The sequence below is a fragment of the Vicia villosa genome, linkage group LG6 (genome assembly GCF_029867415.1).
Source record: "Vicia villosa cultivar HV-30 ecotype Madison, WI linkage group LG6, Vvil1.0, whole genome shotgun sequence".
Lineage (NCBI taxonomy): Eukaryota > Viridiplantae > Streptophyta > Magnoliopsida > Fabales > Fabaceae > Vicia > Vicia villosa.
Window position 1 is genome coordinate 61,266,097 of NC_081185.1, and position 72,089 is coordinate 61,338,185.

A 72,089-nucleotide genomic window follows, 5' to 3' on the forward strand; every position below is an offset into this window, starting at 1 on the left:
ATTACCAGGTCGAGTCGCGGATCGGTACGCTTTCTTTAAGACGTTTCACGGTACTGCCAAAATTATGCTAAGCAACTCTTAATAACCACGACGCCTCCAGGATAAAACAACACAGTTCTATACTATACGATTACTACTTGCACGGTAGATAATCGGTTTAGAAATACACCTTCAGATGGTACTAGGACCATTCAAATATGGTATCAATACCATCTTAGTATCTGGTATAACGATCAGTCGTAGTAATTTCTCAAACCAAGAGAAATTTCAATAATTCTCTAAAGAGAATCCAATAAAAATTATACGTGATAATGTCTCAACTCAAACGAGGAGAAATTAACATTATTCTCTATGGAGAATTCAAGAAAGTACTCGGAAAATTCATCGAGTAGAAAGAAAGAAGGAGAAGTTGGCGCTTTGACAAATCGAAAGACGCGGAGTTATGAGAGTGAGGAAGGAAAAACTTAAAATAAGTTTTTGGTGTGTTTTGGAATGAAACATATGACTTCCTTATATAATAAAGTGAACTAGCCAAGATTTCTAGTCAAAGCGATGTGGGACTAAGGAATTTTTCCAACTAACATGGAATGTGGGACTTGACTTAATGAACTTTTTCAATTCATCTCCCTATATTGGAATACATGCATAATGTTTCAACAATCCCCCACTTGAATTTAAAACAGTGTTTCAGAAATAACGTTAGACGTTTCTAAGATTGTGCATAAACAGAGGTGTCTACGACTTGAACCTTTGCATAGCAAGTAGGATTCCGATTCAACAAGAGTGACATAATTATCTTGAACTCTATCTCAGACATCAAACTCGCACATAATCTTTTTTTAAGGTATATTCTAATAGCCCATGCTTTAATGGCCCTGCACGTGTATCCCGGTTTAGTGAAGGCTCTAGGAATTCTGCCTCGAAATTCCATAGGAATCGGCCTCAGTTCCACAATCACATAGGTAAGTGTATCAAGAGTACTCCTATAGCCTAGGTACTCACTCATATAGAGTATAAATCTCATTAAGAGTTTCTATTATCTCATCCTCTTATTACTTCAGAATTCATGCTTCTTTTATTTACTCTAGCATGATCGCCTCATATTACTCACAATTTGTTCTTACCCATTGAACCTATTTCTTGGGATCTCCAGTCATTTAGGTCGGGTTACCATCATGAGCAACTCATTTTTGTATAGGCATTAGTCCCATCTTTTTGGATGTATTATGGACTTTCTCTCTAGCTAACCCTTTCATCAAAGGATCTGCTAAGTTTTCATAAGTGCGTACATGATTCACTCTTATAGCTCTTTAGAGATACAATCTCTAAGGGTGTTGTGCTTTCTTCTTATTTGACGTCTTTTACCATTATAATAACGGTTCTCAATTTTTGCAATAGCCGCGGTACTATCGCAGTGGATCAACACAACTGGCATAGGTTTTTCCCATAAGGGAATCTCAGCTAGCAAGCATCTTAACCAACTTGCTTCTTCACTAGCATTTTCTAATGCTATCATTTCAGACTCCATCATAGACTGAGCCAGGATAGTCTGTTTCTTTGATTTCCAAGATACAGCTCCCCCAACTATGATGAATACATAGCCACTAGTAGCTTCGGAATCAACTGACATGGTATTCCAATCTGCATCACTGTATCCTTCAAGTACAACAGGAAATCTCTGATAAAGTAGGCCGATATCTATGGTCCTTTTAAGGTACCTCATGACTCGCTCAATAGCTTGACATTGCTCGTTGATCGGTCTACTCGTAAATCTGCATAACAATTCTACGACATATGCAATGTCGGGTCTAGTACAATCAGTGGCATACTTAAGAATGCCAATGATGCTCGTATACTCTGTTTGTCTTACACTTTCACAAGTGTTCTTAAACAATTTCACACTTGGATCATATGGTGTGCACACAGGTTTACAATCAAAGTATTTATATTTCTTTAAGATCTTCTCCACATAGTGTGATTGATCTAAAGAAATTCCTAGCTCGGATCTCGTGATCTTGATACCAAGAATCACACTCGTTTTTCTGAGATCTTTCATATCAAAGTTGTTGCAAAACAATGATTTCATAGCATTAACGGCCTGAATGTTTGATTCAAATATGAGTAGATCGTCTACAAATAGACATATGATAGTGCAGATGCGATTCTCAAATTTGTAATAAACGCATTTGTCACTTTCATTCACTTTATACCCATTCGATATCATTAAATTATCAAACTTTTCATGCCATTATTTAGGAGCTTGTTTTAATTCATACCAAAGAATTGTCTAACTTACAGACCTTGTTTTCTTATCCGTGTATCATAACTCCTTTCGATTGTTCCATATAGATTTCTTCTTCTAAGTCACCATTTAGAAAGGTTGTTTTTACATCCATTTGGTATACTATTAAGTTATAAATAGAAGCTACTGAAATAAGTACCCTAATGGATGTAAACCTGGTTACAGGAGAGAAGGTGTCGAAGAAATCTATATTTTCTCTATTTAAAAGCCTTGGCTACAAGGCAAGTCTTGTATTTATCAATAGTTCCATCAGATTTTAGTTTCTTTTTCAAAACCCATTTACAACCGATTGGTTTGCATCCAGGAGGCAAGTCTAATAAGTTCCAGGTCTTGTTAGACTTCAGAGAATCTATCTCATCATTAATAGCTTCTTGCCATAAGTCTGCATCCAGAGATGACAAAGCTTCTTGAAGATTTATTGGATCTTCTTCTATATTATAAGCCGCATAGTTAGGCACATAGTCTTTAGAGACTCTTACTTTTTTACTTTGTCGAAGTTCTATTTCTACATTTTCGTTGCTTTCTGTGCTTCTTATCACAAGAGTGTGACTCGATTGAGTACCCCCACTATTTCTCACTTTGTAGGGAAATTCGTATTCATAGAAATCAACATCATTTGATTATAAGATCTCTTTTGAAATTAGGTCATAAAACCTATATGCCTTACCGTTTGCTGCATATCTAATGAATACATATTCATATGCTCTACTAGCGAGTTTAACTCATTCCGGATCTGGATTTCTGACATAAGCCAGACATCCCCAAGTTCTCAAATAAGACAAAATTGGTTGTCTTTTCTTTAATATATCATAAGGAGATATATTACTCTTTGACTTGGGAACTCTATTCAGGAAATAATAAACCGTCAATAAAATTTTCCCACACCAGTGAGGTGCAACACCAGAATTCGTTATAATTGCAACAATAAGTTCAATAAGAGTTCTGTTCTTTCTTTCTTCTTTATCATTCATTTCAGGGGAGTATGGAGCAGTCGTTTCATGTACAATTCCATGTTGTTTATAAAAATAATTAAATAAACTAGAATCATACAATTTACCTATCACTACAAGTTCTTACTAAATCATTTTCAAATTCTATACAAAGTTTTTAAACTTATCAATTTCATTCACAAAAATATCATTCTTTGTGATGATGGTGTACAAATCTACCCCAATAAACTGACTAAATCTTTCCTTATTTAGAAGAAGAAAAAAAACATAAATATGATTCTTTATAATCTAGGGAGCATACATGACATCCTTCAAGATTGAAGTTTTTTCACAGGTGGACCTTGTTCCACTTCTCCAATATCGACAACATTAGCGGTGTGGGTATCTCCCAACAACACTTTCTTATCTTTAATATTCATGTATGTTTTAAACACAACACGATCATAACAAACACGACGAGAGACGTCAGTGTTTATCCATTAACCATCAGATTCATCAACCATGTTGATTTCAATAATCATAGGAATAAATTATCCATTAGCCAGGTTAATCCGTGCCTTCCGGGCTACACCAGGTTCAAGCATTACCACTCCAAGAAAGTTGCTCTCCTTCGACATAAATTAGCGACGTGGCAATCACGTGAGTAGTTGCGACGTGATTCCCACGTCACAACAAACTTTTATATTAAAAAAATCAATCCAACATTATAATCAGAGAAGTCAGATGTTTTTTTTTTTTAAAAACATTTGCGACGTGTGAGTCACCTCGCTACTAAAAAGTAAAAAATAAAAAAATAAAAACTTTAACGTTGTAGTTGGAGGGAGATTTGAAATTTTTTGAATTTGGGTTGTGACGTTACTCCCACGTCGCAACATTTTACTTGGGAAAATAACTCTGCCACTTTTACAGATGTGGCAGAGTGTATAATTATTATTATGACCGTTTGAGTGTAGCGACGTGCAACCCACGTGGCAATGTAGCGACGTGAGGACCACGTCGCTGATTTCCTTATATATTATTTCAGAAAAACAAAACACTCACGTTTCAGAAAACAAAACACTTCAGTTTCATTTTTTCTCAGCTTCCTCTCTTCTCCCTCGCCCCCTGTTCTTCCATTCCATTGTTGCTCTCTCAAGTGGTCTCTCAATCAATCTCTAATATTTCTCCTAACAGGTAACTAATTTTATGTTTTATTTGTATAATTTTGTATTTTAAGAATTTTTATATTTCTGAATTTAATTTAGGATTTTTTTGTTGAAGAATTGTGAAGAAATTTATATTGGTACTACAAGATTGAAGGAGATTTGAAGAAGATGTATTTTAGTAACTTTTTTTAATTTTTTTCTATTGTAATTTATTTAGTTGTTAGTTAGGGTTTATTGTGAAGAAGTAGATTTAGTTAATATTTTTATTGTGATTTAAAGGAAATTTTAGTAAAGAAGGAGATTTAGTTAATATTTTAGTAAAGAAGGAGATTTAGTTAATATTTTTATTGTGATTTAAAGGAAATTTCTGAATTTATTTAGTTGTTAATTAGGTTTAATTTAGGTTTAATTTTAGTAATTTTTTTTATTGTGATATATATTTTAAAACAGAATGTAAAATATATTAAAAATAATAAAAAACGAAAAATGTATAAATATGTAATTAAAAAACATAAATTTTTTTGCATATATAGAAAATAAATTTTTTATGTTTATATTAAAAAGATAATATTTTTATATTATGAAGTAAGTTATTTTTTAGTAGTATATGCAAAGGAAATGGATTTTTATAGTAAGTTATTTTATAGTAGTTATTTTATAGTAAGTTATTTTATAGTGGTTATTTTATATATGCAATGAAAATGGATTTTTATGTTTATATAAAGTAAGTTATTTTTTTTGAAAAATAGAAATATAAACAAACTATAATTAAAAATACATTATTTTTGTATATATTTTACAAAAATAATTTTATTAAAAAAATTCTAATGGAATATATTTTACTATGTAATATATATTATTGTTTTTAAAAATAGAAAATATTAATAAAAATAATATACATATTAATCTTAATGAATGTAGAAGTTATGTTTACATGATATATAATAGATATTTAATAGTAGAATATATTAGAATATATTATATATTTAATAGTAGTATATTATATATTTAATAGTAGAATATACATTTTAAAAGTAGAATATATTATATATTTAATAAAAATCTGTAACATGATATGTAACAAATATTTATATGGTATATGTTTAGTAGTTGAATCAAAAATAATATTTTTAATAATAGTAAATATTTAATAGTAGTATTTTTATTAAATAATATTTTCAATATGTGTAGTTTAAAATGTGCAGTTAAAAAACTTTTAACTTTATGGTTAACATATGTTCAATATAACATGTGTAGTTAAATATACTAGTAGTATTGTTATTAAATAATATTTTTAAGAATAGTAAATATTAACTAGTATACGTCTAAGAATAATATTAAGTTGATTAATATTTCTAACTCAAGATGACAATGATTATATAAATGTGCAGTATGGAATATTATCGGTATTATCGTAGTTGGATGTACGATAGAACATTTCCAGGAAGAATGAGACTTAAACCCAATTTTATAGTAGGAGTTGAAGGGTTTATCAGTTGGGCGTTTGCTCAGGAATTATGTCGAAGCGAAGGAGGAGTTAGGTGTCCCTGTCTTAAATGTGAATGTAGACCAATAATTAGTGACCCACAGGAAATAACATCTCATTTGCATAGAAGGGGTTTCATTGCAAATTATTGGGTTTGGACGTTTAGCGGTGAAGAACTGCCTAGTAACGTACCAGAGACTAGCAACGCGCATGCTTCAAGTAGTCAGCCGCCTATGGAATATGAGGAAAACTTTAATCTGATTGGTGACATGGTTGAGGATGCGTTTAGTGTGAACGTGACCTATGATCAACCTGAAGATTTTGGTGGGGAAGAGTTGCCGAATGAGGAAGCGCAGAAATTTTATCAGTTGTTGAATGAGATGAATACGCTGTTGTTTGATGGATAGTCTGACTCAAAGTTATCAATGTGTGTGAGATTGTTGCCCGCCAAGTTAAATTGGAATGTTCCTGATCAGTGTTTGGAATTCTTCGTAAAAATGATGTTGGACTCAACTGCAATGAAAGACAACTTGCCTACAACATTTTATGAAGCACAAAAGTTGGTGTCGAAGTTGGGCTTAAGAGTAAGGAAGATTGATTGTTGTATTAATGGTTGTATGTTGTTTTACGACAATGAGTTTGTTACTCAAGATGGATTGTTGGAGGAATGTAAGTTTTGTATGAGTCCAAGATATAAAGTTCGCAGTAGAGCCATTAACATTAATCAAGACCGTGTAGCAGTAGTCAATATTTTATCTTCCGATAATACCAAGGTTAAAAAGAATGTTTGCTTCAATGCACAGTGCAAGTCAAATGACATGGCATCACACAAATAAAACAAGTCCAGGCACTATGCGGCATCCATCTGATGGCGAGGCATGGAAGCACTTTGAACAAATACATCCTGATTTTGCCGCAGAACCTAGAAATGTCAGGCTTGGATTATGCTCAGATGGTTTTACTCCTTATGTTCAAGCGTCGGGAAGTATGTATTATTGTTGGCCAGTTATTGTAACCCCTTACAACCTCCCTCCTGAGATGTGCATGACAAAACCATATATGTTTTAGACGTGTGTCACTCCAGGACCTTCGAGTCCAAAAGTAGGAATTGATGTGTATTTACAACCTTTAATTGACGATTTGAAGAGATTGTGGATTGGAGAATGGACTTATGATGTATCACGTAAACAAAACTTTATAATGCGAGCTTCCTTGATGTGGACCATCAACGACTTTCCAGCATATGGCATGTTGTCTATTTGGGGAACGCATGGCAAAATGGGTTGTCCGCATTGCATGAGTTACAACAAAGGGTTCGTGTTGGCTGAAGGTGGGAAAAGCTCGTGGTTTGACTGTCACCGCAGATTCCTACCACGAAATCACTCCTATAGAAGAAACATGACAAACTTTAAAAAAGATGTACGAGTGAAAGATTTGCCTCCGCCTCGATTGCCACCATGGGCTATATGGGAACAAGTTAGTGAGGTACCAAAATTTACAAATACTGGCAAAGCATGCCGAATTGAAGGATACGGAGTCATGCACAATTGGACAAAAAAAGTATATTTTGGGACCTCCCGTATTGGAAAGATAACTTGTTGAGCCATAATCTAGATGTTATGCATATTTAGAAGAATTTTTTTGATAATATATTTAACACAGTGATGGATGTGAAAGGAAAAACAAAAGATAATGAGAACGCCATACAAGACATGGAACAATGGTGTAACAGAAGAGAGTTGGAGTTGAAGCCTCTACCGAATGGAAAGTTATTAAAACCCAAGGCTTGTTTCACACATACTGGTGTGCCTTCGCCCAACTTTCCATTCTCCCATAATGGTCTGCCTTCATCCTTCCAGCAGACTGGAGGATCTGGTTTTTCATATCCCATCCAGGTTACTTCATCCTTCCAGCAGACGGGAGGATCCAACAGTACACGTCCGACACAGGCAGGACGATCTCCCAGTCCACGTCCGACACAGGCTGGACGATCTCCTAGTCCACATCCGACACAGGCTGGACAATCTCCCGTCCACGCCCCACACAGGCTGGAGGCTCACGCACCCCACATCCCACACATGTACCGGCATGTGTGGTAGATGAGGAAGTTGATGAGGCAGTTGATGAGATAGATGGAGCTGATCTTCGAGGGAGGGATGGCCCCAATGAGATTCATGTTGTTGACGGTAGATTTTGGATTTGGCCCGAAGGAAGCAAGTAAGTTTCCTATTTAAAAACTTTTATAGTATGTATAAATTTTCATTTTTTGTATAAATTTATATTTAACATTTTCATTTTTTGTTTTAGTTTTGCGCCGAGTCGGACTGCTGCTAGGATTGTTAATTATATAATTCAGCAGATGTATAAATCAACTTTTAAGAGCTATGGCGAGGTCAAAAATAAAGATGAATGGTTTAAAATGTTTAAGGTATTGTTATTTATTGTTATTTATTGAAGTTGTGAATTTAATTTATTTTTTTAGTTATTGCTATTTAAATAAAACTAGTGTCTGACCCGTGTGTTCGCACGGGTACCCGTCGGTCTTGCGCATTGGGTTTTAGGGAAATTAAATAGGATAGGAAAGATTAATATATATGGGTAAGTTCATATAATAAGGTTAAATGATTGAAATAGGTTAAAAATATATGTTGGGCCCTATTATTGGTTAATATATGTAAGTTAATAGGACATTAAAATTCATTGGGCCTTAGATGGTTAGCCTTGGTGGAGATTACCTAATTTTATTGTTGGACCTAATAGGATTAATAGGCCCACAAAATAATCCTATTATTATTATTGTTACACAACGTTGCCATTTAAAATAAAAGTAACGTTGGACTTCATAAGTTTTCAACGTGTTGGCAATCAAAGGTTGTGTCTTCATAAGTCTGTGTTGGGCATTGTTGCTGTAGGAAACGCAGGGTTCGGTGATAAGTTTGAAGAACAAAATGTCACAGGCAAGAAGGTATCCTCTTCGAATGAGGTATGTGCATGTGTTTCTGTTTATGTTGTTTGTAGAGTTTATTATAAGATATTCATCCATTTAGAGGTCGCGATGGTGTTTTGATTTTAGTTCACTTGATTGGTTGGAGTTGCAAACACCATGGAAGCGGCTTACGATTGAGAGGATACTGAGTGGGTCACATGAGAGGGAGGATGTTATGGAGGAATGGAAGAAACATCATGAAAGATTGAATCGTGTCGAAGATGCTGGTGAAGTTTCTAAGTTCGGTCAAAAGAATGAATCTGTAGAAGCTGGCAGTGTTGTTGAAAATAAAGGGTAATCCTATGATTTTATTTGGTTTTGCATGTTACGATAGTAGGTATTGATAAATATATGGTATTGTGTGATGTTTAATATAGTTTATAATAGGAATTTTTGTTATATTATAATCTGTTATGTTGATTGTAAGTGTGGTGTGTGTTATATAAATAAATGGATATTGCAGGTTTGTAGTCTGTAAATGAAACTGAACCTCCACAAAATTGAATGTGTTTCCCAAAGAATGTGTTACAAGTTAGTGTAATGATTAGTTTGTATGTTATTCTGTTGAAGGAATAATGGAGATGGGATGCGGGATTATCAGATACTGCTGATTTGAATGAATACATAATGATCTCTTCTGATAGTGACAGGTAAAGTTTTTTTTTTTAAGTGATAGGGAATATATTAGAGTAATAGGTATACTGAGGTCGTTGTGTTGGCATTTTGGTGTAAATGTGGTGTTTATTTCAGGGAAATGAGTCCTATACAGGAGGAGCTGGAAGAAGAGTACTGGACTCGTGAAGTTCATGATGTAAAGAAGTTTTGCTCAAATGTTATGGTAAGTAGTGCGTAAAGTCTATAGTTGTTGGCACAATGGTGTTATACACAGATGTAATGTAACTGATATTGTTTGTCAATGAGTGCAGCATATTCCTGCAGAAATAGTAGACAAATATGGTCTTGCTGGAATGTCAGAGATTACCCTCTATGATGTGGACAACGGATACCCATATGAGTGCAATGTGAAGAAGAGCCAAAGAGAAAAGAAACATATTTGTACGGAGAGTGGTTTGACTATGCAAGGGCAGCTGAATTGAAAGAAAAAGATAAAGTGCACTTTGTGATTCGATACCCGCCAGTGTTAGATTTTATGGTAACAGTGGAGTGCAGTGGTGGTCGTTGATAGAGCCGTTGGTTTGGCAATGTTTGTGGTGGATGAATAGGACTGTTTGTTGTTAGTTTGGTTTGTATGTGAATTATCGTTTTGTTTTTTTATTGTTAATTTGGGAAATGGTGGATGTGAACAAAGATTAACAATTATGGTACTATGTATGGTTTTTAATTTAATATTATCAGTTTTGGGATTAAGTTTTATTGATTGTGCAAACTCTGCCATGGTTTTATTTGCAAAATTGATTACCATTCTGTTTCTAAATTAAGTGTTGAATAGTATATTCAAGGCAAATATTTTTAAATCGTATCCACAGAGATTGGGTGATATTACCGCCGTTCTATAGTTACTATCGCTTTAAGTTTAAGTTGTAACAAAGATGGTTTAAGTTGAGTTTCTATTTTTCTATTCAAAAGGTAAAACAAGTAATAAAATAAGATTTGTTCAAAGATAAAAGATTGACAAGATTGGTTTTGGTTTCACTATCCCTATCTCCTATGTGACTTTAATAACCAAAGTATACTTCAATAGCAATGCAATGTTCTAGTATCCTCTCAACAATGTTTATGTCTAAACAAAGTTGTGAAAGTTAATATATTAATCTTTAGATGATCTCTCACTCTAACTATCAATACATTAAGCTTGATTGATTGATACAAATAGAAAAGTGGCAAATAAATCTATCTCTAGCATTTATTCACTACTTGATAAGATGTTGTAGAACAAGACTTGAAATATATTTCTCAATCATAAATCAAATCTAAATATGAAATATAAAACAACAACATTCATCCATTTCAATACTAAGGAAGTTCATACAAAAGTGTTAGAGGAAATACATAGTTAACAAGGATAGCTACTACCTCCAATCTTGTCAAAGTGGGATTTAGCTACTCATCACCATGGTTGACATCAAGAAGAATGAAGAAGAAGCTAAGAACATCAATCTCTCACAAAGTTGTTCTTTTTCTCTCTCAAAACCCTAGCCTCAATGTTTGGTTCACAATAGAATAGAATCCTCTAAATTCCCTTTTTTATCTCCCTAAATAACCCCTAATTCGTACTAACTTTTAATCTTCAAAAGATAAACCCTCTCTCATGACAAGTGGCAACCAAATAAAAGAACAAATTCTGCAGCGCACTGTTTGCGGGGCAAACAATGTTTGCGGGGCAAACAGGGAATCTTTTGCCACATCAGTTTCACTTCAAAACTGGACTTGTTCAGCATCTATCAGTTGGCGGGGCAAAGGATGTTTGCGGGGCAAACAGGCTTCATCAGCACTTCTTTTGCTATTCCAAGTCTTCAAGTAATTCCTCTTTGCTTCCATGAGCTTCAAACCTAATTAAAGCACTACAAAACTAACAAACATGTGAAATAACAATTCAAATGAACTAAAACTTAACAAAATTGCAAAATTATTAAATTGTACAAATAAAAGTGTGATTATTGAATGAAAAGTGGTTAAAGGGACCAAAAACAATATATGAAAATTAGTACTATTTGGTCCCTAACAACTCTCCCCAACTTACCATTTTGTTTGTCCCTAAACAAAAATTCACAAGAGTAACAAGAGCAATGCACAAGAGAATGATGGCAAGGTAATCGAACACTCAAGTGGCTCAAAAGTATAAGTCTTTCCAAAGTACACTCACCACAATGCTAAAACAAATCATGAGAAAGAATGATGGCAAAGTGCAAATTATTATCAAGAAATTCCAAAAGGGACATGTCAAAATTGAATCAAACCTACACACACATCAAAGTAATGATGAATACAAAAGGGTCCACTTTCACTCATCCGGGCATTTAAATCAACAACAACTCAAATCATGCTTTCACCACAACAAGTTCAAAATTAAGTGCAAAGTGAGAATCAAGAGGGCTTTCATAGGTTGTAATGTGGCTTGGGTTACAAAGAAAGGGTTTTATTAAAGGGAAATTAAACAAAAATGCCTATCCTAAGGGAGCATTCCTATCAATTCACTTAACAACAACACTTGCTTGAATCGCCTTTTCTTTCTTTTTCAACTAAGTCTTCCTCTATCTTTTCCTCACTTTTTTCTCCCTCATTTTCAACTATCACTTCTACTTCTTCCTCTCCAACTACTACCTCCTCATCATCTTCCACTATGACCTCTTCATTCACACCATTATTCACCTTCTTCCCACTTCTTGTAACAATGGCTTTGCAATGTTCCTTAGGATTGGTTTGGGTGTTGGCGGAAAAGGATGCTCCCGGTTGTTGCTCGGACAATTGCTTTGCAAGTTGACCCACTTGATTTTCTAAATTCTTTATGGCCGCTTCATTGCTCCTTTGGTTAGCCATGGATGCTTGCATGAATTGTGTAAGAGTGTCTTCCAATTTTGAGCTCCCACCTTGAGATTGTTGACCTTGGACTTGAGGATTTGGGCTTTGATAAGGACTTTGATGTTGATAGTGTTGATTGTTGAATCTTGAGGGTTGAAATCCTTGGTTGTTTCTTTGGTACGGGTTATTGTGAGGTGGAGGTTGCCTTTGATAACCTTGATTTTGATTGTTGACATAATTCACTTCTTCACCCTCGGGAGGAGGACAAAACCCGGTAGGATGGTCACCTTGACAAAGCTCACAACTTGCTACGTGAGAAGTCATTTGCATCCCATGAATTTCCTTCATCTGTTGTGGAAGCTTCGACATTTGCTTAGTGAGTAACTCAACTTGTTGAGAAAGAATCTTGTTTTGAGCAAGGATAGCATCATTGGTGTTTAATTCGAGAACACCCGGCTTCCTTTGTGATGGACTCCTATCATGTTGAGTTTGGAGATCATTGAGTGCCATACGATCGATTATCATTATTGCATCCTCCGCGCTTTTTGACATTAGAGAGCCACCCGCGGTAGCATCCAAAAGTGTCTTATGCACCGGTTGAAGTCCATTTCGGAAAATGTGGATTTGTGTGAGATCATCAAAACCATGACCCTTGCATTTTCTAAGCATGGATTTGAATCTTTCCCACGCATCATTTAAGGACTCGTTGCTTCCTTGATTGAAAACCGCGATTGCCGTTTTGGCCTCCATGAATCGGGATTGAGGAAAATATCGCTCTAAAAATTTTTTTTCCAATAAATTCCAATCCGTCATCACATTTGGTAATTGATCAAGATACCATTCTTTGGCTTTCCCAAGTAGTGAGTGTGGAAATAGTCTCTTGAACAATGATTCTTCATTCGCCGCATCGACTCCCGTTGAACCCGCAATCTCATAAAATTTGGTGAGATGTGCGAAAGGATCCTCATGATCCATTCCGGTGAATGGATTTGCATAAACAAGTTGGAGGATTCCGGTCTTCATCTCCGTATTTGCTCCACCTTGAGCATTGCGTGCAAATTGGGCGGTACGTCTTGGACTATTGGCGGACATTTCGGTTGGAACAACACCCGCCATGTCTCCTTCAAAAGTCTCTACAACTACTTCTTCAATGTGATTGTTAGAAGAAGTAGATGCCTCTTCTCTTTGTCGCTTCTCTTGGGCTAACTTCCTTCTTCTTCGTGTCTTGCTATTGAGCTTTCGGAGTGTTCTTTCAATTTCGGGATCAAAATGAAATTGCTCTTCGGAAGCTTTTTCTCGCATACACAAAAATCTACAAAACTAGCAAACCAAGTGAAACGAAAAAGCAATATTAATAAAATAACAAAACTTAAAACAATGAACTATTGCAATGCTTGCAATATCAAACGCCAATCCCCGGCAACGGCGCCAATTTGTTGAATAGTATATTCAAGGAAAATATTTTTAAATCGTATCCACAGAGATTGGGTGATATTACCGCCGTTCTATAGTTACTATCGCTTTAAGTTTAAGTTGTAACAAAGATGGTTTAAGTTGAGTTTCTATTTTTCTATTCAAAAGGTAAAACAAGTAATAAAATAAGATTTGTTCAAAGATAAAAGATTGACAAGATTGGTTTTGGTTTCACTATCCCTATCTCCTATGTGACTTTAATAACCAAAGTATACTTCAATAGCAATGCAATGTTCTAGTATCCTCTCAACAATGTTTATGTCTAAACAAAGTTGTGAAAGTTAATATATTAATCTTTAGATGATCTCTCACTCTAACTATCAATACATTAAGCTTGATTGATTGATACAAATAGAAAAGTGGCAAATAAATCTATCTCTAGCATTTATTCACTACTTGATAAGATGTTGTAGAACAAGACTTGAAATATATTTCTCAATCATAAATCAAATCTAAATATGAAATATAAAACAACAACATTCATCCATTTCAATACTAAGGAAGTTCATACAAAAGTGTTAGAGGAAATACATAGTTAACAAGGATAGCTACTACCTCCAATCTTGTCAAAGTGGGATTTAGCTACTCATCACCATGGTTGACATCAAGAAGAATGAAGAAGAAGCTAAGAACATCAATCTCTCACAAAGTTGTTCTTTTTCTCTCTCAAAACCCTAGCCTCAATGTTTGGTTCACAATAGAATAGAATCCTCTAAATTCCCTTTTTTATCTCCCTAAATAACCCCTAATTCGTACTAACTTTTAATCTTCAAAAGATAAACCCTCTCTCATGACAAGTGGCAACCAAATAAAAGAACAAATTCTGCAGCGCACTGTTTGCGGGGCAAACAATGTTTGCGGGGCAAACAGGGAATCTTTTGCCACATCAGTTTCACTTCAAAACTGGACTTGTTCAGCATCTATCAGTTGGCGGGGCAAAGGATGTTTGCGGGGCAAACAGGCTTCATCAGCACTTCTTTTGCTATTCCAAGTCTTCAAGTAATTCCTCTTTGCTTCCATGAGCTTCAAACCTAATTAAAGCACTACAAAACTAACAAACATGTGAAATAACAATTCAAATGAACTAAAACTTAACAAAATTGCAAAATTATTAAATTGTACAAATAAAAGTGTGATTATTGAATGAAAAGTGGTTAAAGGGACCAAAAACAATATATGAAAATTAGTACTATTTGGTCCCTAACATTAAGTATTGCTTATTATAAGTAGTGAAACAGGATCTCTATCAAAATTGATTACCATTGGGTTCCTAATTTAATTATTGTTGGTATAAGTAGTGAAACGCACTACAACGGTCAAGGGCTACTAAAGCGCTTTTTTTGGGCTTCTAAAGCGCTTAAAAGCGCTGCCAAAGCCAGCGCTGCCGTAGGTAACGACAGCGCTTTTGAAAGCGCTCTTATATCCCCTTCTATAGCAGCGCTTTTATCCAGAAAAGCGCTCTCGTATCCCCCCTATAGCAACGCTTTTTCCAGAAAGCACTCTTGTACCCCCCTATAGCAGCGCTTTATCAAGAAGCGCTTTCGTAGGTTGCGCATTTTTTTATTTTTTATGCTTTTTTTTTATCTTAGGCAGCGCTTTTAGTTAGAAAGCGCTTTCGTAGGTGGGCCTTTAAGAGCGTTTTTAAAAGCGATGTCGTTGCTAAACGCAGTATTTTAAAGTGCAACCTGTAATTTAAGCCTCCCAGTTCGACCTGTAATTTATTTTCAACCTGTAATATTTTCGACCTGTAACATATTTTCAACCTGTAATATTTTCAACCATATGTAGGACAATATAATACCATTATATACCATGGATAAAATACCATTATATACCAAAATAAAATATATATACCATGGATAAAATACCATTATATACCAAAATAAAATATATATACCATGGATAAAATACCATTATATACCAAAATAAAATATATATACCATGGATAAAATATCATTATATACCAAAATAAAAGATATACACCATTAATATAAGCCCGAAATTCGTGTCCTCTGCATAATCACATGTTTACTAACAGATACATATATAACTAAATCATCAACAGAATATAAGCCCGAAATTCTCAAAATCCGCCGAGCGCACGGTCCTGGTCCTGCAAAGTATGAACAGAACAATACGGCCAATTAAAACAGTCCCCACAAAGTTTCAAAACAGTCCCCACAACACACAGTAATAAGTTAACAAAATAAGCATCAAAAAAAGAAAGTTGTCGGAATTGAACGAAATTTACATGGCTATGGTAAAACGTCTCTTTCTATTAGTCGGAATATGTATACTATTGAATAAATTGAACAAAATCAGTACAAATTGAATAAAGCACATTAGTCGGAATATGTATACTATTACCTTTTTCACGAACGTCTCTTTCTTTTCTTGGTAGGATTGTGTTCTATGCGTCTCTTAACAACGCGGACGGTTGGATTAATCCAAATACCCTCATTATGATCATTTCTAGTACAGGATTCATTCTCATTTTGATTGTTTCTTGTACAAGATTCAATGCCAACACCAATATCACCTTGATCTCCAATTTTTTCATTAACTATTTTGTTAGATAAAAGCACTATAGACCATTTCGTACTTGTCGGATCATTGACATAGAACACTTGTTTAGCTTGAGAGGCTAGAATGAAAGGCTCATTTTATACCCCACCCTATTGAGATCCACTTGCAAAAATCCTGACTTATCCATTCGTATGCCATTATTATTTTCAACCCACTTGCAACCAAATACAGGAATCTGAAACTTCGCGTAATCAAACACCAAAATGCGCTCGATAACCCCAAAATATGACAAATTTGCAAATTTCGGATTTAAGTCATTCGCACTTGATATGTGCATTGCTTCAGCTACCAAGGTAACACCACTATTTTGCATAGTACTTTTATCATCCTGTTCTTTGGTATAAAATGTGTATCCATTAATTGCGTATGCGCTATAAGAAAACACAATTATACTTGGACTATATGCTAAACATCTCAACCTTTCTGTTACTGAAGCAGGATCTGAACGATACTTTGAATAAATATGTTCCCTAAACCACAGTATGAAACTTCGATTGTGCTCTCGTACTATCCAATTCTCATTTCTATTCGGATTTAAATCTCGGAGAACAACCTTGTGCATTTCAACATACGGCTCAACCTCAATCTCATTGTGCAGAACATACAAGCGCGCTTGATCCCGCTCGACCATTGATACTGTCACAACTTTATTTCCAATTAGCCTTTTTCCTTCTTTTTTTTTCAACAATATGAAATTTGGGGAGTCCAATTGATTGAACATTTGACAGAAAATCAGTACAAAACTCAACCGCTTCTTCAATAATGTATCGTTCGGCAAAACAACCCTCCGGTCGACTTCTGTTTTTCACGTACCCTTTTAATATTTTCATATAACGTTCAACAGGGTACATCCATCTCATATAAGCTGGTACGCACAATTGTGTCTCTTTCACAAGATGAACGACTAGATGAACCATTATGTCAAAAACCGAGGGAGGAAAATACATTTCAAGATCACATAAAGTAACAACTATCTCTTTTTGCAATGTTGTTAAGATCGCTGGATCGATCACCTTACTACAAATTGACATGAAGAAAAAACACAGTTTAGTTATTGCGCTTCTTACTTTTTCTGGCAGAATAGAACGTATACCTATTGGTAAAAAATGTTCCATTATAGCATGGCAATCATGCATCTTCAAACTCTTTAACTTGAGGTCTTTCATGGACACAAGTCTTCTAATATCTGATGAGTAGCCTTCTGGAACTTTAACTTCACTGAGGAACTTACACAATGTTTTCTTCTCCTTTCTAGATAGAGTGTAAACAGCAGGTGGCAGATATGTTCGTCTTCCTTTCGTCACGGGTCCCAATTCAGTTCTCATTCCCATGTTTACCATGTCCTTCCTTATGTTAAGGCCATCCTTAGACTTTCCTTGTATATTGAGTAACGTACCTATAACGCTGTCAAATACATTTTTTTCAATATGCATAACATCGAGGAAATGTCTTACGTACAACGACTTCCAATATGGAAGTTCAAAAAAATCGACTTCTTCTTCCACCCACCCTTGACAAGTGAATGTGCAAAAGGCTTGCCAAACTGAGTGCTCACATCTTTCACCTTTTCAAAAATTTGATCACCTGTCAAAAAAGGCGGGGCTGTACGTTGTTCGGCCTTTCCATTGAATGCTTTTCTCCACCCACGGTAGTGATGATTAGAATTTAAGAATCTACGATGGCCGAGAAAGACATTCTTCTGACAAAGATCCAATCGTGTCGTATCGGTTTCATCTTCACAAACAGGACACGCTTTTTGACCTTTATTGCTGTACCCGGATAGATTTCCGTATGTTGGAAAATCATTAATTGTTCCAAACAACATCGCCCTCAAGTTGAAACTTTCTTTCCTATACCCATCGTAAACCTCCACACCGTTCTCCCACAAAAACTTTAAATCTTCGATTAAGGGTGCCAAGTATACGTCTATGTCATTCCCTGGTTGTTTAGGCCCAGAAATTAGCATAGATAACATCATGTACTTACGGTTCATACATAGCCACAGAGGTAGGTTATAAATCATAAGAATCACAGGCCAGGTACTATGCGAGATACTTTGAATACCATGCGGGTTCATTCCATCAGTAGACAATGACAAGCGAAGGTTTCTTGCTTCTTTTCCAAATTCAGGATATTCACTATCAACTTTCATCCACTGTGGTGAGTCTGCCGGATGTCGCAACTTTCCATCAATAATTCTTTCATCTGCATGCCATGTCAAGTGTCTTGAATCGGTTTCACTACGATACATGCGTCTAAATCTCAGAATTATAGGAAAATACCATAAGACTTTAGCCGGAGACAACTTTTTCTTATATCGAGGGGCACCGCATTTAGGACACTCATTCAACGCTGCATACTCGTTTCGAAACAAAACGCGATCGTTTGGACATGCATGTATCTTATCATAGCTCATGCCAATAGAGGACAACATCTTTTTGGCTTCATACGTTCGATTGGGAAGAACATTATCCTCTGGTAGCATATCTTTCATAAGGGCTAATAACTCTGTGAAACTTTTATCCGACCATCCATTGTCCGCCTTTAAGTTGTACAACTTTAACACCGCAGACAATCTTGTGAATTATGAACAACCATCATACAACGGTTTCTCTGCATCGCTTACCAACCTCTCGAACATTTTGGGACAATCCTCAAGATCTTTTTCAAGCGCTTCTGCAATCTCTTCGACTCGATCATAATCGTATGTGTCTGTGCAATTGTCGTTTGAAGCATACTTCGTATTACACCTCGACTCAACACTCCCGTTACTTTTCTCACCATGCAAACTCCAAACTGTATAACTTCTATCAATTCCAAACCGTAGTAAATGCGATGCCAACTGATTCCCGTCAACCTTACCCCCATAACAGCAACCCATGAAAGGACACGCCATTCGAATCGGGTCTTTGGCGTGCGCAACCGCAAACTTAACGAATTCCCATACCCCTTTCTCGTACTCTTTCGACAATCGGTTTGAATTCATCCATGTCTTATCCATGTCTTAATTAAGCTAAACAAAAACGATCAAACTTTCACTCTTCACAAGTAACCCCTATAGCGAATTCAATTCACAAAGTTAGTAAGTTCATCACTTAAGGATTAACGAAATTGACATCAAGAATATTCCACATGTCGGAATAATGAGCAAAGCTCTTGAGCCTCTTTCATTTCTTATTTGAAAGTAGATAACATGACTATAGTTTTTGTTAGAAATCATAAGCCAAGAAATTGATAGTGCATGAAAAATAGAAGAGTAACTTATTATCTTGGAATTTTGTATCCTATATTAACTCTCTAAACACATAAAACTAATGCGTTTCTGTCAAAACGCAAAGTATAAACAGAATGAATCCGAAGCAATAAAACGCAACATATATAATCACACAATTTCAGACAAATTCATCATAATACCAGTAACTTGAGAAAGAAATTTACCTCGGATGTTACCGAACTCAATAAAACGCCAAACATCAAACTAGGCCGGGAAACGATCAAACTTTCACTCTACACAAGTTACCCCTATAGAAAATTCACAAAGTTAGTAACCACCAAGACAAAATCGATTGAACAAAGGAAATCAACAATAGTTTGAAGTGTGTACATACTCGTAAATATGTAGTACCAGAGTCAATGATACGAGCTCCAAAGAGATCCAAAGTTATCAATCCAGTCAGACCTATACAAGAAATTCAATTCAATGAATGATTATAATAAGAATGGGTGAATAGTGTAGATTCCATAAAACACAGTCTTAGAATTTGAGTTTTCCCGTAAAACACAATTCAAGGGAAAACACAATTCCCATAAAATCCGAGGTAAAACACAACTTAACAACTATCCATAATCAGGACAATCCAACAACATACAATTCTCCTTGCAATTCGATTATAATTTCGACGAGAATACAAATCATATTTAGTCTAAATTAAACTACCATAAATTTCGACGTGAAGTGTAGAATTTTTTTTTCTATAAACATCATAAAAGAAATAAGCTCAGTGCAAATCACATCAAAGTCTTCTAAGTATTATGAAAAGAATTCCTTGTTTATTTCATTTCTATTTAGTATTCATAAAGTGGTGAATCCTTAGTGTGAAAACACAAAATTTAAAGTTCTCTAAATTCAATTTTCATCAACATTCTCTTTATTTTAACTTCTTATTACCCTTTTGTTTCTAACGAAATTTCAGTGTTAATGAGTTAATTCAATAACTTACAATTCTTCCACATCATTCACATAAGTATAATGAAATTCAGTTAATGTAAATGTATCAAAATCCAGACTCAGTCAAAAATTTTGAACTAAAAACCAGAATCAAAACAAAATTTTCAACCCTATTCTGATTCTAAGGGAGTTTCTATATCGCTATTGATTCAAACTTCAGAACCTAAATCAAACTCACAAATCGAAGAAACTGAAAGAACGATGAACCTGAGTATACTTTCCGGTTCTTCCGCTTGATTTTCTAGATCTTCTACTCTAAGTGGTGTTCGAGGGACGACCGCAGAAGAGAGAGGGACGACCGGAGAGAGGCAGGAACGAGGCTGGGGACGGAGGAGAGTGGCTGGTGGGAAACGAAACGGAAGAGAGTGGCACCGGAGAAGACAGGTTCGTATTAGGGATTTGGGATGAAAACTCTATAATGAATCTGTCAGCTGGGAATTCTTTTTTTTGTTTTAATTAAATGGGCTAAGACAGCGCTTTGGGTGAAAGCGCTCTCGTAGCCCCACCCGTTTACCAGCGCTCTCGTAGCCCCACCCCTTTACCAGCGCTTTTCGGAAAGCGCTTTCATTACCCCCCCTTTACCAGCGCTTTTGACAAAGCGCTTTCATACTGTCGCTACCGCGAAAAATAAAAGAGTCGCCACTAGCATATTTATCCTGAAAAGGAAGGGAATGCCAGCAAACCACAAAACAAAACAACGGTCTCACGACCAGAGAAAAAAAGGTAAGGGAGTCGGTTACACGAGGGGAAGGTGCTAGCACCCCTCGCGCCCATCGTACTCGATGGTATCCACGCCTGTGTCTAAATCTATGGGTGTGTAACAAATCTACGCTAATCTGGACTAAAATGAATGCATAATGTAAGGAAAATAAAGGATTGTGCTCGCACGGGCCCTACCCCGCTGCCTACGTATCTGTTTTGCAGAATCAGAGCTATCGTAGCTCGGCTAACTAGTTTCTGTTTGTTTTGTGTTTTTTAGGTGAACGAGTTACATTCGCACTCCGCTGCTCGACCTTTGGAGGCTTATGCTGGGAATGGAGCGGAAATAACAAGCTCTTAAGAAAAGAAAAATCAAAGAGTGTGGTTTGTGTTTTAAAAAAATGCAGGAGGAAGACTTAAGCTAAGGGGGAAAGCTTGCTACCTAATGTTATCATACAAAGGGTACAAGTCTAAACTAAACTAGCAACCTACGAGGAGAAAGCGAAAGGAAAACAAGAATATCACACAAACGAGCTCCGCTCGTAAAGCAAACAAAACCATCGGCACTGGCCGAATGGTAGAAAAGCGGTCTCGCCATAGCCAAGAGGAGCGAATCACCCGAGTCAACCAAGCATTAGACCTCGCGAAAATGATCGGGCCATAGACAAGAGGAGCGAGTCCCTCTCAGCAACCAAGCCATCACGGATCGTAAAGGAAAACGGTGCGTGCATACACCGAGCATCAACGTCGAACGACGCGAGCTATAGGAAAGGCGGGGGTCCGGCTACATGAATCCTTTTCCTGACATACTCGATAACAAGATCTTGTGCATGTTCAGAGGCAGGCAACGCGTAGCGTGCGCATACTGAACGGACTCGATGAAACTGGGCGGGGGTTGATTGCTAACCCTTTCCGCATGCCTTCCATGAGGACTTAACGGAGTGCCATATAGGACTTATTACACCGTGACTCCCTGCCGCAAAGCACAAATGTAAACACACCAACAAAAATAGAGCCTCTTTCGAGGGCTTGGCCAGATGCATGTCTAGGTCCTACTTCTCATGTTAAAGGATGATGCGAGAAAGCGATAAAGTGCGAGAAAAATAAAATGAAACGGGATCAATACCAAACGGATGATGATCCGTAAACTAAAGCGAAGAGAGCAAGGAAACTAGGATCCCGCGAGCGAGCTAGCAAAGCAAAGGCAAATAGTCAGCACACCGATTAGCCATGAAAGTACACAAAAGTCGACCTACGCGTCGAGCATAATCACAATACACCTGCAAGAGGAACAAGCAAACCAAACAAGCAGATATAAAGTAATAGAAGCGTGTCTCCAAGACGAGAACACGATGCGAGTGAATGAAATCGTGTTTCGCAAGTAAAGCGGACCACTCAAGCAATAAGCGCCGGTTGGTGACTATCCAAAATCCTTGCACACTAGAACACAAGTTAGAGATAACAAAACATCGCAATCGGAATTGCGTTATTGCATTCTAATCTAAAAGAAAATGAATAACTAATGCAAACATGAAATGAACAACAAAATGTCAAGGGGAAAAAAAAGATGAATAAACCACAATCAATCAATGCCAATCATCTCACAAGATAGCACGTTTCACAAGCTTTCCAACGATATAAAGAACGCGCAAATCGGAGTTACGAGTAAAAAGATATGAAAGATTGAAGTTAGGAAGTAAAGGAAGCAAAAATAGGTCAACCTACTTTCCACCTAGGTCGACTTAACAGGTCCAGAAACGAAAGAAACAGCTCCAGGTCGACCTAAATTCACCCTGGGTCGACCTAACAGTGCCAGAATCGAAAATGAAGGTTTTAGGTAGACCTAAACTCATCCTGGGTCGACCTAACAGTGCCAGAATCGAAAATGAAGGTTTTAGGTCGACCTAAATTCATCCTGGGTCGACCTAACAGTGCCAAATGCCAAAAATTGAATTTTCTCGCAAGGAAACATGATGCCATTCTTCATGAATGTTCAGCATACAAGCAAATATCAAACATGCAATGCTATGAGTCAAGAGCAAACACATTATTCAGCAAATTGATTGGTCTTTAAGAGCAAAATTAAACATTCCATCGAACAATTAGCATGCAAGCATTGAATCGTAAGCATTGTGATTATATCATCAAGAGTAATCATTATCAAACCTCAAATGGCATCAATTTAGCATAGGCATCATGAATTATCATTCCACAATCAATCATCACTTGTTAGAACTCAAAATTAAGCACAAATGCTTCACACATTCAAATCATCGAACACTTAGCATGCAATTTCTTGGATCATAAGCAACATGCATGTGGCATCATCAACAATTCAACGATAAATTTCAAATTCAATCAAATAATCAAGATCAACACAAATCAATCAATCAACAAGCAATTATCATCATCAATTATCATAGATCCATCATCCACAATCAAAAATCATCATGATCAATATCGAATTAAGCAACAAAATCAATGATCTAGCAAGGTTTGTAGTGAATTTACCGGATCGAATGAAGAGAATGAGATCGGATGAATACGAACGCGAACACGACGCGAACACGAACGGAATCTAAGAGATGTGAGGGAGAGAGTGGCACGTGAGATCCTTTGATAGGGAGAGAGACGCGCGACACTTCAATCGGAGGAGAAGATCTTGATTTGTGCTTTGATCTTCATTTGTTCTTGAGATTTGATCTTGAATTGATGAAGTTTTTGTGGTTTTGATCCAAGAAAATTGAGAGAGAATTGAGAGAAAGTGTTTTTGATCTTTTGGGTGAGATTGAAGTTATGAGAGTCCTCCTTTGATTTGTGAAGAGCAAAAAGTTTATATATCGTCAACGCGAAATATCCAAATTGCCCTCGGTGTGTCTTATTTTGGCTCGTTTTTAAGGAAACTCGGTTCGGCTCTGAATTCCAGAACGAAACCAATGCCACTGCGAAGATGACCAAATTCGGGACTCGTTGCCGCGAGAATCGTCTCAATCCGATAAGCGATGAAGAAAATACGCCCGTTTGAATGACAAGAAACGCCGATTCATCTGGCGCGACTCTGCAGAATTTTGTGTGTACCGCTCAAAGAACTCGATAAAACTCCATCTTCGGCTAAAAATCTGAACAGGCGCGTGTGACGGAGAATCAAAGCTAACGAAATTTCTGAGAAAATGCCGTTGGAATGGACTTCATACGATAAAAATCGAAGAAGTTATGAATTTTCAAACTCGGCACGACATACTCGAAAAACACACTTTTACCGAAAGATTACGACGTTCAATAAAATGCTGGGAGTTTTCAGTGCATAATTGGCCTTCGGTCCGAATGTACGAAATATTGGTAATGATGATACGGAGCTCCAGTTAAATTTTCAAGCGAATCCGACTAGCGGATTAGGAGATATGAGTTTTCCGAGATCCGAAACCCTACATTCAGCACTCTTTTTCACCATGAAACCTCAAGTATTTTGCAAATATGACAACCTTCCTCAAAGAACTGGCTTTCGAGCCGAACACAAAAGTTGATTATATCGTCGAAACAGCCGGGACCACGTGGGAATTCAGCTCATATCACTTTCAGAATAAGATTTATGAATTTTCTCGTATTTCCACTATTTGAACCATATTTCACTCCGTACCTTCTTAAACCCACGGAAACTCTTTATTATTTTTCTTCAATTTTCGAACGACGAAATAAACATCGTCAATAACTTATAGCTCAAATTAAGAGGACAAATTTTGGGGTGCAACAGCTGCCCCTATTCAAACTTCTTGAACCCGACGAGTGAGAAACGAAAGTTTCGAACCGTTGAGGTGGAAGGAGATTGAATACCAGAATGAACTCGAAAATTTGCACTCTTGATCAATAGAAGATTCTATCTTGCATGAAGAAGGAATGTACCACCCCGCAAGTAGGGAGAAAAAACTTCAATTGATCTGGGCATCGAGAATAAATAAGCCTTCATCTGATCCGACAATTTCAGGGAGAGGGAGACAAACTTCTTCTGATTTAAACATCAGGATGAGCGCCTGTAATGATTAGGCGAGTTGCTCTCTGGGAGGCATTTGAATCTGGATAAATTTCCTGAAGAAAGTAACAGATATGATATGATTTATGCATGATGCATGTATGAATGTTTGTGGAATAACGTTCCTGAGAAGGAAGACGTTATACGCTTTGAGAATGCAATACGAATGATGCATGATTTGAACGTTGCTTAGGGAGACAGCGGAGGAGCACTGAATTGCTGAAGCAGTCCTTGAGATAATATATAACTCTGCGGGGAGGACAAGATGAGTGACCAGAAGCCACAAACTGCGAGCTGGCAAAGATGGATCAGAAATCTGCTGAAGACGATCAAATCTATACGCGAGCTCGGTTTGGAGGAATAAATCTTGCTTGAAGATAAGAACATCCCAATTAACTGCTTGGGGAATACCCTGGCAACTTCATTGGAGAAGCAAATTTTCGACACCCTGGGGATGTGAAGATAAGGGCAAGTCATAGAGACAACTCCGACGAGGAATGACCAACTTGCTTGTGTAGAACGCATCCCGCTGGGGAAGTTCTAAACGAGAACAGATCCTGCTGAGGATGCAAATGAATCTTTGCTGAGGAAAGAAGCTCAGTGGGGAAGATGAATACTTCTGCACAACGATCTGCTAGGGATATGAGCAATCCATTGGGGATAAGGAACTCGCATAAGAACCTCTTGTTAAGGCAACTCCACTAGGGAATCAGATGACTCTCTTGGGGAAACAAGTCAATCTGTGGGAGAGAAAAGCGCTCTACTGGGGAAAGAGAGGCATTCGGGCAAATAATCTCATTAAGAGCTCACTGGGAAATGAGGAATTCGGGCAAGGAACCTCATTAAGAGCTCACTGGGGAATCAGATACCATTCAATCATGACTTGACTGGGGAGAATGCATTCCGCCGGGGAATAAGACTTCAGAAGCATGGAGAATGCATTGAAATGTGCTTTGATGAGGATATGAGAATCTTGGAACGAAGAAAATCTCATCTAGATATACTCAGCTGGGGAATGAGAATCTCTCACTCGGCTAGATCCGCCGATGTGCTGACATGGTGTACTCGAAAGAATGTACCTGCGAGATAAATAGATGAAAATGCCCCAGGATATAGCATGATGTCTTCTAGGGTTTCCTCATTGGAAAGAGGATCGTGATGCTCACCCACAATGGGCAAATGCAAGAGCAAACAGATTATCAGACATCTGAGCTTGAAACTTTCCAAACAAGCAATGGATTCACGAGTTGACAAGCAAGCAGTGATTAGAACACCAAACAAGTATCATTCAGAGCATCAAACAGGCATTGGTTCTCCAAGAGAATTACACCAGAAAGTGATCTTAAGGGGTCCAACAAGTGTTGACTTCAAAGGGACCAAACAGGCATTGGTTGTCATAGCGTTCTGCATATTCGTATTGATTGTAAGGATGCCCACAAAGTAATGGGTTTATAGACACATTAGGGTGTATGCGACAATTATTGGAAATCCACGACACGAGGGTCGGAAACTCACGACTCGAGGGTCGAAAGTGAAATCAAAACTCACGACTTGAGGGTAGGAAAGAAAACAAACTCACGACTCGAGGGTCGGAAATGAGATAAACTCACGACTCGAGGGTCGGAAAGGAGGTAAACTCATGACTCGAGGGCCGGAAAGGAGATAAACTCACGACTCGAGGGTCGGAAATGAGATAAACTCATGACTCGAGGGTCGGAAAGCAAAGGACTCACAACACGAGGGTTGGAAACTCACGACTCGAGGGTCGGAAAGAAAACAAACTCACGACTCGAGGGTCGGAAATGAGATAAACTCACGACTCGAGGGTCAGAAATGAGATAAACTCACGACTCGAGGGTCGGAAAGGAGGTAAACTCACGACTCGAGGGTCGGAAAGGAGATAAACTCACGACTCGAGGGTCGGAAATGAGATAAACTCACGACTCGAGGGTCGGAAAGCAAAGGACTCACAACACGAGGGTTGGAAACTCACGACTCGAGGGTCGGAAAGCAAAGGACTCACAACACGAGGGTTTGAAACTCACGACTCGAGGGTCGGAAAACAAAGGACTCACAACACGAGGGTTGGAAACTCACGACTCGAGGGTCGGAAAGCAAAGGACTCACAACACGAGGGTTGGAAACTCACAACTCGAGGGTCGGAAAGCAAAGGACTCACAACACGAGGGTTGGAAACTCACGACTCGAGGGTCGAAAAGCAAAGGAATCATAACACGAGAGTTGGAAACTCACGACTCGAGGGTCGGAAAGCAAAGGAATCAATGTCCACATAACAAGACTCTAGTTGAGGGATACCGATAAGAAACAATTGCAACCTGTGGAAGGGTTTTGAAAATCGCACTGAAATGCAAAGAGATGCCACCAAAGACTGGACTTTCAGCTTCTGACAGCTGAGGATGACGACCCTGACGGTTCTCAAGTTCACAAGTTGATTAGCTCACACCTGAACTTTAAACTGAACACCTCCTGATGAGGAAAGAATGCCACTGCATAGTGCTTTGCCCCATCCTGTAAGGACTTTGAAAAGATTCGTCTCGTAAGGACTTCTTGAGATTCGTGCTATCCTAGCCAACCTGCCCCAGTATCATGAACTTTAAAACCGTGCCCTTGCATGGCCTGTGTTGGAGGTAGCTTCAGCTACGCTGGGGTGAATTCCCCTGATTGCTTAGCATTTTAAGAGACTCATTGAATCTTGACCTGATTGCCTCATATTGATTGAAAACTTACTCGATAGAGTAATCAAACGATTTTGTGCCCTTGAAGGTGATCAGACTTTGAAATATTGCTGCCTCTGCTTAACGGAGTTCTGAAGACAACTCGTCCTTCGGGAGGATAAAACTGTTCATCTGAAGTTCATAATGGAAGCTTCCTTGATGTCAAGCACTTGTTCATATGCAAAGAATATTTATTATGAGAAATATAATTCTAATGCAAAGAGTATGTTTGTCTCGAAGTTAAAAGAAACCTTTTGAAAGGATGTCGTAACATCGAGTTTTTTTATGAAAGAAAGAAAAGATGGTGTGATACCAACTCAAGCATTTAGCGGATCTCCTAGGAGTCAGTTTATCGTATTCTCGTGTATAGTCTGATTTCGAATTAACCCATGCTTCAGTTAGGACTTTTAAGGGTTGTAACGTGGCTAGGTTCATGGTTTGAGAAAAAAGGATTTTTAGGCTCAAATTATTTGGTGCCCACCCCCTTTGTGATGTTCTCCAGTCCTATATTCAGTTAGCTCGATGCGAGCATTCATCTTTCAAGAGGAGTTTAAGATGATTGAGGAATCAATGAGGTCTTCTGGACACGACAATCACTTTACCTTTCGTTTTTGGTGTCTGATCACACGACTTTGTTCTTTTGATGAGGATTCTTATTTTGTAATCCTTATTTTTCGCTTTTGCTTTGCTTTTTCTTTTTCTTTTTTTTTTTCCCTAATTTTTTCCTGGACAAATTCTTTTGAATTTTGATTTGGATGTCCAGCGGGATGCCCTAAATTTTGCCTAAATCACATGCTTTCAACTTGTTGACTTAGCGGACTTTTCTTTTTTCTTTATTTTTTTGTTCTCTCTTTTTTTTTTGAACAAGTCGTGTGATCCTGAGTCTCAGATTTGTTGGAAGTGATTGTGACTTCCTGAGTCCTTGATTGATGAAGAATTACCATTGTGGTATCGTCATATTTTGACCTCCTGATGTGAGGGATAAACCACAGCGGCTTTGATGTTAGTCTCGACCTCCTGATGTGAGGGATAAATTTGATGTCTCGACCTCCTGAGGTGAGGGATAATCGTTATGGATTTGAATTTCCTCAATCTTTTGAAGGATAGCCATTGTTGTATCCTTAGATGTGTGCTCCTGGTGAATTTTGAATGCTCGATCAGGTTAACTGAATACTACCCTGCCCCAGGGTTAAATGTGAGGTTTTTTTCATGAATAGAAAAGAATCTCCTACTTCGAAGGCTCAGAGGGGTTAACGAGGGTTTCACTCCCTTATATCTCCAGTGTTTGGGAATTTGAAACAATGCCTGTACATCATCAACAGGGTTCTACTTTAAAGCATACCATTTGAGGTTATTGGTATTATGTTCATCATTCTCCCTACGGAGTTATCATGCTTTGTTAACAAGAGTTGAGTATCATAAAAAGCATAGAAAAACATATAAGAGCAAAAGCGAATGGATTTTTTACAAGACAAACATATCCAATGCATTATCATTATAGTTAAAAAACAAACAAGTTTTACATACGAGCAGTATTGCAAAAAACAACAAAGCTTAAACATGAACATGCATGATGAATTAAGAATTTCCAACGTTGAGGAGATCCTTTCCGTATGGACTTATTGCTTCAGAAGATCCGCTGAGTCAAAGGAGAACTTCAATTCTGGCCTTCAAGTGCGAATGTGATAGCCTTTGCATCAATCAGGTCTTGAACCTTGTCTCTGAATGGCTGACAATCTTCAGTCGAATGACCAAGTGCCCCGGCATGGTAGCCACAACTAAGATGAACCATTGCGGCGTTGAATTAAGATGTCCCTTTTATCAGCAGAATCAATGTCTCCCACAATGAGTGCAGCCACTTCTGAGACAGTAGGTTTGTTGTAAACACGGCCATCTTCGGATCTATCAGAAATAAGCCTGAGTTTTAAATCTGTGAAAGAATTTGTCCTTAAAACATCCATTGCCATTCTAAAAGCTTTGGCATGAACATTGTGCTCATCTAACATCATCTTGAGCTTATTGACAACGGGGCGCTCGATGCCTTTGTTGTCCCTGTGTATTTTTGGTAGTCATGAATAAATAGTTCAACAAAATATTTTTATAAACAAATTGTGTAATTGTGTCTGAGCAGGCTTACTTGAAACATTTTATTCTGTGTTCAACTTCATTGTCCGTGTCGTAGAAGTATAATTGAGCATATTGCGGAGCTTTTCCGGTTTCTGGCAGTAGTCTACCAATTCGATGACAGGTCTGACCCTGCAGTCTCAAAGTAGGGGGTCCTCCTCTTTTAGAGTATGTTGTGTCGAACTTCATTCCGGGGGAGGTGAATGAGAACATTGCGTTGTATGTTCGTATGTTAGCCTGGTAGTTTTTACTATCCGAATATGTTTTATTAAATAGAAGATCTTGCAACACCTGTGGGGGTTGCTCAAGGAACGGGAGAACAATTTTTCCTCCACAGCAGCAACGATGAAACCAAGGAGTTACTGTAATTTTGTGTCTATTCACTTTTTCTTGGTACCACATACATGCTTGGCAGTGTCGCATTCATAATTTTGGTCTCCAATATCGTAATATTCTGAAAGAAGAAAGCACAATATTGAATATGTCTATTAATAGAGGAAGTGTACATCATTTGGTTATCAGTGTATGATATGGGATATACCTTGAAGACGGGCCTCCTGTAATTGTGCCGGCACTGAATCCTCCTCAGAGTCGGAACTATTAGAAGAATTTAAATTATTGTCAGAGTTGGAGTCATCATTGTCCTGATAATGAGACCCAACTGACATATTATGATTTGAGGTAGATGCATGATCCATGTTCTGACTTTGACTAACAATGTTGTTTGTAATTTGAACCCCACTAACTTCAGTAATGAAGAAATTTCTCAATCTTTTTCTGTTATCCAAGATTATCTTCCTTCTCTTTCTAGCCATATCCGTTTCAACAGTGGTTTCATATGTTGCAGAGGATGTAAAATTAAGATTTAAATGGGAAGTGAGGTTGTTTGATTTGACACCGTTTCGATAATCCCTCTTCGCTTTGAGAATAAGTTTTCTCCTATTTCTTGCAATTGATGTTTGAGGACCAGTGTTTTTAACAACATCTGTTACCATCACAAACACAAAAATATGATGAATAATACAAAGAAGATTGATTTGTATAGGTTTATGCACACTATATGAGATGTATAGCATGCTACCTCATGGCTTTGAATACTAAAAGTTTACAGTTTCTAATTGAAGGGGCATTGGTGGGTTAAAATGTCATGAATGCAGTGTTGATTTTAATTTTTCTTTTCATAGTTGAATATATATGAAGTTGGAACTGAATATGAATAGAATGATAGTTATAGATTTAAATTACCAATTATCCCTCCCTTATAACTGTTGTGTGTGTTAAATGTATATAATTTAATTTAGATAGGTTAATTATAATATTTTATTTGATGCATGTGTTACTATTTTAAAAACACTTTAAGTAAAAACTAATATTATAAGTAAATAGAAACTGAACAGTTAACCCACTCTCTGCATGTACCAATTACTTGTTTTCTCTTGCACTTAATAGAAGTTTAGCACTGTAACTGGTTGTCGGTTAGGGTTTTCTACAATGGCATCTTCACACGGAGGTTCTTCTGTGCGGATTCCTTCTAATGATGATAATGATTTCAGGTATGAGCAGTTAGTTTTATTTCACTTTTGTATTGGTGTACAAATAGGGTATATTGTTATACAAAATATGGTAGTGTGGTAATAACAGTTATAAGCATTTAGCGATGGGTGAAGTATCAATATAGTTTAATGTTGTATTATGTGTGATATTTGTCAAGAAATCAAATGCCAGTGAATGGCTATTGGGGTTTTTTTATTGTGGGATTATATAGTTAGTTTTGTTTTATCCAGTCAGTGTGGATCCCGTGCTTGCTCGGTATACAACTATTGCTTAGTAAAGAATGCTTCATATGTGGTTCGTTTTTAATCCATATTTGATGTTGGAACAGCAATGATCATGCAATGGAAATCATAGGAGAATTGGTAAAGGAAACAGGGTATGATCCTAAGGTGGAAAGAAAACGCAGGAACAAACAGCGCGATGTAACCCCTGGTCGTGTTGTGTCGAATATTGATGTTGGCACACAAAATAGCGCAGGTGTTAAAAGCAATCACAGTGCAGGACCTACAAAGGTAAAAGAGGAAACAACAGACATTGACACAAATGAAATCAAAGTTTCAGAAGTTGGTGAAGCAAGTGGATCAAAAGAGGGTAAGAAAGGAAGGCGTAAAGTGGTGAAAAAAAGCAAAGGTCGGAACAGACATTATTGTAGACCGTTCTACAGGTGCTCAAATTTTTTTCTGGAACACTCATGTTACAAATGCTAAATCTACACAGCAGAATGTAATGGTAAGGAGACATTTGAATATGATCATCATGTTATTGAAAATGTAAATAGTGTATAATGTTAATAGTTTCTTTATTTCCTGTATGCAGTATTTCCCTAAGGAAATCGCAAAAAAATGCCTCCATCGCTTTCAAGATGAAATTAACCTGCTGGATGTGAGGACGAAGAACATTGTTACCTGTCAGGTCCACAAAGCTAATAGAAAGGGAATACCCCAGCCATATGAAAAGTACATGGCCCTAGGATGGTACGAATTTGCCAAATCTCTTAACCTGCGTAATGGGGATACAATAGTGTGGAGTATGCCGCGATTCTCTCTGTATTTCTACGTGAAGGTTGAAAGACAATGAATTAACTGCTGTTATCAGCTAACCTTGTACTATAGCTGAATTTTAATGGTTATATTATATGTTGGGAATGTTTTTTTGGTACAGTGTGTTTTATATATTCTACTGCATGTTATTTTGTAAGCCCCTTATCCAAAATGGGAACATACTAATATTTTGTCTATTTGAAGATCTAATGTATAATCGTTTTCGTGACAAACTTTTGAAGTTCTCCTATTATATTCTATTAATCCCCTCTGAGATGCTGTTAGTTAAAATGTAATCTGTCACATAATATTGCATCAGCATTATACTAAGATCAGTCATAAAATTATTTATTGATAGTTAACATAGTCAAATGTTTAAAGTTTTGGTGTTTCTTTGTGAGGCACAATCAATGTTTCATCATACAATGTAATGAAAGAATGCTTAGGTTCTGTAAATCCAAACAAACCGTTCTTCGCGACATCATTATATTAACTACATGCAGTAAAATATTCATTAGTATATCACGGTCAACATCGGATCATTATGTAAAGTTTATATTGTTGAAATAATAAAAAAGAAAGGCCCCGTTATAAGAAGTACAATTAAAATGGAATGAACGATATATGTTCAAAAGTAATCAAAATAATTGATAATAGTATATATATAATATGTAGTAGAATTTGAATCATTTGAATATAATATGACACACAAACCATAACAGAAGCACATAACAAAATGAACATAACATAAGCACATAGCCAGTATTCATGCACTAATTATTACAGAAAACCAAATCACACACATGTTTAAAAGCAAAGGAAACTAACATCCAGTTTTTATAACAAAGACATAAGCAAAACACACACTAAATAACAATAGATCTAATCAATCTTCTCCATTTTAATTATCTTCTTCAGCTTGTTTGATGACAGTTCTCCATCATGTAATCCATCCAAATTAGTGGATTCACTTGATGCACCAGGAAAATGCCTCTTACCAGCAGGTGTGACAGCATCAGGCTTGTGCTCAGATGTAATTTCCAGGTCCTGCAAGATAATGATGAAGAATATTAGTCAGGAATATTGATATAAATGTAAGGAGGTAAGTGTGTTGCATTGAAACTCACCGTAACCAATTCACAGTCTTCATTGGCATCTGTTTTAGCCTCATCAACACTCTCTTTAATCTATATATAGTTTAACACAGTTTTCAATATAATATAATCACAGGAAAAGTAAAAAAAGGCATACACAGTTTAAAATTTCTACCTCCAGAGTCTCAGGTATTACAGTTTGGATTGGAATAGGTTCCTTGAGAGTTTATAAAACAAAATCAAAATCAGTCGAAAGATTGTTATAATAGCAAGTCCTCTTTTATAAAACGAATGACAGTTTATAAGAGCTGACCTCATCTGTTCCCCACTTTTCCTTAAGTTGCTGGATAATAGGATCATTTTTTATAATCATAATGACGGAACAGTTCTTCCAGCGTGGATGCCACTTAACCTTTATAGCCATTTCCAACTTCAACAACTGATCAAGTGCTAACGGGAAGTCCAATGGATCAGTAAATCCAGCCTATTTAAAGAACCGACTGTATTAGTGTACGCAGAGTATCGGAAAGTACATTCTAATTTGTCTGCAGAATATAAATATAACCTGAATCATAGTGTTACGAAGTTGGGATGCAGATAAACCCAAGAGCATTTCACATTCTCTGTTCCAGAACACAAAATTGCAGCTTTTGCCCCCATGAGTAACCTCAATCTCAATCTTATACCTGAAACATCATAAGAAGTCGTTCCGTTAAAAAAGCAGACAACATAGAAACCACACAAACATGACAGAAACAATATAGATTAGGTGAGAACAACTAAAACCTAAGGACTTCGGCCATGGTTTCATGACCAGCTTCACACTCAAATGGGGGGCTGTCCCCACGTGCTATAGATTGACACATATGACAGGCACGATAGTACCATCCAAATGGAGACGCGACTAATAATTTTGTTGTAGCGACAGTAGCATAAAATGTAATCTGGACAAAGAGTAGTCAATATCAGAAATTTGGTTCACAATAAATGATGAGGTTATAATTATTATATGGAAAAATAGTAAGACATACATCCGTAAGTTGAATAATCTCAGCAATAGGTAAAACAACAGCCTTTGAGAACAATTTTTCCACAGGAGTCAGCTGTTGATTTTCAGAACTCTGGGAGGATAATTGGGAATTCCCTCCGAGTTGATCAGACAGGGTTACCCTGCTCTCCTCAGGCATTCTGCAGATCATGGATCATTATCAAAGTCATGAATAAAATAATTGCACATAATGGATGATACTAACAACATACCTATCAATAAAGTCTTTCATGATAGGAAAATCAGCATCAACACATAAAAGGGTCACATTGTAGGTGTTTGTCACAGACAGAGGATACTTTCCTGCAAATTCAAATTATACCTTGTCAATGGTTTTATCACAGATTTTGTAGTTTTAGTATTAATTTAAAATGATTTAAATAAGTCATGGAATAACCTTCTTCTTTCACTTTGGCATACTGAAGCAACACAACTGTAGGGAGTGATGCAACAACCCTAACTTTGTTAAACCTGACGAACTGATCCGCGTATGATTCCCACAGAGTACAGTTCAACATGTTGTTGCTAAACCATGATCACAACACATTAGGGTATATCACATGATTCTACTATCAGGGAGTCTTAGGTATAACAAAAACAAACCTGTGGTCACGCAACATCATGCTATTTTGCTGCTTCTTTGCGCTCGACTCAGTCTGTGCATAACCAATACTATCCACCATTCCAACGACATCTGAAATAAATATATTAATTTCACACGGCTAAAAGGCATCAAAACATGAGATAATAAAACATCAAAAAACTATACTCACGAATCAAGACATGTTTGTCAAACTTCCCTGTTATGATGTCCGAAAAACTTGTAAAATAAATCGATTTTGGGGGTATCTCATGTTTGTCTTCATCAAGAACAGACGTTCTAGAAGTAAACTTTACCATATATTTGTGTCTTGATGCCTTGAACACCAGAACATAAGGCACCACCTTAAAATTAGATACAGTATAAGTATGCCCTAATAGGCATTTTTTGGTGAACACCGACACATGTGGGGCTAGAACAACAACATGAATATCATCTCCCTACGCCATAAACCAAAAAATGTTCCAAATTATATAAACATACGTAAATGATAAACATGCCGAAACATAAACAGGGTAATCACCAATTTGTCAACAAAGATCATTTCAAAATGTTCCTTGTTGTTAGACACAACATTCCATCTGTGGTGAATCCTAACAACAATCTTCCAAAGCTCTTTTCCATCGTTGATCTCTGCTATTCTCTCAACAGTCCTAGACATGATCATGCAAATTCACACTGCACTGAATTATAAGCGCAGAAGTTAGAAAGCATGGAAAGAGATGAATGAAAGTGTCTGATAAATAGGCAAGCCATTTAAACAGGTCATTATTGCGCATTGTGCAGTTTGGAACATGGATAGGCACAGAATGATGAACAATGCGTAACTGCAACATCATGAGAAGCTGGGAGGGTGAAACTTCCACAGTAATAACTGCCGCAGCCCACCATGCAGAGTGAATGATGAGAGAATGATGTTTAACTGCCGATGCTGATGTGGAATTATGAGGGAACAGATGCTGATGTGGAAGGCCTAAGAATTGAGCAAATGGTAGACTCTTCTTATATGATAGATTCTCATTATAATTACTTAACTTTTTATTTTAATGTCATACAACATTGCAGGTGAAATGTGTGTGGGATCCGTTAAATGAAAAAATGGTTCAAAATTTTTTCAATACCATATGCTCTAAAAGAATGTCTGATATGCTGCGGAGAGTAATGAAGAATTATGAGCGTCACGACATCCGTCCTAGCTGGATAGGCGAGGAGGTTTTTCAGGAGCTTGTTACATATTGAAGAACTCCAAAATTCCTGGCTAAAGTAAAAACTTTTAAGAAGATGAGGGCATCTGAAAAGGGGGGTTGTGTCAATACTGCTGGAAGTATTAGTACCGCGGAGCATGCCCGACGATTGGTAAAAATTTTAAAATTTTTAAGTTACAACTTTATTCATAATATATTTTACTAATTATTTTTAATTTTATTATTTAGGCTAAGGAGTTTGGGAGAAAACCATTGGTGCCTGAGTTGCTTTCGAGGACCCAGACAAGGAGATCAGGAGGTATTGTCGACGAGCGCATGAGATTGTATCTTGTAAGTAATGAAATTTATGCTGTTTATTTTTTTTAATTTAATAAAAAATTTGTGACGTTATTTTCACGTGGCAACCTATAAATTGTGGCGTGAATTTCATGTGGAAATTGATACTTTGCCACGTGAAAAGCACGTGGCAAATCATAAGTTGTGGCGTGAAAATCACGTGGCAACATTTTACTATATTTTAATTTAGTATATAGTATGTACATATTTATTTAGTATAACTAAATATGCATGTAAATATTTAACTTAAATTTTTTTATGGAATATGTGTGCAGGAAGATTATGATAGATTGCTTTCCAATACATGCCAGCAGAGGGGGAGCCGCTTAATGCTGATGTTGATCACCATATTTGGAGTGAGGTTATTAAAGAAAAAGGGCCTAATGGTTGCTTTTTTTTGGGCTGGAAATTTGGCGTCCAGCTATAGAGCTGGTGATCGCAATTTGTTTCAAAGAGTTATGGATGGAGAGGGTGGATCGCGTCAACCAAATCTGACACGGGAACAACTGAAATAGTAAGGCAATTGGCGAGACGCGAAAATGAGGCTCTGAGGCAGCAACAAGAGCAGCAGATGGAGATGATTCGGAAGACGCAATCTGATATGGAGCAACAACATGCAGGTCAGATAAAGGGCATTCTGAAGAAGCAATCTGAGATGGAGGAGCAAATGAGACGATTTATGCAAGGTGGTGGAAATTACCGTAATGTTCCTGATCCAGAGCCGAAGGATGACGGAGTGGATGATGATCTTAATCCTGATAATTATTTTCCGAATGATGATGGTGCCTCATAAAAAAAATTTGTATTTCATTTGTTTTAAATTTATATTTATACAACATTTTAATTGATTAAAATAATAGTTTTAAATTTTTAGTTTTATTTAATTGAATTTATTTATGCCTTATACGAATTTATTTTATAAAATTTTATTATATGAATTTTATTATATAAATTTTATTATATGAATTTTATTATATGAATTTTATTATATAAATTTTATATATATAAATTTTATTATATAAATTTTATTATATATAAATTCTATTATATAAAATAATTAATTTATTATAAAAAATATAATTATTGGACCTTCCACACCTGCGTTATTTAATTTTATTTTTTTTTTAAAATTCAAAGTAGCGACGTGGGACTAACGTCGCTAATAAAGTCAATGTCACAGTCCCCCACACCTGCCACACCTGCTCTGCGTGTAGGAAGATGTTCCCCAGACAAATATATTGCGACGTGGGTATCACGTCGCTACCTTCTGACGTGTTCTCCACGTCGCTACTACTTTGCCACAAGTGCTCCTGCGACGTAGCACCCCACGTCGCTAGTGTTTGATTGTGACGTGATTTTTTACATTGCAGCGTGCCTACCACGTCGCTGTAGAGCGTTTTTTTTTGTAGTGTACAAGCTACATCTCTTAGCCATATGACTTAGTTTTCTACAGTTGAAACAAAAGGAAAACAACGTCATTTCTTTGAAGTGGTGGTTGTTGTCTAGTTGGAGCAATTGGGGCCATAGAAGGGTTCTCATTCTTAATTCGGTTCACAATATTGTTGTTCTAATTCTTTAATGATTTGCCATATAGCTTCAGAACCACACCGAATTTCTTTTTGTTGTTTAAAATAACCAAGACTTTTCTATTTAATCATGTCTCTAATATTCTTCTTTAATGAGAATAATTAGTCTCTCAATTAAAAATTATTTTATTTTGTAACAAAGCATAATTCTTAAAAAACTTTCAAACTAGGGGCAGTTTGTCAATAATAAAAGAAATTTGAATTGTTCATATAAATACATACCTTTAGTGATGGTCTCATGAGCAATCTTTAGAAGTACGTGACTCTGGATTTCCATGGACCTTTCATCTACCATCGGATACTTTACATAGCTGCTAAAATCATTCTTCTGTTCTTCAGCTTCTTCAATGTCATGCTTGTTTCTCAGAGTCTCTTAAACATATTTTGAAGTATCGCAATTACTATAATAGTCATACAGATCATTTGCGATTTCATACAGAATGTTATAATCATTCTTTCTATAAGGTGATTTCTTTTCTAAGCTGTAAGTTGTTCTCTTTAATCTATGCAACAGATTTAACTTCATCACTATTACGTGTTCCTTTTGAATCCTCAGATGTCTTATCGTTGGTTTGTTCAGTTGATCCAAAAGGAGCAACAAAATGTCCTCGGTCAAAATGTTATCTAACTTTTTAAACATTAAGAAGAAAATCATCATTTATTGCCAACATTTGAAGTGACATCTCTCAAACATGAACAGTTTGTCAAAGAAAGTATCCGCAGAAGTACCAATAATTTCTTTAGTAGCCATGGCATTCGAAACGTCTTAAAATTGTTAGATCACGATTTTAACAATTTTGCCACCAAAGAAATTACCATGTCGAGTCGCGGATCGGTATGCTTTCTTTAAGACGTTTCACGGTACTGCCAAAATTATGCAAAACAGCTCTTAATAACCACGACGCCTCCAGGATAAAACAACACAGTTCTATACTATACGATTACTACTTGCACGATAGATAATCGTTCTAGAAATACACCTTCAGATGGTACTAGGACCATTCAAATATGGTATTAATACCATCTCAGTATCTGGTATAACGATCAGTCGTAGTAATTTTTCAAACCAAGAGAAATTTCAATAATTCTCTAAAGAGAATCCAATAAAAATTATACTTGATCATTTCTCAACTCAAACAAGGAGAAATTAACATTATTCTCTAAGGAGACTTCAAGAAAGTACTCGGAAAATTCATCGAGTAGAAAGAAAGGAGGAGAAGTTGGCGCTTCGATAATTTGAAAGACACGGAGTTATGAGAGTGAGGAAGGAAAAACTCAAAATAAGTTTTTGGTGTGTTTTGGAAGGAAACAAATGACTTTCTTATATAATGAAGTAAACTAGCCAAGATTTCTAATCTAAGCAATGTGGGACTAAGGAATTTTTCCAACTAACATACAATGTGGGACTTGACTTAATGAACTTTTTCAATTCATCTCCCTATATTGGAAGACATGCATAATGTTTCAACAGAAGTTGGAGATTAGAGATTTTGTACCTGAAAACCCTTTGTGAAGGTATTTACACCTTAGGCTCAATGGAGTGGGTTGGATAAGTGGGTTTCATGGTATTGGGCCTTAGGCCGACACAAAACAGTTGCCCCTAAGTCTCGTGCGGGTATTCTGGATGTCGGAAGAGTCTTTTAGCATTCGTGGCCAGCCTTTAGGAATGGCTGACCAAGCGTCGACTGGCATGTGCTGCTTTGGTTTTGCCAAAGTGTAAAGGAGAATGTGAGCATTAAATGCAGTTCTATCATTGAAACGTTTCGCCGTTTTTTTTTGAAGTGTGACCTGAAAAGGTTGAGAGTGGCGTGACACAACTTATGGTGCACTTGAGTGTACTTGAGTTTGGTTGTGTTCTTAAAAAAAAATCTAACCTTTGACCCAAACTCGCTTCTTACTTTCAATCTGATTTGCTCGATTGTCTTTGCCTATATAAAGATAGAGGGATTATGGAGAAACATTTTGGAAGTCTTGTTGACTGAGTTTCCCTTGTTTCCTTTAGTTTGTGGACCTGCATGGTTAGCATTACAACACCCAAGTCATTTTAAGATTCAAGATTAGTATAGTAAAAAATGGAGATAAGAGAGTTCACCTTACTCTTAGTCTATGAACCGATTTATAACTTGGGTCAAGTGGAGAGGATTTGTGATGGATTGGACCTTGGTCATTTGGCCTTTGGCCGGTCCAGAATACATTCCATATATTTCTTGCATTAATTCATAGATACCCACTAAATCACCTTGGGAGAAGCATTCATTGAGGCCGTCCAAACATCAACTTCATTTTTTTATAACACAATAGATTGATCAATTGATTCGAATATAGAATTGAGAATCCAAAAATGCACAAGTATGTTGCATCAGTTCCATGCATTGAATTCAAGCTTCAATTTTCCTCTAAGTGTACAATGCATTGAAAGATTCCAAGAATGATAATTTGAATCGTTGAGTTTAAGAAAAACAATAACTGATGAAGGTTCATCGCGAGGAAGAACAAAAAACTAACTTGATTGATCAAGTTGAGAATCTGTAAAATTAGAAGTTCCTGCAATGGTGGAAAGCTCATGGAGCCCTAAATACGGAAACAAAGCACTTTTAGATCAAGAGACTCATGATACAATATTGAGAAAGTAAAGGAATAGAGAAATTAATCTAGTATATGAGAAGCTTATTATTGCTGAATCTTAGAATTACAATAAGAGATTGAGCCTTTATACTAGCATCAATCTAGTATACAATAACAAAGATATGCCTATATCTACGTGATCATAACTTACTATCTCAACAGAATTCAAAAAATTATAATAGAATTTTGACTTAAGTATTGATAGCTTGTGTTGCAAGTAATTGATGATCACTATGTTTTTTTTTTACCATATGCTATTAGCTCAACTTTTATGTTTTGATCCTCGTTCTCTTTGTCATTCTACAAAAATCTAATTATATGGATCTCAATCTTACTAGATAATTTACTGTTTAATAGTAAATTAGCAGAAGGTTGAATGTATGTGTTGTCAGAAAAATTTGAGATCACTTACTCTTATCCAGTATTCTTTTGCCTATATCATTCTAAAAAGACTTGTTTAAAATATTAAAAAGCTTAGAGCATAAAAAATGGGAGTAGCTTCACTGTTTTCAATGGATATGTCTCAATGGATACAGGTAATTCAGTATAGTTTTGTTTACAACATGAGACCTTCATTACAACACCAATACAAGACTATTGTAACATGCTTCATAAAGCATAATTTTACAATTTTATTTCCTCGAAAATGTCTTAGACGCTTGCCGGAGTCAATTTCTACAGGCCTTCAATGAAGGCCACCCCCGTGTCCTTCAACCAAACATTACCCTGAATGAGCTGTGCAACTGTAAACTTCGTCGCCTCAACTGTATCGTTGATGACATGATAGCCAGTCCAGTTCACTCTGTTGCTGGTACCAGCACCGGGTCCACTGTTCATGTACTCTCCATAATACAATGTTTCCAGAAAGCTCTTACTCGCGTCATTCCATTCCGCCCATCCTGTTGGGACAATATGGTTGCCGATCAAGGACTGCATCACAGCCGTCCTCGAGTAGTTTTTCCACGGGCGGCCTAAGTAAGTCTTAATGGAGTCTAGGACAGGTATGAGGTCCGTGCTTGGTATTATGTCACACTGCTGAATTGAAGTTGCAGTGTTCTGGTTTGGGTCTAGTCGACCTTGGGCTGTCACCATGTTTGCTTGGTTGCTCAGGGGCTTTCGGGCCACGATTTTGCTCTTCTGGATCACAACAGCTGCATTTCCGAAGATGAAATCAATGGTCCCAGTAATGAAGCATTCACTGTAAAACTGTCGGTTGGAGTGTGCGTAGAGAGTGTCTTGAAATGCGTCAATGTGACAGCGGTTGATAACGGATTGATCAGAGCCAACGCGGAGAGCAACTGCCTGGTGCTTCTCTGGGCCTGCCGTGTTAAAGAATCCAATGTCCTGAGCTATAAATCCATCCCCAACAGCAGCTACAAAAACCAAATTATACATGAATAAAAATCCATGTCACATATCCAGAGTCGTCTTAATTTTTTAAAGACCCTGTATAAGTTAGTCAAGGTTCATCTTTACAAAAACAATGAGGAATCCTATTTAAACATGGTTCAGCCGTGACATATCTATTATAAAGTTCTATTTAACCGCAGTGAAAATTTTGATGCTATATGCTATAGTCCATGTTGCAAACCCTTAAAGGCATCCCTGCAGACAAATGGAAAGGGTAAATACAGACAATCTGAAAATGGAAATCCATACCAACAGTTGCAGATTGGAAAGTGCCTGTTCCATCAACTACATTCAAGCTGCCTGTGATTATTGTTGCATTCATACCATCACCCACAAGCATCACATTCGTCTTCTGACTACTGATATCAACATGTTCTTCGTAGGTTCCATTTTTCACATAGATAATATACCTTGTTTTACCTTTTTTAGGTGCAGATGCCACAGCCTCAGCCACAGTCTTGAAGTCACCGCTCCCGTCTTCAGCCACAACAACATTGGCCTTTATGTCCTTAACTGACAACTCTAAAAGCCTTCTATCTTTCCTTGTTAACCAAGAGGGAAATTCACCGTTCAGTGATTCATCAATGAATCCGTCATTACCCTTTGAAGGTAAAACGGAAACGAGCACAGCGAGAGAAGATCTAGCTCTTGATATTAAGTCCTGAAGGTCGTTTTCCATAATGACCCGAGATGCACCTTCTAAACCATCCAAACAAGTTACATGATTAGTGAGCACACTACTCAGCCATGTGTGTGCATTTTGCTGTGTGTCCATATTATCTTTTGTTAGAGTCAACACTGAATCCCAAACTCTTTCCATGGACAAGTTCATTAGTTGCTCACAGTCATTCAAAGCAATTTCCTCTCTGCGGCTGTTGACTCGGCTTTTTATAACATTGGCTGTTTTCATGGATTTTTGAATGTGTGTGGTAGACTTAGTTAATAAGGACAAGAGTGTACTCAATTTGTGGTCTTTTGTGTTAGCCAAGGTTGGGCCATGAACTACTTCTGATACATGAGTTAAGCATGATTTTGTATCTAGAGCATGCTCACACAGATTGGGAGCTGATGAGAGGTGAAAGAAGGTGGTTGGTTTTTTGAAATGAGTAGCAATAAGGGTTGATGAGCTTATGATAGCAGCTAAAGAGAGGATTAACCAGAAAGTTTTGGGAAGTGATTTTCTAGGCTTGTCTAGCAAGGTTTCTTGGGTAGCCATACTGATAAACTAGCTAGTATTGGTTGCTCACTATGATCTTTGTTTACTTCCTCAAACTAATTTATAGACAAAATAATATTAGATTTTTAAGATAAGGATTACAAATTACAAATCCAACTGTGCTTGTGTGTTACATATATTTTTAATTTTTAAACAACTGTTTTATAAAGAGACGTTGCAACAGGTTACCCGGCCTTAAACAACGGATCTGTTAAGATTTTATTATAATATAAATTCAAAATATATTATCTCTGTCCGGCTCTAAACATGTGCTAGTTTCCTAACTTTAAACAAATTTTTTATTATAACAAATAAAATAAGAAATCCAATAATATTTTTTGAATAATGTGTATTACTTTAAATATAATATACTAATTAATATATTTTTAAGTTCAATACTAATTTAAAATTGTTTAATATAATACACAAAATTTGAGTACTAATTTTATAGCTCAAGCACTATATTTTATCGGTTTTTTGAATTAACCTATATGAGTTAATTAGTCCCTTTTGACGACTTCAGATATATCGATTTTGTGTAATTAAATAATATCTTTTTTTGAATCAATAGAATTTGATTAATTCAAAAAACACTCTATACACGGCGATCGCTCACGATCCAGCCAAAGCACAAAACCAGAAAACAAAACAAACTATGTGCCTACACCTATAGCATAAGCATTGCTAACTGTTTCCTATATTTCTTAGCATTCCAAAGTCTATATACAAGAGTATCTATAATCTCTTTATCAATGTCACCTATGTGATTTCTCAGTCCAAACACAATCTCATTCCTCACTTTCCACACAGCATAGACAGTTTCGGTAATAGCACTCTTCAAAAGTGTCGCTCTCCAACTTCTGCCCCTTGCAATTTCTAGTAGCCCAAGCAAGTTCTCTATCCCAATCCATAGGAGAGTGAGTAATATTGGTCCATTGTAGAACTTTTTCCCAAATAATTCTAAGACGATTGCAGCAGAAGAAGAGGTGATTAATAGTTTCCTGTTGCGAACAGAACACACATTTATCATCTTGGAGCAAACCAAACCTCTTCATCCTCTCTTTCGTTGCCAATCTCCCATTACAGGCTAACCATAATATGAACACAGATCGAGGACGAGCAAAATTACCAAACATCAAATGTTTCCACACAGGTTTCACATCCGTGGCTAGCAGTTTTAAGTAGAGGCTCTTCAATTGAATCTTATTACCTCTACCAGCATGGGAAACATCCAGCTCTTGGTATAACTGTCTAGCATGGAGCAGTTCCTTAAATATCCAAGAGTAACTCTCTTTGATGGGAACCTGCATAAGATTAACATTCTTCAAATAGTATTCATGAGTCCACTTGATCCAGAGAGAGTTTGCCTTCCTGTGCAAATTCCAAAGGAGCTTGATCATACAAAGCTTATTCCATGAATCCAGGTCAATAATACTCATGCCTCCATAAGCTTTAGGCTTGCACACCTTCTTCCAGGCCAAGGGAGCTTTTCTAGACACAATCTTATCACCTGTCCATAAAAAACTACGACAAATAGCATCAATTCGGTGAAGGACTACCTTGGGAATAGGCAGAACTTGCATCCAGAAATTAACCACAGCAAAAAGAACACTCTTAATCAGCAGCACTCTACCCGCGTATGTAAGGAGTTTAGAACTCCAATGTGTGACCTTCTGAACAATTTTTTCAATCAGCACAAGGTAATGCTTTGCAGCCAGCTTTCTACTAGTTAAAGGGAGACCTAAATACCTAAAAGGCAACACACCTTCCCTAAAACCAGAGTGTTCTCTAATAGCATCCCTAATGGTATTCTCCACTCCACCAAAATATATGAAACATTTATTAGGATTCAAGTGCAGACCTGTGGACTTATAGAATACTCCAACCTTAGCCAAAATCAGATCCACAGAGTTCATATCTCCTCTTGCAAAGAGCAGCAAGTCATCAGCAAAGGTCAGGCTAGTGATCTTCAATCTCTCACACTTTGAATGATATTTGAAGCTGGGCACATTGTCAAGTTGAAGGAGCAGTCTTGTGAGGTACTCCATCATAATCACAAATAGGAGGGGTGACAAAGGGTCACCTTGTCTGATCCCCCTCTTAGCAGACATACTTTGGGAGTATTCACCATTTATATGAAACCTGTAGGACACAGTAGACACAGTCAGCATGATCCATTTAGTAAATCTAGTAGGGACCCCTAACTCCAACAAGATGCTTTCCAGGGCTTTCCAGTCAACCATATCGTATGCCTTTTGTAAGTCAATTTGCATCATACATTTTGGGGTGGAATGTTTCCTCTCATACCCTCTGATTAGCTCATAAGCCAGTAGAACATGATCTTGCAAGTGTTGACCCTTAACAAAGGCATCCTGATTCTTAGAGATAATGGTTGGCAAGACAGATCCTAATCTCCTAGTTAAAACTTTAAAAATGATTTTGTAGATGGTGGTACAACAAGATATTGGCCTATAGTCCTTAGCAGCCTTAGCCAAACTGTGTTTAGGGATGAGAGCTATGACTGCAGTGTTGAAACCATGATGCAATCTTCCATGAGCAAAGAAATCCAGCACAGCCCTACACACATCATCACCCACAATGTTCCATGTCTTCTTAAAGAACCTAGCTCCAAATCCATCAATGCCAGGGGTTTTATTATCCCCAATACCATTAAGAGCCTCATAAATTTCCTCCTTAGTGATAGGTTTTATAAGGAACTCCCTCTGGTCACAAGACAGTTGTGCTCCCTGTCTAAGGGCAGGAATATTCACTCCCTCAAGAGTCAACTCTGCAGTACTCATAATTTCAGTATAGTATCTCAACACCTCTGCCTCAATATCTTGTTGTTCATGAACCACAGTCCCATCATCCTTGCTCAAACATCTAATGCAATGCTGCTTTTGCCTTTGTGTGATAGAGGCATAGAAGTATTTGTTATTGCCATCCCCTGCCCTAATCCAGTCAATTTTAGCCCTTTGACTAATATCCAGATGCTCCAATTCTGCTAAGTTAAGAACCTGATCCGTATGCTTCTTCACTAAACTAATGAGATCAGGGTTATGTCTATCAGCTAGAAGGGACTACTGGGCCTCCAGGAGAACTTTCCTAGCACCTTCCAGCTGCCTCTTGAGCCCAACCAAAGGTCTACCAAACCTCTTAAGAATAGGAATTAGTCTCTTCAACTTGTGCCATACAACATACATGGGAGAGCCCCTAATAGGAATCTGCCAATTCAGAAGAACTGTTTGGTGGAAACCTTCCAGCTCAGTGATGTTGTTCCTGAACTTGAAATGCCTAGTCTTCATAATTCCAGTATCCTCTTTCCTAAGGCAAAGGAGGGCATGGTCAGACACATGGGGTTCCATTACAAAGAGGCTGGAATCCATATTACTAGTAAGCCATTCCAAATTCCCCAAGACATGATCAATTCTGGAATAGATGATACCATCCACTTGCTTGTTAGACCATGTGTAGTAATCTCCACTACTATCCATCTCAGCCAAACCAACCGTGTCCATCATCTCAGTTAGGTCCTGAAATTCAGAGTCAGTAACACTTCTACCACCAATTCTGTCTTGAGCTTTAATCGCATTATTGAAGTCACCTATCAAGCACCATGGTCCCTGCAGATTTTGACTAATCCCCTCTATATCTTTCCATAGGATTTTCCTCCTCTCAAGCTGATTCTGGGCATATATAGCAGTAATCCAGTGTAAAAACTCACCTCCATTATTGTAAACCCCACAGTGAACCAATTGATCAATAGTTTTGAACAATCTGATATCATACTTCCTCTCATTCCAGCTAAGCCAAATTCGCCCATTGTAGTGATTGCCATAATTATCTAAATAAGAATCATGTAGTTTCAATCTTTTCCTCACAGAGTCAGCCTTATTCATCTTTACTCTAGTTTCCAAAAGAACTAAAATATCTGGGTTAAGATTAATGAGACGGGAGCTAATCTCTAAAATCTTACCAACTTTATTCAACCCCCTAACATTCCACGAAACTAGCATAACCCTTCTTGATGCACCACACCCTCATTCACAAGGTTAGTGGATCAAAAGAGTTCCCCTGGGTGATCAAGGAAGCCTCTCCCTCCTGCATCACAGCTTTCCCCTTTCTTTGTCTTTCTATGGTAGTCCAGGCCTCCTCAGTATTAGTCACAGTGGTGGGGGAAGACACCTTAGGATTGGGTTGAGCTTCTTATATAGGGACTTGTGTAGTCTTGGGCATCCATTGTTTCAAAGTTTTCTTCTGAGTGGTAACAAGGCAGTTGTGTCCAATGCGTTGACATCTTTCACAGAATTTGGGCATCCATTCGTACTCCACAACTTGTTTCCGTTTAATCCCATCAGCATCCTTAATGGTTATTTCCGTAACTGGGTTCTTCGTGACATCCATCTCTACTAAAATCCTTGCATAAGAGACCCGCAGTTTATTCGCCGTGCATTCATCGGTCACGACTGGAGTCCCCAAAGCACTCCCAATCTTACTGAGGCTTTTCTGTCCCCATAGGTAGAGGGGCAACTGAGGGAGCTTGACCCAGATTGGAATCGTGCGCAGCATATCCTTCTTCAAATCAAAATTGGGTTTCCAGTCAGTCAATAACATTGGCATATTATGAATCGTATACGGACCTTTCATCAGCACCAAATCCTTGTCATCCATTGAATGAAACCTCAGAATGAAGTAACCCTCATCGTTGAAGAACATATCCGGCATCTTGATAAAGTTCCAATTCCTGATCATAAATTGCTTAACCGTGTTCATACTCAGATCTCCACCATTAAGTAATAAATATTTATTTAATTATTTTTTTAAAATTTAGTTTTTATAAATTAAAAAAAATTCTATATTTTTTTTTTGTTGAAAACTCAAAATATATTTTATAAATTGAAAAAATTATCTAATTTTTGTTTGAAAAATCAAAATCTATATTATAAAAGAAAAAAAAATGCAAAAGTGTAAAAGAAAAAAATAAAGAAAAATAAAAGTCAATAAATTTAATAAGTAATCTACCATATGAGCAAATTTTATTTAATTAAAATTTCTTTTACAAGTTTTTCTTATTTTTTTCTTTAGAGATTATGTTTATTATAAAATGCCTCATCTAATCTCATGTAATTAAAAAGAGTATGAAAAATAAAAAATAAAAAATAATATAAGATATTAAAAAATATTGTATTAACGTTGCATTAGAATTATAAAGTCAAATTTTGTCTTCAAAGTTTTTTATAATTTGGGAGGAGTATTATACAAATATTTTTTTGCTGTAACATTTTTTTCTTCATCAACATTGGGATGCGTTTTACCTATAACTATAATTTCTTTTTGATATTTTATTTTTCTCTCTACTATTCTTCTCCTCTTAAAATTCTCACTTATTATTTTCTCCAAAAACTCTGAAACAAAGCATTAAAAGATGCTTTTGGATGGATTTTACAGTTCTACGCATGTTTGATTACTTATATTATATCAAGTCGGCAGAGGATCATATTCATCATACCTTCAGTTTTTTCTTGTAGGATTATTAATCATGACACAGACAATATTAAAGTCTCTTGATTAGCCATATTGATGATTAAGTTAGCAAGTAGTACTTATGGCTCACTATTATCCTTGTTAATTTCATGAAACTAATATATAAACAAAATATTCAATTTTACTAATAGTTAGTTGGTTTAGTGGTGCTGAATTTAGTAGCGAGGATTACAGTTCAATCCTCCTAAGTGGTAATTAATAAAAAAAATTAATAATAATATTCAATTTTGAAGATAATGATTATAGTTTTGATCTGGTAATTAATAAAAAAAAATTAATAATAATATTCAATTTTGAAGATAATGATTATAGTTTTGATCTTGTTTGGAGTAAACCGTCGGTTGATCGTCTCAAATGCAATATTGATGCTTCTTTTTCAAATAACAAAGGGGGCATAGGTGCTTGCATCAGGGACGATAAAGGTATCTTTATTGCAGCCAGGACAGAATGATTCTCCCCTATCACTGAAGTTGCTGTTGGAGAAGCTATGGGGCTTCTATCAACTATCAAATGGGTGCTTACACTTGGTTATGATAATATGGATTTTGAGTTGGATGCAAAAAGCGTTGTGGATAATGTGAATAGATCCTAACAATACGGATTTTGGTGCTATTACTCTCGAATGTAAATGGCTACTGGCATCTTTTTTTAGGAACTCTCATGTTAAGTTCATTAGAAGACAAGCTAATGAAGTTGCTCATGTCTTGGCTCGGGCGCTACATCCTTCGCTAGTTTTCAGGTTTTCACTGATGTACCAACATGTATACATTCTCCTATTGATAATGAAATGAAGTAATTGTTTTTCCCTCTTAAAAAAAAGATTATAGTTTTGCAAGTGTTTTTCAATTTTATTTAAACAATTGTTTATACATTAAAAGAAGAATAACTATGATTTGGTGTGACTTAAATGGTTCTTCAATATCGACTATTGGACGTTAGTCATTGCTATGACACAAGTGATTCACATTACATCTCAAGAGACAGAAAAACCCAATGAAGATAGTGAAACTAACATGAAAGAGCCAGATAACTTTTTCCATACCCCATCAATTATCTCTCTACCCTTACAAATTATGAGATTTGATCAAAATATTTTTGTTTAAATATTTAGACTATATTTTTCACTTTTTCCATTTCATTTTCCTGCACTGTGAGAGCAAAAAATCAGAGAATAGAATAGCTATTTTTCCGAATCATCCAAATCTCAAACCGAATAATAAGGAGAAAAGATTTTCGGTTCATAATTCACACTCAGCGAATAACTTACAAGTAAGTTATCCGGTTTTAATTCAATCAATTTTACCAACCAAATAATTTAGCGAAAGGTTTTCTGGTTTACAAACACTCAAACTCGATAACTTATGTCAGTGTTCTCTGGTTCTATTTTTTTGAATAACTGAGGAGCCTTATGCTCCAATGACTAATACAAGCCACATGTTTTTCAGCAAGAATCATACAATGAGCCACATATAGTTTTTTACTAGTAAGTGGTATAACTAAATACTTGAAGGGGAGGGCTCCTCCTAGAATGATGTGATTCTGGAAATGTTGTCCTTGTCTTGGCTTGCCACATCGCCATAGTAAATTTTACATTTCCTTGGATTTGCAGTCAATCTTGTGGATGCAGTAAAGTTTTCAAATGCTTGCAGAAGAAGGTTGATAGAAGTAGGGTTACCTCTAGAAAAAAGCAACAAGTCATCTGCAAAACTTAAATTGATGATGCCCAACGTTTCACATTTGGAATCGAAGTTGAAATTGAGATTCTTTTGCAGCTTTTGGAGCACTCTGTAGAGGTTATCCATAACTAGAACAAATACCATGGGGGAGAGGGGTTTTCTTTGTCCGAGACCTCTTTTAGATACCAACAACTTAGTATACTCTCCATTCAACAGAATTATAAGCTTTTTGCAAGTCTATTTGGATCATATATCTTGGGGACCCATTTTTCCCGCTATAGCCGTTGATCAATTATTATGCACGTAAAATATGATCTTGCATACGGTTTCCTGGGATGAAAGCAGCTTGACTGTTATGTACCACTTTGACAATGATTTTGCCAAGTCTATTTGCCATGATTTTCGAGGTGATCTTGTAGATAATAATCCAACATTAGATTTGTCTGTAATCCTCCGCCATTTTAGCATTGGACCCTTTGGGAATGAGGGTGACAATGGAATTATTGACAACCTTGTATACTCTCTCCTTATAAAAAAAATTCTTTAATAGCTTTTATCAAATCATGTTTAATAACCTCCCATGTGAACTTCTAAAATTTGGCACTATAGCCATCTCTGCCAGGGGCAGTAGAATCCTTGATCCTTGATACTTTTGTAGATTTTTTGTAGATGATGTGCATAATGATGTTATGAATGCAATATCACGGGATCAACGGTCCACATAATCTAAGTAACCATTGTGCACTCTTTTGAATAATTAGTGTAACACCTCTGTATAGGTCAAACGTCACAAGATCAAAGGTTCGACGCCTTTTTTGGAGAACCAGAATATCAAGCACCATGAGAACAGACCAGATAAAGGCTCGACCTCAAATATGAAGAACCAGTGGTATGTAGGATCCAAGGTTTCCTGTCTCATCCCAATCTCACAGGTATGTAGTCTAGACACGGAAGGATGGTCCCTATTGGTCACCACGGTTTACAGTTCCTATGGGGTATGTCATACCCTAAAATTTTCCCATCATATTTTACTGTTAAGCTTATTCAAGTATCAAAGGCTCAAGGTTAGACTAAGTGCACACCCTCTTAATCAAAGGCCTTCACATTAGGGTTTTGAATTTCTTAAGGAAGAGGAGTGAATCAAGGTCTCAAGCACGATTCATATGACCTCTTATGATTCAAATTAATCCCATGACAAGTTTCAAGCCTTAGTTCCCATGATTGCTCAGTCAAAATCTCAGAAAGTCAATAGTCGACTAGTTTGACCTAAAAGTCAACCGTGGTCAAAATGCAGTTAAAATTCCTGATTTTTAATCAACATCCTTATTTTGAAGTAAAAATCATCATTTTATCAAGGTTTGATCATGATTCATCAAGGAAAGTTCAGAAATCAACAAAACTCAAAGTTTCTAAATTAGGGTTTTTGACCTAAAAGTCAACTAAACTTTGACCAGCCATAACTTCCACATGGAACATCAGAAATTTCCCAACCAAAGCCTATTTTGAAGTAAATTGAATTCTCTACAACTTTGTCTCTCTAAGGCCAAGGCCAAAATTGCTTCATTTAAGAGATATGATCCAATAGATTATAGGTCTTTTTTGAAAGTCAACCAAAAGCATTTTTTTGTCACGGCCTATATCATCAAGATAAAATATCCAAATTCAAAAAAGGTTCCAAATGGACTTGTAGAGGACATGTTGGGCTTTCCAAAAAGTCCTATAACACTTTCATATCTTAAAAGTTGAGGGAGATACGCCTTGTCAAAGTTGGTCGATTTTGGGTGAAATATGTGAAGCAAATAAAGGTCACGAATTATTGATGATCCAATATTTTATGATCCAATCTTGCTCCCCAAGTCATCAAATACATCCATATCCAAAGCCACGAATTATTGATTAATATTTGATTTTTTTATTGAATTTAATTCATTGAAAATACAATATAAATCAAATAATTGGGAAAATATTCAAAGATTTGATTTGAGAGAGAGTTTCAATCAGAATCAATAATCAAGATACACATTATTTGATACCAAATTTGTGCACAAGGAGATTGGTGGAAAAAGATTGAAAATTGGCCATAATTAGAAAGATTGAAAACCAATTTCCAATCAAATCCAAAATCCATGATTCAAAGAGATTCAACACAATTTTCTTAACCTAAATGGATCTCCTATATATGTACAAGCATTCCAGACCTAAAAGACACAGATTTCAGCCTCCAAGAACTCTGGTTTTGTTCTTAAAATTTCAAGAAAAAGTCAATTGCGATTTCGGTTCTAGGGGCCAATTCACAGGATTTAAAGGATTCAATCACTTTCCCAAGCACTCTTGGAAGCTACCTGGATCTTTACCAAAGATTAACACTCTCAGAATCATCCCTAATAAGCCACGGTTTGCACCCCTTCAAATTCTTTCGATTACTCATATTCCTGCATCATAAACAAAGTTTATTTGCATATTTGTGTTCTATATAATGTTATGAAGGATTCTGGATGTTTAATTGAGTTTCTGTGCCGGTATAAGCAAATCGCCATTGTAGGGTTTTGAAGCTCTTAATTAGGGTTTTTCGTTTAAGGAAAAATTAGTGCAAACCAATGGTACTAGTGTGTTCAGGGGCTTAAACCCAATCGAACCATGCCCCTGGAATATATTTTTTGTGCGTATTGCTTTGATTTTTGTTTGCAGAAGCAATAGCGACAAAAGCTTTGTCCGTAGGTATAAGGTGAGGTTAAGCCGACGGACAAGGGAAGAAGATGAAGACGTGTCTTCACGTCATTGGCCAATTCAAACGAGAAAAGGTGTGCGTGTATGGAAAAGGCTCTTGGATCTAGTGCGTTAAGACTCATGTGTATACTGTGGTCCTTCAGTGCTCAACCATCAGATCTTTCTTTCAGCTAATCCAACGCCCGCAAGGATGCAAGTCTACCATGGACCTTCAAAACCTTACCACACCTGATAACAGGCTAAGTTTTCTTTTAATTTTTTTTATTTATTTCATTATTTGCTTTAATTTGGTTTTATTTATTTTTTTATTTATATTCTTTTAATTAAAACAAAACCTCTTATCCCTTTTAATAATTACCTTTTTTACATAATCAAAATCAAATTTTTGTTTTTTTATCTTTAGATTAAATAAATTAATTTTAGGTTTTAAGTATAATAATTAGTTGTTAATTTAGTTCTTTTTTTATTTTTTTAATAATTTAATTTAAGTTTTAAAATTGATAATTTAACTTAAGTTTTTAGGTTAATCATTTAATTTAGGTTTTCAAATTCATCATTTAATTTAGGTTAAATAATTAGATAATTGATTTAATTTAGGTTAAAAATTAATTTAGGATTAATTAATTAATTAGGTTAATTAGGAATATTAAATAATTAGGGTTAACTTTTGATTTAACTAGGATTAGGGTTTCACTTAAGTTTTAACCGATAATTAAATTCTTTAGGTTTTTACTTGTTTGGTTTCCTAATCAACCTTTTTAAGGGTTTGCCCCTGATTTAAAAAAAAAACCATTTTTTATTTTGCCTTTTAATTTTCCATTGCAATCATTCGAGTTTATCCTGTCTTATTTTTGTGGTTTGCCCTTGTGGCTTGTAATAGTGAATTAGGCTTTATTTTCGCGCTCATTTCTTCACTATATTGTATCTGCCCCAAAGCCTTGTAATAGTTTAGGTTTATTTTGCTGCCTTTTAATTTATGCCATTTTATTTTCTGCGTTCACGGGTTTTTGGCTATGTAATCCCCCACCTGAAGCCTTGTAATAGCTTAGGATTTACTTTTCCGCATTTTAATTTCTGCACAATATAACTGCGTGGTTAGTAACCCTAGGGAGTGACAAGATTGTTAATTAATTTAGATCACTAACTTTATAAGATAAAATATCTAAACTGAATCACTTCACTGTGGCACACACACACACCTTTAATGGTAACCTTTCTTATGCTGTCTGTTGCCTGTGCCTTTTCGATTTTAAAAATAGGTGTCGCTAGCGCGAAAAATGGAATCAGAGTCGCCACTAATATATTTATCCCATCAAGGGAAAGGAATATCAGAAAACCTAACTCAGAATAAGAACAAGGTCTTTCGACCAGAGAATAGGGCACGGGAGTCGGTTACGCAAGGGGAAGGTGCTAGCACCCCTCACGCCCATCGTACTCGATGGTATCCACCTATGTTTGTTTCTATCTAAAGGGTGTCTAATATCTAAACCCAAATGCGAATGAATGCAAAAGAAATACGGGGAGAAGAAGGAATTATTTACAAGTGTGCTCGCTTAGGCCCCGCGACCCAATGCCTACGTATCCCTTACAAGGAATCAGAGCTACCGTAGTTCGGCTCAAGATTTTCTATGTTTTGGTGTTTTTTAGGTGAACAGAGGTTAAAGTCGCACTCCACGATGCTCGACCTTTGGAGACTTAAACGCCTAATTATGGAATGGATTCAACATGTTCTTAAGAATGCCACGAGGGCTAGAGACAGAAGAGTGTTTGAGCGTTTCGAGGGAATCCCTTAAGCAAGGGAAGCTCGAGTTACTCTTTGGTTTGTATTTTTTAGATATTGGGAACTTACGCTCGGATGGTTCCCTTAAGCAAGGGAGATCCAAGCACTCGAATGATTCCCTTAAGCAAGGGAGATTCAAGCTTCCATCCCCTATTTAATGATTTTCACTTTTTTATTAATGTTTTTTAAGTGTTTTCTTTGTATTTTTTAGAGGGATTTTATTTTGAGTATTTGTTAGGTGTTTTAGTGTTGAAAAAAAAAAGAAATGAGAAAGGGGGACTATCCTAAGAATCATTCTAATCTAATAGTTATTCTAATCTAACTCTAATATTAACATACTAATGGTATTAACAAGGTAGGCCAAAAATATGGCGAAAAACAAGTAACAAAATCACACAACAATTATACAAAAATAGTATGAAAATGATACAAGAGAAATGAGAAAACAATTCAAGCATTAGTACAAAATTAGACCTAAAAATACTATTATTATTATGGGTTTTTAATGAAGGAATTCAATGTCAAAATCAACCTAAACAAACTACTATTTTTATGAGTTTTTATTGTGTTAAGGAAATTCTAATTCAAGCCTAATTTGGACTAAAAATCTAAATCCTAAAACTAATATTTTTTATGAGTTTTTTATATCATTTTTATTACCTAAAAATCAAACAAAAATTATGATTCTAACAATTGTTATTATCTAAAAATCTAATGAGAAAATTATGAATTTTATATGCTTTTTATTATCTAAAAATCTAGTAAAAAAAACAAAGTAACAAGACCTAAAATCTATCAATTAAGGGTGAGTCAGGGGGTCTTAAACTGAAAATTGGTGGTGTAGCCCAAGTAGGGCGCAGGGCCCAGCCAGAACTATCCCAATGGTTATTTTTGTATAGATTTTTGGCAGGAAGAAAATGACAACATAGGCCAAAGGGGGTGTGATCCTGAAATTCGTATTAGGCCCAAGAGTTTGTGTCCAACAATCTCACCATTCGTTTACCAGATTTCTGTAAAAAAAAAGAATTAAAATAAATAACTAAGAAAAAGAAAATTAGGGTTTTTTATGTCTTGTGGCGAATCAACTCCCTTCGCTGAACTCTCAATTTCTCTCTTCCCTCAAAACGGCAAAAAATCGGCGGTGGAGGAGACTTCATCTTCTCCGACCAAATCGAATCCTCCGGCCACCGCAAACCATACGCCTTCGTCTCCTCCCTCTGAGTTACGCTCCAATCCCCATCTCTCATGATTCATTCCTAATCAACCTAAACCCAAACGAACCACTAAGAACCCTAACCTTCACCGTCACAAATTAAATGGCGATGTTAACGGATTGTAACTCAGAGCGATAGGGTTTCTATTCTACTCGAAGTCCTCTACATATCGGTATCAAGAACCAAGCAAATGATGCGCCGGAGCAGTCGATCAGAGAACTTACCGGTGACGACGATTCTGAGACGCTCAAATGGAGAAGAAAATACCAGAGGCTCTTCAGGTAATTCCTTGCTCCTTTAATGCTTCACGAATCTTCCTCTTCTACACTTCGATTTTCTTCTTCTTCTACTTCATTTTTTTTTTGAATTTCTGAATTTCTGAGTCGTGTGAGCGGAGAGATGAAGGTGAGAGGTTTAGCACACCTTCACTCAGAATTCAATGGAGGAACACTGAGGAAGGCTTGTGGTTGTGCTCTAGTAAGGGAGAGGTGAAGAAGGTTTGTGTTGTAGAGAGAATGGAAGGTGAATGGGAAGAAGATGAGGGTGATAGCGTGGAGAGTGAGGTGAAGATGATGATGAAGAATGAATGGTGAAATGCTGTGTGTGGAGCAGAGAGAAGAGATGAAGGTGGAGAGAGAATGGAGGAAATGGCGTAGAGAATCCAGAAAATGCTAAATGGAGAGGGAGCTCTGTTATATAGAGGTTGAAGGAGGTTTGAGGTTAGTGACCAATGATTTTCTTCTGATTCTGTTAGGATGCTGTTAGTTCTGTTAGAAGGTAGTTAGGGATGTTTAGTTGGTTAGGAGTTAGTTACATGGCGGTTAGATGTTAGGAATGAAACTGTTATAGGGTTAGTTGCTGACAGTTATGATGGTTGTTACGTTGGTTTTTTCTTGTTATAGGTAGTTGGAAGGTAGTTAGTTAACAGTGGCTCTGTTAGAAATTAGTAGGTTTAGTTACTAATTACAACTGAGTTTGAATATCCTGTTTTGGTTTGTAACTGAGCAGGGTTTCTACTAATTGGCAATTTTTTGGTTTAGGGACTGTGTTGACAATGAGTAGCGGCAGGTTGGTTGAATCATGAGTCAAATTACCTGTATGAATCTATTAATAGCAACCATTTTTTGTGTAGAGTCTTGTTCCATGAGCTTCCCCCTTTGTTAGTTTGTGACTGTTTTGTGAAGGGCTATTTTGATATGAACTGAATTGATTTAAATGGAAATAGGGCAGCAGGTTTTTTTTTTGTGAGATGTGTGATGTGGGACTGGTTTTGTATATGTGCAGGATATGTGGACTGATATCAAATAGCCTTTTTTGGATTACTGAATATTGTATGTGTTTTGTATTTGATGCAGGATTTGTCTCGTTTTCGAATGCAGGGCTGACTGTTCAGCAGAGTTTTTGAAGCACAATGAGGGTGGAATATGCGGAGTGTCTCGGACTGACTTTGTGGCTGAACCTGTTGGTTTCTTTTTGATGAACATGGTGTTTGGCTGCTGCAGGTCCGAGTTTGACAATAGCGGATGGTTTGATGGAGGTTTTGTAATGGCTGTTGATTGGTTTATGTAGGACACTCTGTAATGAACTCTTGTAATTTTTCTTTAGTAATGAGTGGAAATGGAAGCTTTGTAGTTTTCTTTTGAGATGTAAAGCATTTGAAAACTTATAATGAACACTTGCATAAAAATCCTTTTATTTGAATGAAATGGAATTTTCTCTCCCGATTCTTGTCATGTATTCTTGGTAATTTGTAATAGGCTTTGACTTTTGACAATGTCACATTGACCTCCATTCTTGTTAAAAGATTGACTTTGTCCTTTTGTATGTTCCTTGTACTTGGAGCACATAAAGCCTTATAAGTAATCAGAATTAATTCCAATTGGAAGAATAACCCAAAGATGTCATTGAAAGAAATTGTCAAAAAGTCAACCTCTCAAGGTTTACTTTGACCAAAAGTCAAAGTCATCACAAATAGCTTCCTAATCTTGAAAACACCATGTCTCATCTTAACATCCATGCTTGAAGCTCAAAACAAATATTTGCCACACAGGTAATCAGATGAACAACCCAAGGCATGAACCATCATGATGATAACTGTCAGAACATGGACCGTAGAATCAGCTGATGAACATTAGCACAAAGAAGTGAACCTCAATCTATGGTTCATGGGCCTTCTGTTTGAAAACAAACCCTCATAGAGGAAGAAACTTTGATTTACATGGAACCTTTATTGAGAAGATAACCCTGACAATGGTTGTCCACCAAATGCTTTGGAACACCAACTTTATTTCTTGATTTAAAAGATCAGGGAAATAAACCCTAATTCATGGCCAAAGAAAACCTCAATTGAAACAAGTCCACCTGAATCCATATGAAACCCTAGCTTCCAAGATCCTTGATCCAATGCAAAGTTATTGATTAATGATGCATGATGTTATGTTGACGCCCTAATGGAGAGATGCATATGAAATGAGAAGTCTAAGCCAGTTAGGAATAAATATGTGGGCAAATTTTGGGGTGCAACAATAGGCAAGTCCCTCGAATACAAGGATACCTTAGCAATGTTGCCCTCAATTCATTATCATCATCAAAGATCATAAGTCCCTTCGAGTTGCCTAAACCAAAATGATCTTGCCCCTTGATGTTGCCTACGATTAATGATGATAGTCCCTTTCGATTGCTAAGGTATCCTCACTGGTTACCTAAAAATGACTATTATATCCTTCCCTAAAGACTACCTTCCCTCTTTATGGTAGAGACAGTCTTATGGCGAACGATAATCCTCGATGACCCTTTTCAAATCCAATGAAAGGACTACCTGCCCTCTTTATGGTATGGATAGCCCTTTCGAACAAAAGTCTTAAAGAACAGAAATTTTAAACTTAGGGTAGGTGCTCTTAAATGCTTGGTTTATTCAAATTCAAATCAAAAATACTTTTCACACACAATGTTCCATGAAAGAACCTCTCTTGGTTGCGGTACCCCATGTCAAGCTCGATCGTATCAAACGATACATGAGTTGACATGGGAATCCACCCTAAAATGAGCATACGAACGATATTAACAACATAGGCCAAAGTATGGCCAAAATCACACGGGTTTAAAACGGGGACGACACTAAATCATAAACGAGGAACATCATATTTTGAAGCTTACCTGGAATGAAGATCGTGAATAAAGCAATAGAAGACCAGAGAGGAGATTCTAATCGAGAAATTGGCGAAATAAACGTAACGGAGTTCTTCGAGCCAGGTCTCGTTCTTGATTCCTTAGCTTTTTCCCTTTTTACGAATCCTCTTTCATCTTATTCTTATTCTGTTTTGATTTTCTGTGAACTATGTGAATTATTGTTCTTGCACAAAACTGAGAATTGAGTGGAGAGCCTTGAGAGCGTTGTTGTTTGTGTGTTGAGAGGATGGAGAGTATTGAGAGTTACGTGAGGCTAAGCTCGACCAATTGGAGCTCCAACGAGAAGCTCAAATGGCCTCTGAACGTGAGCGTATGGTGTAGGGAGAGGGAGAATCGATGAGTCAGAGAGAGGATCTGTGTGTGTGTGTGTGTGCGTGTGAGAGAGAGAGAGAGAGAGAGAGAGAGAAGATAAGTTGTCGAGGAGAGAAGAAGTTATGAGAAGAGAGTCATGTGAGATCGAGGAATCCGTGAGAAGTGAATGATTGAAGTTGGAGTTTTGTTAGAGTGAAGAGAGTTAGTTGGAGATTGAGGTTGGTTATTTTGTTTTGACAGTTAAGTTAGTTGGTTACAAATCTGTTAGGTTGGTTGAAGGTTGTTTGTAAATTTGTAATTGATTTACTTGTTATCTCCTTTCTGTTGTAGTATATGTTTCAGTTATGTTGCGAACCGGTTCTTCTGGTTATTGATGCAGGGGCTGGTTTATTTGTCTTGGCTGTTTTTTTATTTGTTATTTTGTTGAACCTTGCAGTTAGTCACAGTGGAGGTTATAACTTGTTTTCTTTGTTTTGAAATTCTGCATTGTATGATAGACCGTTTCGAGGTCTGTACTGAATGTATGGAATTTGAGCGAGTTGACTTTTTATATGAATGTTGACTTTTGAATATTTTTATTTTGTACTAATAACTCGTGGTTGAGTGATGACCTTTGAATGATGTTAGCATTTGAATGTATTTGAACTTTGGATGAATGTGGAAAATGTTGAATTAAGGACAAATGAATTTGACGCCCTTGCTTGAGATCTTTGAACTTAAAACCTTTGATTCCATTTGAACACCTTAGGAAACTTGAACGGATACTCTTCCGTAATCTTCAATTTTCAATGAAAACCTCAACTTTAATGTTCCGACCCTAATAACCTTGTAATACAAGTAATGAGCACATTCGAGGACTCCTCGAGAATGAATGGAGAACTTATGGAAGAAGTATAACCAAGATATCCTAATCACCTATGGGCAGAAAGAGCGCCCTCGCTTCTGCCCATCACCAAGCTGGCCATGATTTGGTTGACCAGAGCGCCATTCAGCACCATTGGTCGAATACGAGGTTGTAACACCCCGATTTACCCCGCATAATATTAATAAAATCACAGTATAAAAATATCATTTAAAATAATTCTTTAAAACCAGGGTGTCACATTTTCTTCATAATACAAAAACAATTGCTCATAATCATAATAGATACATAACACGTATAAGCAGATGAACCAACCAAAACGATACAGTCTTCAAAAGAAACAACTTTCAATTATGCAGCGGAATTCAACATATTCAATATTAGGATTGTCATGACATTTTAATTCAACACATCAATGTCATGACATTTTAATGTCATGACATAGATACCTCATTTAGGTCAAGCATGTATACATTGTTAACCCTCAGGCCGTTAAACACATCATTCTTCTTATCATTATTTTTAACTGTGCAACTTTGTTTTGAAAAGGAGACTGAGTGTCCTTTGTTGCACAATTGACTAATGCTAATAAGAGTGTGTTTAAGACCCTTAACTAGAAGGATGTCTGAGATAGTAGTAGAAGAGGAATTACCTACACTACCTTTGCTGAGTATAGATCCCTTGTTGTTATCACCATAGGTTACAAATCCTTTCTTCTTAGCCACGAAGTCATATGATAAGGATAAGTCACCCGTCATATGTCTTGAGCAGCCGCTATCGAGAAACCATCTTCTCTCAGAGGACTCTAGACATTCCACCTACAATATTAAACAAGGGAAATAGGTACCCAATTTTCATTGGGTCCTTGTGTGTGAGTGAAACAAAGGTTTCTCTTGGGGAACCATTTGAAGATGCCTTTAGGGACTAGGAATCTCCTAAAATGACATTTCCTAATAGTGTGACCCGTTTTACAACAATATAGACATGTTAAGTTTGTATGGTCGTTACGTTTGATTGATTGATCCTTTATCACATAAGTGTATTTTTATAATGAATGATCATATTATTTCTAAAGTGTGATTAATCAATAGAAAAGGTAACTTTGGGTTGTGAAGCTTTGTCTAATTTAGTTTTGAGAGTTCTAACATATCTTTGCCAAATGTGACAAGATTCACATCCACCCCATTTAAACCAAAAATCCTTTTCATTTTCACTCTTGCCTTTGATAGCCTCTATCATAGAATCCTTGATAGTTTCTAATTCCTTTTTGGACTCAAATTTTTTTTCTCAAGGTATGAAACGATTTTCTTATTTGAAGCCAAGTGTTTGAAGGTTTCATTGGCTTCTTGATGTAGAGTATCAAAGGCTTTTTGTAACTCCGAATAAGACATTTTATCAACATTGTTATATTTGAAGTGACTTACATTCTTTTTCTTCTTTTGGTGTGCCATAAGACATAGATTAACCGTCTCCTCTTCATCACTAGAATCTTATTTGCTGGAAGAATCACTATCACTTTCCTAAGCGATGTATACCCTCCTAGCTTTTGTTGATTTCTTTTGAAACTTATTATTTGTCTTGTCTTTCTTGAGTGATGGACATTTCGGCTTGTAGTGACCGGCTTTACCATAATTGTAGCATGATTCTTTTGACTAAGATTTCTTACTTTTATCTTGCTTGTTGGGCTTGGATTGACGTCTATAGTCGACTAGGTTATTGTCCGAATGTTTGATTTCATTTTTGCATAGATATCTATTATACTTTCTTACAAACAAGCCCATATCTTCATCTGGACTATCACCTTCATCACTAGAGTCACTTTCACATGAATCCTTAGTGGATGACTTTGAGCTTGAAGCCTTTTCTTGCTGACTACCAGGCTGCAACTCGTGTTCTCTGATATCTAAAAGCTTTTCCTGTGCAGGGTGTGTTCTTTTCCGGTACTAGAACCTTAAAGCTTCATGGATTTGCAGAATCCGATTGGGCATGTAGTCCAGATTCTAGAAAATCAGTCACTGGTTTATGTGTGCTCCTAGGTAATTCTCTTCTCTCATGGAGGTCTAAGAAAAAAAATACTGTGTCTCGTTCTTCCACTGAGGCAGAATACCGGGCTTTGGCCTCCCTCACATGCGAAATTCAGTGGCTTCGTTACTTGTTCGATGATTTTTGCATACCGTTTTCTAAACCTGCATCTGTCTACTGCGATAGCAAGTCTGCTATCTATCTTGCTCACAATGCAACTTTCCATGAACGCGGCAAACACATTGAGTTGGATTGCCACACTATTCGCGAGAAATTGCTGTCAAAACTCATTCATCTCCTACCTATCCCCTCAAACTCCCAGCTGGCTGATGTCTTAACTAAGCCTCTACATTCTCCCTTATTCTCTTCTCTTTTGTCCAAGTTAGGATTATGTAATATACACATTCCAACTTGTGGGGAGGTAACAACATGATATGTATAGTTAGCTAGCTAACTTAAGTATACACTTAGCTGCATAGTTATAGTTTGGTATATAGCTTAGTCTCTTAATATAAATACCAGTATCCAATGTAACAGTAGTGCTGCAATATCTCTCTCTCTTCTTGTGATATCAACAAATATCCTTCAATTGATATACCATCCAATTTTTGTCCAAAGAAGCTTTCCATATGCAAATTGAATGAAAGTTGCCTAACATCATTTGAGAATTCATATCTGCATTAGTGACATATCTGCTCTCCCAAATTTAGAAAAATTCATATTTCAAAATTGTGAGAATTTAGTTACAATTCATGCTTCTGTTGGGTTTCTAAATAAACTAAAAATATTGAATGCTGAGGGCTGCACCAAACTTAGGACTTTTCCTCCCTTAAAGTTGTCTTCTCTTCAAGTGTTGAGACTTCAATATTGTAAAAATCTCAAGAGACTTCCAGAAATATTACAAGTGATGGAGAACATAGAAGCCATAGAGGGATTCCATCAAATCTAGAAACATTGTCTGCATTAGAATGCAGATCATTGAGTTACTCAACTTGCACGCTACTACACTAGGTATTACTTTTTTTTCGTGAATATATCACAATTCATTGTCTAATTTATGATATTCTAAACTAAACATCTGGAATTGTTTATGAAAAACAACGATTACATACAAATTTTTTGTATTACAAGTGGAATTGGAGGGGATTCCCAAGTGGTTCGAGCACGGAAGCAGAAGAGAAATCGAGAATGATAATAGAGGACTAACAATATCTTGCTTGGTTTGTAACTGCCTCCCTTCCATAACTTTCTTCTTTTCTTTTGAATAGATGCATAACAAGGGCCCGTCAATAAAGATCTTGATATAGAATTTGATCTGTCGACCGATCGCCATGCTTGTTTCGGGCAAAATCTGTGGATCTATTTGACACATGTATTTCAGCTTAAGCATAACTTATTAATATTAAAAAAAGTACAATATTTTGTCGTGCACATTCTTGATGTATATTAAAATATTAATTAAATAATTTTTGACATAATAATATTACAATCCAATAATTTTGGTAAAATAATTAAAATAATATCTTTTTATAATGTTTGATAATGTTTGATAATGTTCCTATTTCATATGAATTGTTTATGTTAAGATAAAAATATTATTTATTTTTTAATTAGAAAATAAATACTATTATAAAAATATTAAAAATAAAAAGATATAATGTGCAGAAAAATCCCTATATCCATTATTAAAAAAATTTATTTTAATTACAAAATTAGATAATCAATTTCTATAAATATCAATTAAACGAATGGTTATTTATTCAGTTATACTCATGAATAAAAAAAAATCATAAATAAAAAAAAGAAAGTTTTGATTTTTTATTTCGTTAACATTTATTTTGAAGAGAGAACATGTAGTTTGTAGCGCCCTTTTATTAATTTTTAATCAACATTTGTTTTTGAGATTACAACTTTACACCATTATCCAATTAGAATGGAGCATTTTAACACATGAGAAGAGAGAATTATGGAAAAAGTAGTTATTAAAGTGATTTAATTATAATTTTTTTATTTTTATTTTTAATTTCATACTTATGTGTCAAAATCATTGGTTCTAATTGGATGATGGTGTAAAATTGTTTTACACTGACAGTGTATTCCAATTAATCTCTCTCTTTGTTTTTTCCTTTACCAATAAACTTCTTTCACTTTGTAAAAAAAATCATAAACAAGAGAATTCATGTCCCACAATTACCATCAAAATTCTCTTCCACTCATTTCATACATTTTTTCTATTTATTTCGTTTTTCAAAATGAAAGAAGTTAACCTCAGAGCCCTACGGTAAAATGCATCATTTTCGACTACCTTTATACTTGTTCATGTTCATGGAGTTGAACATCAAATTTATCATCCGTGTTGTATAAATGTCTTTTAGACCGATTTGTTTCACTTTCCATAGAACTTTACCGATAACTACTCTGTAATGACTTACTTTTCCTTTGGTATAAAATTTCAAATTATTATCCTTCATACTTTCATACTCCGCTTCGATCTTTTCTTCGTGTCACCATTAAACATCTTTTTTTATGGCCAATGTTATTTGGGTGAGATTTTTAATTTATCCTTATTTTCTTTTGTTTGAAGATACCCCAGTCCTCTTTGTTATTGGTGTTGAAATTCCCACTTATCGTGTATTTTTCGAATTAATTTTATTCCTAAGTTAGGTTTACAAATTCAGTATAGAAATCTAAACAAAATCTACTGTATAAGAAAATTAATACCTCTGGTTAAGATGAATTTACTCTAATGCTAAATTTTAACTCATATGCAAAATGCCGGGTTTTTTAGTCTTTATACACATATGACATCACTTTTATTATTAAAATAATATTTTGCCATTTTCTCTTCTATCAATGTCTATTTTAATTCAAATTTCAAAATTTTCAGAATCTTCACTCACACCCTCTCTCTCGTCGTCCTTTTCCTCTTTCTCTTTCTCTCTCTCTAGTCCCTCTCTTCCTTCTTCTCTTTCTCTTTCTCTAATGTTGAGAGAAAACCATAATCTCTAATTTTTTCACTTCTTCTCTTTCTCTTTCTTCAACCTAGAAACCATTGTGCCGACCCGACCTAGTCATGGTTTTTCCATTTTAGAATTCAGAGTGATTATGGTTTGTCTAGGGAAACTGATGAATCTTCAAAATTACTCCTGTACGGTCCGACGTGCCGACCTTTCACTCATTACTCCTTTATCGGAGAACGGAATCAACAGTGAAGCTGTTTCATTTTCTCTTACTTTCGCTGACATCGCAGGATCAACGATAAAGTTGTTTTGTCCGCTCTTGCTTTTACCGACATCGCTCATGCTATTTATGATCGTCTTTTTCAAAATTTTCACTCACACACACACTCTCTCTCTCTCTCTCGTCGTCCTTTTCCTCTTTCTCTTTCTCTATCTCATCCCTCTCTTCCTTCTTCTCTTTCTCTTCCTTCTCTTTCTTTTTCTCTAATGTTGAGAGAAAACCTTAATCCCTAATTTTTTCACTTCTTCTCTTTCTCTTTCTTCAACCTAGAAACCACTGTGCCGACCCGGCCCAGTCATGGTTTTTTCATTTTATAATTAAGAGTGATTATGGTTTGTCCACAGAAACTGACGGATCTTTGTAACTACTCCTCCATGGTCTGACCTGCTGACCTTTAACTAATTACTCCTTTATCGATGAACGAAATCAACACTGAAGCTATTTCGTTCGCTCTTACTTTCGCTGACATCGCGGAATCAACGCTGAAGTTGTTTTGTCCGCTCTTACTTTTGCCAACATCGCTCATGTACTTTATGATCTTCTTCACGATATGCTTAATGTTTTGAAACACATTTATGGTTTATTTATGCATGAAATGTTACGATTTTTTATGTTAGGGTTTGTGGTGAATTTTGTGCAGTGAGGATTTGGGTGTGGCATAATATCATAAGATTTCAGGAGACAAAATCTTTTGTGGAAACAATATGTTTTTATGACTTCCTAAACATATCCTTCACTTGGTTCTGCTAGATTTGCATTAATATCATTGGGTAATTGATGAAATTTATTTGCAGGTACAACATAGAAATGTTTAGCTGAAGCATAGTGTCAATTCTTGATATTTTTGTTTTGTATTGGTTGAATAGAGACTCACGAAGGACAACTAAAGGGAATGAGTTATTTTCGTTGTTGATGCATCTGGATGCCTATTTTACATTAATAAATTGATTCGTTGGTTCCATGATTTTTGTTTGATTGTTGTAAATATTTCACTAATTTGAATTGATGAAGTACTTTTATACATTGATTTACTGCAGATTTGGAGATGAAAAAGATTATTGCTGTAACAAACTGTAAATGTTTGTTGACTTCAACTCACGGAGTTCCTACTGTTGAACAAAGGTCAATTGTTAGACGCTGGCCTTAGGATCTAGAGGGGGGGTGAATAGATCTTACACAGTTTTGCGGAATTAATTGAACTTTAATCGGAAGTGATTCTGAATCGACTCGCGTCTATTTCGAACCACTATTGAAACGATTGTATATGTGTTAAAACCACTAACCAGCTTGAGATAAACGATAAGAGAATACACTATAGAATCAATACGTCGCTCTATAGAAAATCAATTAACTTCTTATATGATGAACGACGTTTGCAATGCAGCAATAGTGAAATAAGCAAAAATACAAACACTTGGTGATAATGATCAAATTGATGGTGATTCAATGTGTGATGGATTGTGATGTTTATATAAGTTCTTAATTCACAATCTTAACACTCGAATCGTTGATCAATTTGCTATTATAACCAAATATGAATAGAACGTAAATTGAAAAGATAAAAGCGACAAGAACACGATATTTGTTCAGGCAGTTCGTCGATCGTCCTCGCTACGACTACGTCTGCCCCCAATTCCAAATTGAAATTGGGAAATCTTCCATTAATGTTGAAAGTAGTATATACAAAGAAGAAAACAAAGCGATAAACGATAAACCAATTATGTCGATCCTTTGAATCTTCTTCCCCCTTAATCTTGAACAAGATCAAGGTGATCCAAGAGTTTCACTTTGATTCCTTTCTGCAGTGTCTTGAATTGCTTGAACCCTTGTTCCTCAATCGTCACACTCAGCCGAATCCTCGATGAAAACTCTTGATAAAAACCCCCAAGAAACACCTATCTTGGAGGACAAAACCCTCGGATTTTATTCACCAAAAACCCCACAAATCTTCACCCACTAGGAATCTTCAATTCCGTTCCATGGACGTTATCGAACTCGATCACTAACCCTCAACGCAAGAATGATTATGTGTAATTGTGTTGGAGATGACGAAGAACGAAGATGAGAAGCCTTTGTGTATCTTTCACTCTTTGGTGTTGTGTTCAATAATTGAACCTTGGACAATATATATGAGAGCTTTTCAGTTGATGCAGAGAAAACCAGAAATTTTGACAGTTTTGATCAGATAGGTCGACCTAATTTAGGGCTGGGTCGACCTAACAGAGCTGCATATCTTTTGGATGTCATTTGTTCCCAGTTAGGTCGACCTGTCAAAGAAGTAGGTCGACCAGAATCCACTTCAGATGCGTTTTGGGGAATTTTTCACAGATTAGGTCGACCTAGTTGTTGTGTAGGTCGACCTAGCAGAATGATATGTAAATTTCTTCATTTTAGGTCGACCTGTGTTGGGAGTAGGTCGACCTAACTGCTGATTTTCTGAGTTCCTCTTATTTTGCTTGTGTTGAGTCGACCTGTCCGCATAGTGGGTCGACCTGCTCTGTTATGAGAGACCAAAGCTTGCTTTTCTTTGAGTTCTTCTGCTTGTACCTTGTTGCTTGAATGCTTGTTGAGTTTGCCATGAATCAAAAACATCTTTGTGAGTGTGATCTTGTATTCACATCAATCAGTTCCTCACTCCTCATCATTCCTTTTCTCTGTGTTTGTAATGGTTGTATAATATGTTTTATGATTTATAGTTGTGTTTTCTTTTTTATGTTCCTCTGGTAATAAAGGAGAATTCCGTGTTACAGCTAAGCGCCTTGAAATTCTTCGGGACAATAAGCTTATTCACTGAGATCTGAATCCATAGGTATCGTAATACTTAAAAGCATATATGTGTGTAAATTGTTTTTCTATTTTTAGTTCATAATCCTTCCTACCCAATTCACCTTGATTTTAAAATATAATTTATATATGAATATTAGTAATATGCCTATCATCCTTTATACTCGATATGCTTCATTCATTTCCGGTCATCGATGCAACTCTGTGTATTTTGGTGCATTCTATTAGTTTCTTGGATGTCTAAATATTTCATTTTTGCTTTTGGAACTTTTACAGTTCATAAATACATTTGACAGAGCAATGAATGAATGCCCTCATGGTATAGAGTCTGTAGTAGGATGATGCAAATCTGATGTAATGCAGGTAGCAGGTTTCCCCATGGACTGAAGGGTAAGCAAAAGATGAATTATGGACCAAGGTTTAGTGGGGGAGATGCTCCTGCTAAGATTGTATGTTTTAAGTGTGGTAAACCTGGCCACAAAAGTAATGTCTGCAATGGTGACACGAGGAAATGTTTCAAGTGTGGGAGGGAAGGACATTTGTCATCCGACTGTACGTTCAAGGGAATAGTGTGTTTTAATTGTGGTGAAGAGGGACATATGAGCAGTCAATGTCCGAAGAAGAAAGTTCAAGCTGGTGGGAAGGTGTTTGCTTTGGCTGGAACTCAGACGGACAAGGGTGATCGACTGATCAGAGGTACTTGTTTTATTAATGGCATTTCTTTAATTGCTATTATTGATACGGGTGCTTCGCATTGTTTTATAGCCGATGATTGTGTTAAAAGATTAGGTCTTGTTTTATCTGACCTGGGTGGTGAGATGGTTATCGATTTACCAGCAATGGGGTCGGTGACTACTTCTTTAGTTTGTAAGAATTGTCCGGTATCAATCTTCGGTAAGGACTTTACTGTTGATTTGATTTGTTTGTCGATGAACGAGTTAGACGTGGTTCTGGGAATGGATTGGTTGATGAATAATCGTGTCCATATCGATTGTTATCATAAGTTGGTGAGGTTTCCATTTCTTGAGAAGGATGTGGAATTTGATGTCTTATCTACCAGGGAGTTGAATCGACTGTTAGAAGATGGGGCACAATTGTTTGGTGTGTTTGCATCGTTGACTGTGGAGAGTCGAGCTGCAGTTGGGGATTTTCCAGTAGTGCGAGAATTTCCCGAAGTGTTTCCTGAAGACTTTTCTGATGTGCCGCCAAGGAGAGAGGTGGAGTTTTCCATAGATCTAGTTCCTGGTACGAGGCCTGTTTCTATGGCGCCATATAGAATGTCGGCATCAGAGTTAGTGGAATTAAAGAAACAATTGGAAGAGTTGCTAGCAAAACATTTTGTGAGGCCTAGTGTTTCACCATGGGGAGCTCCAGTTTTGTTGGTAAAGAAGAAGGATGGAAGCATGAGGTTGTGTATTGATTATCGCTTGTTGAACAAGGTGACGATTAAGAATAAGTATCCGCTTCCTAGGATTGACGACTTGATGGATCAGTTGGTGGGAGCCAGTGTGTTTAGCAAGATTGATTTAAGATCTGGTTACCATCAGATTCGGGTGAAGGAGGAAGATATTCAGAAGACTGCGTTTAGGACTCGGTACGGGCATTATGAGTTTTTGGTGATGCCGTTCGGAGTTTCTAATGCACCTGGTGTGTTTATGGAGTATATGAATTGCATATTCCATGATCAGTTGGATAAGTTTGTTGTGGTCTTCATAGATGACATCTTGATTTATTCTAAGTCTCCGGAAGAGCATGAGGAGCATTTGCGTGTTGTGCTACAGGTTTTGAGGGAGAAGCAGTTGTATGCTAAGTTATCCAAGTGCGAGTTCTGGTTATCAGAGGTGAGTTTTCTTGGTCATGTGATTTCAGGTAACGGGATTGCAGTGGATCCATCCAAGGTAGATGCAGTGCTACAATGGGAGGTTCCGAGATCGGTTACTGAGATCAGAAGCTTCTTAGGTTTGGCGGGTTATTACCGAAGATTCATAGAAGGCTTTTCGAAGTTGGCACTTCCGTTAACTCAGCTTACTTGCAAGGGTAAGGCGTTTATTTGGGACATAGTTTGTGAAAGGAATTTTGAAGAGTTGAAGAGAAGGTTGACTTCAGCTCCGGTTTTGGTTTTACCTGATCCTGAGGAACCGTTTGTGGTGTATTGTGATGCATCGCATATGGGGTTAGGTGGTGTTTTGATGCAGGAAGGTAAGATGGTGGCTTACGCTTCGAGGCAGTTAAGGATTCATGAGAAGAATTATCCCACTCATGATTTAGAGTTAGTTGCGGTAGTTTTTGTATTAAAGATTTGGAGGCATTATCTCTACGGTGCAAGGTTCGAGGTCTTTAGTGATCATAAGAGTTTGAAATACTTAATTGATCAGAAAGAGTTGAACATGAGACAACGTAGGTGGTTGGAATTCTTGAAGGACTATGACTTTAGCTTGAATTACCATCCTGGTAAAGCTAATGTGGTTGCCGATGCTTTGAGTCGGAAATCTTTGCATATGTCCGCTATGATGGCGGAGGAATGGGAACTTTTGGAGCAGTTTCGTGATCTTAGTTTAGTATGTGAATTGACGCCAGGTAGTGTGAAGATGGGTATGTTGAAAGTGACGAATGATTTTCTGTCGACCGTTAGCGAGAGACAGAAAATGGATGTGAAACTTGTTGATTTGTTTATGGTGGCAAATCAAAGTGATGATGGCGACTTCAAAGTGGATGGTCAGGGTGTTTTGAGATTCAGTGGTCGAATTTGTGTACCTGATGATTCCGAGCTGAAAAAGATGATTTTAGAGGAAGGTCACAGAAG

At 36.6% G+C, this 72,089-nt stretch overlaps 3 protein-coding genes across 3 annotated transcripts; all 3 read right to left on the minus strand.

Moving 5' to 3' along the window:
- Positions 1-12,025: 12,025 nt before the first annotated feature.
- On the minus strand, positions 12,026-13,099 carry LOC131613749 (uncharacterized). Its single transcript, XM_058885393.1, has 2 exons — positions 12,637-13,099; positions 12,026-12,564 (listed from the first exon to the last, which is right to left on the minus strand). Exons 1-2 carry the CDS (start codon positions 13,097-13,099, stop codon positions 12,026-12,028), a joined length of 1,002 nt encoding a protein of 333 aa, XP_058741376.1.
- A 21,315-nt stretch (positions 13,100-34,414) lies between these two features.
- Positions 34,415-36,219, minus strand: LOC131613750 (uncharacterized). Its single transcript, XM_058885394.1, has 8 exons — positions 36,082-36,219; positions 35,855-35,998; positions 35,561-35,679; positions 35,355-35,482; positions 35,170-35,260; positions 34,941-35,097; positions 34,696-34,853; positions 34,415-34,595 (listed from the first exon to the last, which is right to left on the minus strand). The coding sequence occupies exons 1-8, from the start codon at positions 36,217-36,219 to the stop codon at positions 34,415-34,417; spliced, it is 1,116 nt and encodes a 371-aa protein (XP_058741377.1).
- Positions 36,220-41,768: 5,549 nt separating this feature from the next.
- LOC131611575 (pectinesterase-like) lies at positions 41,769-44,036 on the minus strand. Its single transcript, XM_058883533.1, has 2 exons — positions 42,970-44,036; positions 41,769-42,683 (listed from the first exon to the last, which is right to left on the minus strand). Exons 1-2 carry the CDS (start codon positions 43,934-43,936, stop codon positions 41,986-41,988), a joined length of 1,665 nt encoding a protein of 554 aa, XP_058739516.1. The 5' UTR covers positions 43,937-44,036; the 3' UTR covers positions 41,769-41,985.
- Between the last annotated feature and the right edge of the window lie 28,053 nt (positions 44,037-72,089).

Coding starts and splice junctions, on each gene's coding strand:
- LOC131613749 (XM_058885393.1), bottom strand. CDS start 13,099: ATGGAGGCCAAAACGGCAATCGCGGTTTTCAATCAAGGAAGCAACGAG. Junction 12,565..12,636: donor AAGTTGTGAGCTTTGTCAAG/GTGACCATCCTA, acceptor ATCAAAATCAAG/GTTATCAAAGGCAACCTCCA.
- LOC131613750 (XM_058885394.1), bottom strand. CDS start 36,219: ATGTCTAGGACTGTTGAGAGAATAGCAGAGATCAACGATGGAAAAGAG. Junction 35,999..36,081: donor TGATCTTTGTTGACAAATTG/GTGATTACCCTG, acceptor TTTATGGCGTAG/GGAGATGATATTCATGTTGT. Junction 34,596..34,695: donor ACCATGGCCGAAGTCCTTAG/GTTTTAGTTGTT, acceptor ATGATGTTTCAG/GTATAAGATTGAGATTGAGG.
- LOC131611575 (XM_058883533.1), bottom strand. CDS start 43,936: ATGGCTACCCAAGAAACCTTGCTAGACAAGCCTAGAAAATCACTTCCC. Junction 42,684..42,969: donor TTTCCAATCTGCAACTGTTG/GTATGGATTTCC, acceptor TGGTTTTTGTAG/CTGCTGTTGGGGATGGATTT.